This window comes from Mus pahari, chromosome 2 (genome assembly GCF_900095145.1).
Source record: "Mus pahari chromosome 2, PAHARI_EIJ_v1.1, whole genome shotgun sequence".
Lineage (NCBI taxonomy): Eukaryota > Metazoa > Chordata > Mammalia > Rodentia > Muridae > Mus > Mus pahari.
The window spans coordinates 104,772,082-104,825,030 of record NC_034591.1 but is presented as its reverse complement, the minus strand read 5'-3'; the positions used below and the strand labels follow the sequence as shown (position 1 = coordinate 104,825,030).

At 48.0% G+C, this 52,949-nt stretch overlaps 2 protein-coding genes across 4 annotated transcripts; one reads left to right on the top strand and one right to left on the bottom strand.

Moving 5' to 3' along the window:
* The first annotated feature begins 2,332 nt into the window (after positions 1-2,332).
* On the top strand, positions 2,333-26,326 carry Rab43 (RAB43, member RAS oncogene family). 3 transcript variants are annotated; one of them, XM_021190268.2, is made up of 3 exons: positions 2,333-2,777; positions 20,096-20,279; positions 22,452-26,326. In XM_021190268.2, the coding sequence occupies exons 1-3, from the start codon at positions 2,580-2,582 to the stop codon at positions 22,700-22,702; spliced, it is 633 nt and encodes a 210-aa protein (XP_021045927.1). In that variant the 5' UTR covers positions 2,333-2,579; the 3' UTR covers positions 22,703-26,326. The 3 variants fall into 3 exon arrangements, with proteins under 3 accessions (XP_021045927.1, XP_029390780.1, XP_029390781.1); XM_029534920.1 differs by lacking the exon at positions 2,333-2,777 and adding an exon at positions 3,234-4,360; XM_029534921.1 differs by lacking the exon at positions 2,333-2,777 and adding an exon at positions 4,367-4,452.
* Positions 26,327-34,118: 7,792 nt separating this feature from the next.
* Positions 34,119-35,816, bottom strand: Gp9 (glycoprotein IX platelet). The gene is made up of 2 exons (XM_021191872.2): positions 35,719-35,816; positions 34,119-34,900 (listed from the first exon to the last, which is right to left on the bottom strand). The coding sequence occupies exons 1-2, from the start codon at positions 35,761-35,763 to the stop codon at positions 34,355-34,357; spliced, it is 591 nt and encodes a 196-aa protein (XP_021047531.2). The 5' UTR covers positions 35,764-35,816; the 3' UTR covers positions 34,119-34,354.
* Between the last annotated feature and the right edge of the window lie 17,133 nt (positions 35,817-52,949).

The window sequence follows — 52,949 nt, the reverse complement described above, 5'->3', positions numbered from 1 at the left end:
GTGGTGGTGGTGGTGGTGGTGGTGGGAAACGCCTGTGCCTATATTCACATGCAGAGGCCAGAGTTGGTGCTGAGTGTCCTTTATCCTCCTTGTTTCCGTCTTATCTTCTTTTTTAAGATAAGGTCTCATTTGCGCTTGGAGCTTGCCATTTTGGCTTGGCTGGCTGGCCAGCGTGCCTCCAGGATCCCTCTGTGTCTGCTCTGCCTATGGTTACAGGCGCACCTCTGTACCTGACATACTATACAACTGCTGGAAATCTGAACTTGGGCCCTTACACCTTCACAGCGAGCCTTTTATCAGCTGAGCTGTTTTCCTCAGCTCGCATTTTAATGGCTTTAATCCATTTGCTGAGTTATGCAGCCCTCACCATGGGTACAATGTTTTCGTTTTCTGAGACAATGTCTTCTGTATATCCCTGACCAGCCTGCTACTGTATAGACCAAGCTGTCCTTGAACTCAAAGCAACCCTCCTGCCTCAGTCTCCCAATTGCTGGGATTACAGGTGCTCACTACCACACCTGGTTACACAGTCTTAATTTTAAAATGTCTTAGTGGTGGATTGGCTTTTGCTGACAAAACCCACATCTAGATCAAATACTTTCTTTCCTATCCCAAATTCCAGCCCAGGGCAGAGTAGAGGCCAGCGAGCCATGACTAACTACCCTTCTGCTTTCCCGAACCTCTCCCACCCTTTGCACTCCCCTTTCCCTTCGTGTGAGCTAGGCCTGGCTGAGGGGTATTTCCCACCCCACAGCCACTTCTTGAGGCTGAAGTTCTCCACTACCATGAGTGTGCGACGCATGGCTCTTGGAATTCCTTTGCACAGTACTTTAGGGGGTCCTGGCTGCAACTGCTGGGCATTTCTCACAGCCATGGTGTTCCAACTGTTTCAGAACAAACTTTTCTGTTTTTCTCCAAGGTTCAGCCTTTGCCTTTCATCTACTTGGCCAGTGAGGCTGGTCACAGGGCCTGTGGAGATGGTGCCTGTGGGCTCGCTTTCTCTGGCTCCCTTAAGTTTCCTCTTCCCTTCCCTACTGGGGAAGTTTGGGATTTTGTCTTGGATTTTGTCTTTCGTTCATGGATGGATCTCAAGGCCCTGGAACAATGTTTGGCTTGCAACAGCCATTATTAAAAAACTATTGAATCAAATAGTCATGCAGGGCCTAAGGGGACTGTCCAAAGAAGCTAGAGCTTCCTCATTTTTAGGGATGGGACCTATTTGATCTAGTTCAAACTGTTTACAGACATCTGGGTCCCATTTCCTTGACCTCTGGTTTCCCAAGCCAAACTTAGGAGCTGGCTGGCTCTCAAGTTTTCCTTGTGCAGGAGGTGTTTGGCTGGGACCTGGACTCCTGTCCCCAGCCAGCCCAGGTTTGACTGGACTCCTGTCTGCACTATCATTCTTCCAAATGGGACCCTAGGCCATTTTGCCCTCAAGGATTTTCATTTCCTCTTGTCTTCGTTTTTCACCTAAGGGAAGCTGCCTTTGCTGTGTGTCACCAGAACTTTCGGTTCTTCGAAGAGGGAACATTGAGGTGTGTTCTGCCTCATCAGCCCTTCATGGTCAGTTATAGCTGTCCCCTGCCCCAGAAATACTCTTATAGAGGCCTCTTGCCTGCTCCCCACTGGGTGCAAGCCAGGCAAGGGACAGAGGCATGTCAGTGAGGGGTGGATGTGGGTACCGGCTGAGGAAGGCATGAGGTTAGGGAATGATGAACTAGAGATGATAACGAGTTGTTGATCTAGTAGGGGCCAAAGCCTGCTATGGGGGCGCAGCACACCGAAGGGGAGTTGAAGAGGGGTGGAGAGCTGAACTGAGAGGCGTTAGGGAGGAGTTAGCTCCAGGGCTACGAAAAGGTGCGGGTGGATTTCCGTCTTGGATGCAGTGCCTAAGGCGAGGTCTAATCCTCGGGAGCGGGGTAAGAGGTGTTAAGGGCGGGGTCAGGACCAAATAAAGGATCAAGGCGGTGTTGACAGCGGATCCGCACCGGGCTTAAGTCCCGGCTAGTGAAGTGCTGAGAAGTGAGAAAGAACGGTGCTGAGGGCAGGGTTGGGGTGGTGTTGAGAGAAGGGTCGGAGGATTTGGCCGTGGTGGGGTGCAGGCGGTGCTCGGAGAAAGGTCGGGGAGGTGAGAAGCTTAGAGGGAGTGCTAGGGGGATCGGGACTACTGACAGGCTAGGAGGCGTTGGTTATGGGAGGGGGAGACTGGGCGGTCCCGGGGGCGGGACCCATACGCGGAGTGGCGGGAGATGGGCGGTGCTGGGGATCGGGGAGGCTCGCCCCGCCCTGAAGGCGGCGCACGAGCGGGCCTGAGGTAGCCCTGGGTCGGCACGGCACCGACGGCTGGCAGAGAGCTCTGCGGAGGGCCGGGCGGTGCGCTCCCGGGCGGAGCCGAGTCCTCGGGGCTCCGGAGCGGAGCGGGGCGGGGCCGTCGATCGGTCCGCCGCGCAGCTCGTTCAGGTGCCGCCGCCGCTCCACGTAGCCCGGCGGCGGGCCGGCTAGGTAGGGTACACGGACCTCGGCCCGCGGCCGTCGTTAGCCCAAGCCGGGCCCTTGCGTCCCAGGACTCCCGCGGAGCCATGGCGGGCCCTGGCCCGGGAGATCAGGACGAACACTACGATTTCCTGTTCAAGCTGGTGTTAGTGGGCGACGCGAGCGTGGGCAAGACGTGCGTGGTGCAGCGCTTCAAGACCGGCGCCTTCTCCGCGCGTCAGGGCAGCACCATCGGTGTCGACTTCACCATGAAGACGCTGGAGATCCAGGGCAAGCGGGTCAAGGTGGGAGGCGGCGCGGCCCGCTGCTTTGCTCCCGGCGGGCGGTTCGCGGCCAGTCCTTCAGCTTCCCCTTCTTTCAGAACGGGCTTGGGCCTTGATGTCCGTGCTGGGTTCAGGTCCGAAAGCACCGCCTTGGGCACTGGGAGTGGTGACAGTGGGCGGCCAGAGCGTGGAGGAGGAAGCCCGCACCCCACTCCCGCCCCCCGTCTCGCAGCCTGGGGACTCCTTCGAAACAACTTGCGGTGGAAGGCAACCTGCGGGCCGTTCCGTGAGCGCCACGCATGCCGGGACAGACCCTTCCTTGCGCGGCCCTCTGGGGAGCACTCAGCCAAATAACGACATCCCCGTGACCGGGAGGGACCAGGAAGTAGTGGCTGCTAGGACCGGAGGTCCAAAAGTTTTTGTCAGAATTTCCTCCCTGGCCACGCCTCCCCGCGGTCTCTTTTATGGACCTGGTGGTAGAACTCGACTCCACCAGGGCCAGCGCGGGGTGAGGGGTGGGGGCCTCCCCGACTAAGGGTTGAGAGAAACCGAAAACTTCATCATAGATACCGGAAGGTGGGGGAGAGAACCAAACTTTGGCAATGACCCCAGCAGAAACAGCAGGATGTGGTTGTCACAATGTCCTGGCAATGATTTGATAAATAATATTTGTGATGAATGAAATCAAGTTTCTTAACCTAGGTGTCTGTCCTCCCTAAAAACAAACCGGTAGCATCCTGGACAGGACACAGCATTGTTCTTGTGCACTTCTGTTCTCTCAGTAACGTTCCTGATTTCCACCCTACAGAAATCCTTTGCCGTTTTTTTACGGTTTCTGGTTCACAAGGAGCTTCAAGACAGCTTTGAAGAGAACTGGGTGGGGGCTGTCTTGTGTTTTCAGAAGTGAAGACTGGGGATGGTAGTCTTTTGACCCTGTTGCTGGTGTGGCTCGCTGCTCATCTGGGTGGCTGTAGGCCTGTTCTCTGTTGCCTTTGGCTGGGATACTTAGTTCTTTGTTTCTATAAAGTTGGGATAATTTCTGGGTGTTGCCTCTCTCCTGTCCCATCGTGAAGAAAAAGAAAAAGTCAACAATCATTTTTTATGACCACTGTGCCTCTAGAGATTTGCTTGCAACGTTTTAAACGGTCTTTTGGGTTTCAGTGTATTTTGGTTTCCTTGAGGTGGGAAAGGGCCAAGAGCAGGCAGACAGGTTTCAGAGCAGGTGGCCAGGGAAGGGCTGCCATGGGTGGAGTATGTCGGTGGTCAAGTTGGTGCCTTCTGATAATGCCAGTAGTCAGCATTCAAAGCCCGTAGAGTGAAAACAGAAACGTAAGGACGATGAGTCTCTTTTGAAAAACTGTTGACCTGTTGTGCCCAGCATCTGTGGATCCCTGTGCTGACTGGTCAGGGACGGGGCAGTATTCCTGTTTACCTGTGGCGATAACCTGTCACCCAGTGCAGCCCTGGATGGACTGTGCACTTGAGCTTAGGTTATGCAATACACCGTGGTGCAGCTAGTTAGTTCCCTTCCTGATGGTCACTGCTGCTTTTCCCTTCAGGAGGCAGCCTCGAGGGCCTGGGAGCAGCAGAGCTGCGTCTGTGTGGTAATACCTCAAAGCTGTCTTGCTTGTCCTTTCTCTAAGCGGTTGTGAGTCAGCTAATGGTGTGTTCTACAGGCTGGAGGCCATTGTTGCTGGTAATTATTCTTTCTGTGCTGCTAAGGGTTGAGCTTAGGGCTCTTTGCATAAGCTCCTTGAGGAAACCTGTCTCCCTTTGGAAGAATCTGAGGAACCTTTTTTATTTATTTATTTATTTATTTATTTATTTATTTATTTATTTTGGCTTTTCGAGACAAGGTTTCTCTGGATAGCCCTGGCTGTCCNTTTATTTATTTATTTATTTTGGCTTTTCGAGACAAGGTTTCTCTGGATAGCCCTGGCTGTCCCGGAACTCACTTTGTAGCCCAGGCTGGCCTCGAACTCAGAAATCCGCCTGCCTCTGCCTCCCGAGTGCTGGGATTAAAGGCGTGTGCCACCACGCCCGGCAAGTCTGAGGAACCTTAAAGACAGGCCGGCTGTTGTTCTAGGTCTGCTGAGGTTGGACGTTCCCAGGAGTGAATTGGGAAGGCAAAGAAGGCAGAGGTTCTGCTTCCCCACCAGTCAGAGCAAAACCATCTTATTCAGTTCTGTGTTTCAGTTGTCAGAGCAGAACCATCTTATTCACTTCTGTGTTTCAGTCTTACTTGTTTGTATAGAGAGTTCTGCTATAGTGGAAAGCTGAGAATAACAGATTCAGTCAAGTTCTTTTTTTTTCTCTATAGTTACTTCCCATTACAACCATTGTGCTATATTCTACTTGAAGAGATGGGCCTGTATATCTCCTCAACCCTATTTTCTAACCTGTATAGCCCTATTTTCTAACCTGTATAGCTCCCTTCTTTAAATATTCCAGGACTGGATGGCCTTTGCATCTATTTCCTCTCGTCATAGATTCCCTATGTCCCTTAGATCCTCGTGTGGCTGGTATTTTATTATTTGGGTTCTAGCGTGAATACTGCTTTGCCAGGCCCTCCCCTGACCTCCCAGGTCTTTTCCCATTGTCTATGTGTTTATAGGACTTACCTGGACTTGAAATGACCTGGATTATTCGTCTCTTCCTGTTGGAGATAAGCCCCTTAAAGACACAGATCCCTTTGGCCAGCATCAGACACATATGTTCACTATATGCTTGCTTACTGGTTAATATTTATAGAGAAGAAGCCGAAGCCAAGGAAAGTGAAGTAACTGGTTCACCTGAGGTCTCCTATAAGTCAGGGGCAAAATCAGGACCTGAACTCTGGATTTGGCTGGCTTCTGGGCACAGTGCTTGCTTTCTGACTCCCTCTGTGCCTGGAAAGGTCATTCCAAAGTTCCGAAGGCTGATGAACCCAGTCAACTGTTGCCCCACTGAGAGCCAAGCATGCGCTTGGGTTGGTTTGGTTTGTTTTTTTCTTTTTTCTTTTCTTCTTCTTCTCTCCCCTCCCCCCCCCCCAGGGTTAGCCTCAAACTCACCGTGTAGCCGAGGCTACCCTTGAACTTGTCATCCTTTTGCCTCTACTTCCCACATGCTGGGGCTTCAGACATCTATCACTACAACCAAGTTTTATACTTAGGAATCTTATAAATATTTTCAATAAGAGCTGGCACCAGAATATCTCAGGGTGTTTATCAGCTAATAGGAACATTGAGATAGGGCCATTCAGGCTGGTCAGATGACTCAGGAAATAAAAGCCCTGGCTGCCTGAACCCAGGGTCTAAGGTCTAAGGTGAGAACAGAGGTCAGTTGACCACTGACCTCCACATATGTGCCATGGCATGTGTGCACCATGGTGTGAACATGCACGTGTGACACACGTCATATATAGACACACAATATATTTTTTAAGACATAGCCCACTCAGCTCTCAGAAGCTGTTGTGGAAGTTCGCAGGCCTTTTTAGATGGTCATTTGAAGTGTCTCCAGGATTTGTGTTAGGTCTGAGGACTGGACATAGCACATGAATCTGAATGCTGTTCATCTTTCTGGTTGGAGAGTCTGAAGGCGTGGGTCTCCTTTCTGTCTTTGCTGTTGGAGTCCTTTCTGGTAGCCTCAGGCCTCTTCCTCTTGGAAATAGGACTAGTGACCACTCACTTACTTGTGAAGGGTGTTGAAAAACCATGAATACATTTAAAAACATTTAAATTTTTCCTGGCTTGTTTTTTTTATTATGTTTTTAAATGCATTATTATTATTATTATTATTATTATTATTATTATTATTATGTGTGTGTACATGCACACACGTGCATGCACTTGTGCACCAGCAGGCTTGTGGAGGTCACAGGACAGCCTTCTCTCCTTCCACAGTGTGGGTCCTTTGGATGGGGCTCAGGTTGCCAGGCTTCGCAGCAAGCCCCTTTACTCCCTGAGCCATCTTGCCGCTCCTTCCTAGATTTTCCCTTTGTAAATAGACGATCTAATCATATAGTTCAGATTACAGACATTCAAAGACTTATTAAAGAGACACACAGGGAAGTTGCCCTTACTCCTTTGTTCCTCCCAAGCTACCCCAAGCCCAGTAAGCAAAAAACAATTAGTACTGCCCACTTTTTTTAAATCCCCCAAGTATATTGTAAATAAAGCCAAAATTTATGATGCAAACAAGTAGGAGGGTTTGCTTTATCGTTGTGTCTGTCTTCTCTCTGGACGAGTAGGGATGGCCAGCTTGCTTCTCCTCACCACTCCCCCAGGTACTGCCCCCCCCCCCCAGGAAAGCTCAGCTGTAAGACCAGAGTGCCTTCCTGCTGCTGCTTGCTTCCTTCATGTGGGCACACAAAGGCCTGTTATGTAAACTTGCCTGTGCAGATCCTAGGCACTCAGGCCCCGGGTATAGGGAGCCTGGTTAGGATTTCATCCCTTTACATGGTCCCCTCGGGCCTCCTGGCCACTTGGTGGAGAAAGCACTGCACTTAGGAACAGGGCTTCCAGCTCATTGTCCTTGACTCGGCTGTTCTCGGCCTCTAGAGTGTTCTTTGTTTTCATGGCTCCTCCTGTTACTTCCCAAGTAGGGATAGGGAAGGCTTAAAAGGAAACGTGTGTGCCTCTGTGTATCCGTGTTGCTGATGGGACCCAGGGTCCCCATGCACTCTAGACAAGTATGCTCCTACTGAGATACACTCCCAACCCAGAAGTTTTTGTTTGCCTTCCCAGTTTTTCCAGTTTAGGATCTGGTTTTGTGTCTGTGCATTTCCTATTCAGATAAAATCAATTTGACTTTTTCGGTTCTGCACAGAAATAGCAGAAGGACTGTTAGATAAGAGACGTTCTAGGTCATGGTGATTTTATGAAGAAATCTGTTTTTGATACCAATGGCCACCATCCTCATTGTAAACTAAACCTTGCCTCCTGAGGATTCTTACTGTCCTCAGGCAGCACTCGTGTGTGTGTGTGTGTGTGTGTGTGTGTGTGTGTGTGTGTGNGAGAGAGAGAGAGAGAGAGAGAGAGGAGGGGAGAGGGAAGGGAGGGAGAGGAAGAAGAAGAAAAGAGGAGGATGAGAGAGAATGAGAGAGAATGGGTGGGCTGTAGAAGCAAGCACATATTATCTTGGTCATATGATGACTCCTCTTCTAACTCACCATTCCCCTCACAGACTTCGCCCTAGTGGATTGTCAGCTCAATGGGAAGTGATGCTATGTACATGTCTGAGAGAGGAAGTATCTCACAGTCAGGAAGGGTGGCCTCTCGGCTTATTTGTTACTGACCTGCCTCACTCTGGTCTCTTTCCCTCCCCCCCCACTTTTTTTTTTTTTTTTAAATAGAAGCCTTACTCTGTGGCCTAGAATGACCTTGAACTTGTGAGCCTCTGTTTCCACCTCCCAAGTGCTGGTATTTTGGGTGTCAGCTGCCACATCTGGCTCCTGTGAGGTTTCTTTGTGAACTTGGGCTTGAGACATGTTTAAAGGTCAGCAGCAGGAGGAGCAGCACTTGTGTGTGTGTGCACCTTATCCTGTCAAAAAGTGTGTGTGTGTGTGTGCACCTTATCCTGTTTCAAAGTGTGTGTGTTTGTGCACCTTATCCAGTCACAAAGTGTGTGTGTATGTGTGTGTGCACCTTATCCTGTCACAAAGTGTGTGTGTGTGCACCTTATCCTGTCACAAAGTGTGTGTGTGTGCACCTTATCCTGTCACAAAGTGTGTGTGTGTGTGTACCTTATCCTGTCACAAAGTGTGTGTGTGTGTGTGTGTGTGTACCTTATCCTGTCACAAAGTGTGTGTGTGTGTGTGTGTGTGTGTGTGTGCACCTTATCCTGTCACAAAGTGCTCCATCTAATCGTTGCTGCTACCCCTGTGTGTCTGTGTGTCTGTGTCTGTGTGTCTGTGTCTGTGTCTGTGTCTGTGTCTGTGTGTGTGTCTCTGTGTGTGTGTGTCTGTGTGTCTCCACTGTACACGGGGAGGAAAGGTAGTCTGGATGTGGATGTCTAGAACGGGAACCTAGCCTTTCGGCTCCCAGTCAGGAGCTTTTCTGTCAGGAGCTTGTACTGTTAGATCCTCCACCACTGGCAGCAAGCACACAAGAGCAGCAAGTGAGGGAGGAGGGAGCAGTGTAAAATCTGGTCGAGGGGCTGGTGAGGTAGCTCAGTGGGTAAAGGGGCTTGCTGCCAAGCCTGACAACCTGAGTTCAATCCCTGGGACCCACATGGTGGGAGAGTCAACTCCTGAACATTGTCTTTTGACCTCCACACTGACTGTGTGGCACACACGTGCTTCCCTCTCCCAAATAAATGTTATTTAAAAATTAAAAAAATAGAAATAAAATCTGGTTATCATAGATTGTACATTTTGATGAGCAGTATTGATTCAACATTGTAACACCAGGTGCTTATTATAAACAAATACTTGTTCAGTTGAATTGGGCAGTGTTGAAAATGGCCACTGTGGGTAAGAGAAAACTTGCCTTGGAGACTAATGTTTGAATACAAAATGCTTTATTCACATTGCAATAGAAACCAACCAAATCCTGCTAGATAAGGAACCTGTAGCCTGCTTTAAGTTCACCTTTTGTCGTTAATAGCTTTGTAAATCCCATTTAATATCTTCTTTGTTGTCATTGGATGAGACAGGGTCTTGTTATGTAACCCTGGCTGGCCTGTACTTGCTGGACAGCCCAGGGTAGCTTTGCCTTTGGGACAGCCCTCCTGTCTTAAGAGCCGGGATTAGGAGCTTGTCCACACTCTGGCCTCTTCTACCCTTCATTATATCACTTTGTTTCAGAGCCCGCCCCTTCCTGAATGGAAGAAGGGGGAGCCAGTCCTCAGTGTGCTGTTTGACACTTGGTACTGGAGACTGAACTCAGGATCCTGCCCCTGCTGGGCAGGGTAGTGATCCTCCTGTCTCAGCCTTCCTATGCTGACATGAGCCACCTGGTTGGCCTCAGGCTTCATTTGGACCAGAATTGACTACTGACTCAATGGCAGGTGCTAGCATCCTGCTCCCTGTCTGTAATCATCAGATCTACCCCTGAAGACCTGCCAAAAGAGGAAAATATAGGGTTTCAAAAAAGACTCTGGATGTAGAGTGCCTTGGCTGATTGAACATTCGGAACTGCCGTTCAAGGAGCCCACTCTGAAAGGAACAGTACCCATCAAAACACAGTTCTAAGCTGTGATGTCAAAAATTCAGTCTGGTGGCTAACCTTTAGTCACACCTGTATGTTTTCGCTCTCTCTGTCTCTGTGTCTGTCTGTCTGTGTCTGTCTGTCTGTGTCTGTCTGTCTGTGTCTGTCTGTCTCACTCTATGTGTATATATATGTATACATATATATATATATATATATTTTATGTATATATGTATACATATATATTCGTTCGTTCGTTTGTTCGTTCATTCACTCATGTATTTATTTGAAGACAGGGTCTTATTATGTAGCCCTGGCTGGCCTGGCACTGGCAATATAAGAGATCATCCTGCTTCTGCCTAAAGAGTGCTAGGATTAAAGGCTTGTACCACCGTGCCCAGCTTGATTTTGAAATAGGGTCTATGTTACTAGCTTGGCCTGGTACTCCTGGCCTCAGGGGGTTGTCCTGCTTCAGCCCCTAGGTAGCTAGGATTAAAGGCATGGGTCACTGTAGCTGGTTTAACATTTGGGATGGTATCGCTGGTCATGGACACATGTAAAAACCTAACAACTGATGCTTATCAGGTCTGATTGCACAAGCCTGTAATCTCAGCTACTCATAAGCTTCAGGCAAGAGGGTTGTATGTTCATACTCTGTCTCAAAAAGCAACCAGTGGGAGTCCGTGAGATGGCTCTAACCCACAGTGGTTAGAGGTGCTTGCCACCATACCTAATGACCTGAGCTTGACCCACATGGTGGGAGGAAAGAGCTCACTCCCAAACGTTCTCCCCCAACTTTCCTGCACACAAAAATAAGTAAAATGTATTAAAAAATAAAACAAGAAACTAAACAACCCATCAAACAAATACAAGCAGTTCTGGGGTTATAGCTCATTGCTAGAATCTTTACTCACCCAATAAGCATGCCGTGTGTTCCGTTCCCAACACTGTAAAAAGTAAAATATCACCAGGTGGTTCACTTTAGGTTAGAGGGCACACCCAGGCCTTGAAGACAATTCTGACATGTGGTAGGCCATGACAGGCATTTACTAAATGTGTCTCATCTTTTTTCTTTCTCCTTTATTTTTATTTATTTATTTTTTGAGATAGGGTTTCTTTTCTATGTAACTACAGCTGTCTTGGAATTTGCTGTGTAGACCAGGCTGGCCTTGAACTCACAGAGACCCATCTGCCTCTGTCTCTTGAGTTCTAGGTGAAAGGCATGCTCCACCATACTTGGCTCTTTTTACATTTAAAAAATATTTATTCTTGTTTTATGTGTAAATGTTGACTCGCATGTATGTGTGTCATATGTACGTCTGGTATCTGCAGAAGTCAGAAGCAGATGTGATATTCCTGGAACTGGAGTTACAGACAATTAGGAGCAGCCTTGTGGGTGCTGGCAACTGAACCTGGGCCTCTGAAAGAGCAGCCAGTGCTCTTAACACTGGGCCACTCTGGCCCATTTTGATTTTTGAAGTGGCAGCTTTTTAAGGGGGACTAAATAAATCTTGACTTGAGAGACCTACCAGTTTGGACTGCAGCCCACAGGCATGGGTTAGCTTTTTATCACTGTAACAGAATACCTAAAAATCAGTCCATCAGAGGAAGAATGGCTTACTTTAAGTGACACTTTCAGAGGCTCTTAGGTGATTTCCTTGGCTGCTTTGGGTTGGTAACCCAAATGCATCATGGGAGCATGTAGCTAAGGAAGACTTTTGGGGTGGGTTGGGGGTACGAGGGAGATCTCAAGTTCATGTCCTCAGGGCTGAAGAGATGGCTCAGCCGTTAAAGAGCACTGGCTGCTCTTCCAGAGGACTTGGGTTCAATTCCCAGCAACCACATGGCAGCTCACTACTATAAGTCCTCTTCCATGGGATCTGATATCCTCATATAGACATGTAGGCAAAACACCAATGTGTGTGTGTGTGTGTGTGTGTGTGTGTGTGTGTGTGTGTGTGTGATGTTCCCAGTGATCCTACTTCCTTCTGCCAAGTTCCACTTTCTAAAATTCTTCTGCCTTCCATTAGTGCCACAGGCCGGTGACCAGCCAGTTAACACTTGGGCCTTGGGGACGCCTAATACTTAGACTGGAACAGCATAAGGGAGGTCAGACCCTGGGGGCAGTTTGCTGTCTATGATGCTGCTGAGCTGACTCCTGAAAGAATTCTTGTCATTGCAGGCCAGCTAACTGCTTGACTGCCATTGGTATGGCCGAGGGGTGTAGAAACTGGGTGAGCTTTTGGTGCTGGGGATCAAATACAAGGCCTAGCATAAGCTTTTCTGCCAGCTCCCAAATTACTTATTTTGAAAACTTAACTTTGCAGTGCTGGGAATTGAGTGTAGGGCCCGTGCATGCTACAGAGCACAAGCAGGCTACCACTGACCTGAATTTCTAGCATAGTAGGTTTTAAAGTTAGTTAAAACACTGTATAGTTTCAATGAGAAGCTGATTTCCTCCCCACTTAGGGATACTAATTTTATGACCCCCCCCAAAAAAAATTACAGTTGCCAGAATAAATGTCAGTTTGGTAACTATGACTTGTTAATATCTGCTATATTTGTATTTAGGTGAAATATATAGAAAAAAATTGGAGGAACTACCTGAAAATTTCTGTGAAATACACAGAAGAAATCACACAGAAAAATAATTTTATTCCTGAAGTGTAAGGGTAAACTCCTAACTCTGTAGTTCCCACTGCTTCCTGGCATGCTGAGAGCCATGGCCTTTGGGGTAGCTTACTTATTACAGTCTGTGCTTAGCCTGTTCAAGGCCCAAGGTTTCATTCCACGCTCTGAAGGAGAAGAAACCTTTCCGAGGTTTCAGGCTATTGATGGAGCAGCAGGTGGTTGATGTAAGAACTATGGGGAAGCTGTGTGGGACCTGGCTGGTGCTCTGTGGATGCTTGTGCTTGTTGACTAGAGGCTTGGACTGCAGCTCTGAATTAGGACAATAATTCTCCTGTGACTACCTCATGGGTTGTTCATGGTTCCATAAGTACCTACCTGCCTTCTCTCAGACAGTGGTCCAAGTCCCGAGGAGGGCAGCTCCACCTCTTTTGGAGTGCTGGTTCTGTGGTGCTCAACTGAACTGGGCCAGGCACCCAGGAGGGATTCTGTGCTCCACGTTCTCCCCTTGGTGCTATGATTCCATAGCTGGTTGTAAGTGATTGGTCCAAGTTTCTAGGAAGGGAAGAAGGGGTGTTGGGAGCAGTCAGCCCTTTCCTGAGCAACTGAGGCAGGACTTGTTTGCCAGAGGTACAGTGGAGACAGTCTGTTCTCTTCAGGCCCCATCTCAGACAGCACCTGGTACTTAATTCTGTCACTGTAGTGGCTGGGACTCTGAGCTAGGCACTGGACACACTTGGTGCCAACAGGGCCACAGCAGGACATAGTGTTGATGGTGATGATAGCTACTATAGTGCAGGACCCTGTGGTGGCTATAGCTGCTGCGGACACACAGGGATGTATGTCGCATGCTTGGACAAGCCCAGAGGAAGCAGCAGTCCTCCTTGTCCAGGGCTATGGAGATAGGAGGGTTGAGGGAGAAATTGGAAAAAGGAGGAGTATTCACTCCTAAAGAGGGGAGACAGAAGGGGTTTCAGACGCCACAGCTATATGCATGCCAGACCATAGAAACATGCTAAAAGGCGTGGATACAGCTTGAGAGTGGGGAGAGATGAGGCCATGGATTGCTCCAGGCCAGCTTGATCCTGCAGGCATCATGTCCACTGTGTTCTGAGGGCAGCGGGAAACAAAGTGGTCAGCTTTTTCTTGGAGGCCTGGGAGACAGCTGGGCACTGCGTTCTGAGGTGGATGTGGAGGAGGGCTGAAGGACCCAAGGCCAAGCTAAGACCCCAAGCTGATGTCACTTTCTTAGTACCAGAGTGACAGGGCCCAGGAAGGGCGTTGAAGAGGTGGGGAGAGTTGAGCCTGTGACGTGGTGCATTGGACTGAGGGTATCTGGAAAAATAAGAAGGCCCAGGAGACAGAGGATGCATCTCGGGGTAGAGCAGCTTGTTTAGTGTGCACAGGCCCAGCTTACTTCACACCCTCTATTTAAAAACAAACAAACAAACAAACAAACAAACAAATCGCCTTACTTGATAATGAGAGAGCTTGAGTTTAGAGACTCTGAGGGCCAGTGAAGGCAGAACTCATGGCCTCCACTTTAAGAATGCCATTCTTGCCACAACAGGCTCTTCTGATAGCCACAGTCACACAAGGAACTGACAGCCCCTTCTATTGGGTGTTGTCCTGGTCCAGTGGTGCCCATCTGAACTGGGCCAGGTGTCCAGGGATCCTGTGTCCCAGGCTCTTGGGTGTTATCGCCCCATGGCTAGTAGTGGATGGGTGGTCTGAGCTTCCAGGAAGGGAAGAAGGGGGCAACTGAGGCACGGGCTTGCTTGCTTCATGATCATTCAGGCAAGGGTTTGATGCTTGTGGGAGATGCAACTCACTGAAGAGATTTACTGAAAACCTTTCCACATGCCTTGCACACAGTGAGAGGCTAGGGCTGCAGGCTGGAAATACAACTCCTGTGACACTGAAGATGGAAGGAGTAATCTTGTGGCTGGACATGCTGCAATGCAGGAAGCCATGGTTCTGTCCCCTGCACCGAATACAACTAGGAATGATGGCATGTGCCTGTAACCCCGAGACCCCGAGAAAATGGAGACAGAGGGATCGGGGGCTGAGGTTACTTCTTTTGGCTACATAGAGGGCTTGAGGCCAGTCTGGATACATGAGATTCTGTCTCAAAACAAAACAAAAACNCCCCCCCCCCAAAAAAAAAACCAAAAGTGACAGTGACAGGTGACAGACTGGTAATGCTGACAGCTCTAGGCCCTCTGTTGAGTTCTGCTTGTCTGGATACAAGGCATCATGGGCCAGAGCTCTTAGTGTGGCTCTGAGATGAGCTGACGCTGCCCAGAGTGTGATGAGGAAACCTGGGGAAGGCTGGCATAGCTGTCCTCTGTCACATGCTTCCTGGCATTGCTACCAACTCCCATATAGGAGCCACATCACTGCAAGGGACTGAAGTACTTCCTGATGTTGTGCCTAGATAAACCATGGTGAGGGCCTGGGAGGGATTCTGGGTACAGATGATGTCCATATCCCTCTGATCCTGGCTCCTCTCAACCCTGTTTGTTTGCCACGCCAATGTCCTCAGGACAATGCGTTCTTACTTTTCTTTTCCTCACTTGTTCTTTGTCAGATCAAGACTTTCCTCTGGGCACTGGGTTAGAGTTAAGTGCTGTTAAATACATGATAATGATAGACACCCTTTCATAATGTTTAATTTTCCTTTAAATAAGATTTGGGGGCTGTCTTAGTTAGCGGTTCTATTGCTGTGAAGAGACATGGTGACCACAACTCTTACAAAATACAACATTTACTTGGGGCTGGCTTACAGTTTCAGAGGTTTAGTCTATTATTGTCATGGTGGGAGACGTGTCATCATACAGGCTGACGTGGTGATGGAGAAGGACCTGAGAGTTCTACATTTTGATTCACAGGCAGTAGAAAGAGACTGTTTCACACTGGGTGTAGCTTGAACATAGGAGACCTCAAATCCCAGCCCTACAGTGACACACTTCCCCCAACAAGACCACACACACTCCAACAGGGCCACACCTCCTAGTAGTGCCACTCCCTATAGGCCAGGCATTCAAACACTTGAGCGTATGGAGGCCAAACCGATTCGAACCACTACAGGGGCCAACATGATTTGATAGCTATTAAACTTTGCCTGGTACCCTGTCTGCCTTGAGTGGAGGATTATCAGCCATGTAGCTGGCTCTGATTGGCCTCTTGGATTTCTTGAGGAAGCCATACAGCAGCCAAAGCTGCTCACTGCCCTAGCAGACCTCCAACTCCAAAGTCATCACCCCCGTCTTGACTGCTTCAGACAACTTGCACTAGACTTTTGCCACCACAAGGGTGGTGAACTCTAGCAGCCGTTTCCACACAGGACAGACAGAAGGGGGAACATTCCACTGGTGGCTCAGCAGAAGTCCTGTGATTGAGGCACACATGGCCCTTGATTTGTTTGAAGGAGCACACCAACACTGTGATGGTGCAGATATCCTTGGCACAGCGCCTTTCTGGCTAAATAAGAAGTCAGTTCAGTTCACTTTACACTCAGCTGCAGGACACCCTCTTGTACTGAACCCTGGGGTTGCAGCATGAGCTCAGATGTAAGGCTTCTCCTGAAGGCGCTTTTCTTACTGTCTTCTTTCTGGTCCTTATCATTAGTAAAGTAGACTGAGATGGTGACATGGTGAGGGTGGAACCCAAAACTGTGACAGCAGGAGCAGTAAGAGGGTAACTGAAGAGTTCCTGAGGACGCCAGGTTGGAAATATGGAAATGGAGACGTCGAATGGAGATAGAACCAGGGATGATGCTAGCTTCAGTTGCTTGAAGAGTTCTGAGGAGCTGCCAGGTCTTAAGAGGCCAGGGGTCCCAGACACCTTAGACCTGAGAGCTGTGATACCCACCTCTGTAGGAGCTAAAAGCTCCCAATATTGAATTTCATTAAGGAGTGTGAAGCAAGCTGTGAGGGGAGGGGAGGGTTACAGTGGCTGCTAATTAAAACCCAGAGCAGTGAACCTCCAGCCTCAGGACCTTTGGCTACTGAAGCTGGAGCAACAGGTCCCTGGCTTGCTGTGAGGCTGCCAGGCTAGCCCCAAGGGAACTCTTGTCACCTACTCACTTCTTTTTCCAAAGCAGGATGCCAGACAGCAGGCTGAACTTGCCCACCTACTGCACTTCCCTTGGAATGACTCTTGCCTTTTGACAGTTAGTATAACACAATGAGGCTTTTGCAGCACCGGAGAACCTGCAGTTAAGCTCTGCCCTAGAGGACAGAGCACAGCAGAGGAGGCTGGTTGGAGGAGGAGCCCTCAGACACTACCTCCTGGTTTGACTCACGTCCCAAGACATCATAAAAAATAGCTCAGGAACTCGTATTTGGGTCAGCCTGACCATCTCAATTTTTGCCCTGAGAACTAACTTTTCCAAGGTTCTCTTCTCTGGAACTTTCCACTGTCTACTTACTCAGGACAGGCTCCCTCTCCATTGGGAGGGACAGGACAGGACACAGGTCTTGGAACTGAACTTCCAGTGATGTTTTTAACCTAATAAACAAGGTTGATTTATTGCAGCCATGTGACTTACCCAGTGGGACTGTGAGCCATGAATCCCTGGAAAGCAGCTTGCAGGCCCTGCTTGTGTGTGTGTGTGTGTGTGTGTGTGTGTGTGTGTGTTGCTATGGCTGGTGTTCCTTGCCTAGCTCCTAAAGTCATCTTGATAGATACTTGGTAAATAGATAATGTGTTCTATGGCATGAGTTGTTAGAGAAACAGGAACAGGAGTTACTTCTGCTTCGGGCTGGGAGAGCTGCCCTAAGGTGATAGAGGATGGGTAAAAGAGTCTAATACTAAGGTAGGACCAGATGATACAGATACATTGCTTCATCAGGGGCTCATGGAGACTTGTGGGCCAGCATTGGCTGAGAGTCATTGTGTGGGACTTAAAAGACATTAGGAGCCCCATTCCCACTGAGGATGGTGAGTCCCAGTCTTTTTTTTTTTGTTTTTTTTTTTTGTTTATTATATGTAAGTACACTGTAGCTATCTTCAGACACTCCAGAAGAGGGAGTCAGATCTCGTTACAGATGGTTGTGAGCCACCATAAGGTTGCTGGGATTTGAACTCAGGACCTTCAGAAGAGCAGTTGGGTGTTCTTACCCACTGAGCCATCTCACCAGCTGGTGAGTCCCAGTCTTAACATTACAGGGCCAAAGAAGGGACTGAGACCCATCCGCTCAACCTGGCTTTGTGGCAACAGAGAGGCGATTTATTTATTTATTTATTTATTTATTTATTTATTTATTTATTTATTTTTAAGTGAGCATGTGTGTTCTGGGAGTCCGTTTTTGACCTCACTGAGACTCAGAAGTGCTCTGGCCCCACAGTTGCTCATGGACACAACTCTAGATATCAGCAGCCTGGAGAATTTCTCCTAAAGGTCAGGTACAGGCTGAGTGTGAGATGCAGGTGAGGGTGCAGCTCAAGCCCCGCCAGGCTTCCATGTAGTGGTAGGACTGGGGTGGTCTCAGTAGGTATTCTTGGCAGTTTGTGGCTGATCTTGGCAGTGAGAAAGGCTCTCAGCTTTCATAACACTCAAATTGATTCGCAGTTAGCTGTCCTAAACTGGGGCTTTGAGTCTGATCACAGGCCAGGCTCCTGGGATAGACACTGCACCCAGTCTTCCAGTTTTTATTGGTATTGGACACCTTCTCATGCCATGCACTGTGCGAGGGCTTGAGGATAGAAAACCAGATAGACATAGGCCTGTCCTTATGGGGCTCACATGCAAGGGTGGGGCAGTGATAGTGTGTGTGTGTGTATGTCTGTGTATCTATGTGTGAGTCAATGTGTGTGTATCTGTGTGTGTGTGTCAGTATATTGTGAGTCTGTGTGTGTGTATCTGTGTGTGTCTATGTATCTGAGTCTGAGTGTCTATGTATCTGTGAGTCTGTGTGTGTGTGTATCTGTGTCTATGTATCTGTGAGTCTGTCTCTGTATCTGTGTGTCTGTGTGTTTGTGTCTGTGTGTGTGTCTGTATATCTGTGAGTCTGTGTGTGTCTATGTATCTGTGAGTCCAAGTGTCTGTGTATCTGTGTGTCACCTGTGTGTCTATGTTATGTCAGACTGTAAAGTATAGCAAAGGGTGTTTACTTGGGGTCTGAGTTGGAACTATAGCTCAGTGATACAATACTTGACTGCGTGTGCATGATCCTGAGCTCCCAACACTGTCCAAAAAGAAAGAAAAAGAAATTGGGGTGCATTAGAATGAAAAAGGAAGTGACCATCCAGGACAAGAGCCTTGCAGCTGTGACCCAGGAAGGTTTAGCTATTTTGCTTTTGTTTTCTGTTTGCCCTCCCACCCCCCATCGGTTTGGCTATGTCCACTACACTTCATTGTGTTTCTTCTGCTTGGGATTTGTTGGTCTCCTTGGATTTTTTTTTTTTTTTCGAGACAGGGTTTCTTTGTATAGCCCTGGCTGTCCTGGAACTCACTTTGTAGACCAGGCTGGCCTCGAACTCAGAAATCCGCCTGCCTCTGCCTCCCGAGTGCTGGGATTAAAGGCGTGTGCCACCACACCCGACAGTCTCCTTGGATTTTAAAAATGGCTATCTCTTATCAACTATAGAGATTTCTTGGTCATTTGTCCTTTAGCTATACCTGGCAGGGATCAGTACATGCACACACTGCCTCTCCATTGCCCAGTCCAGCAGGGTGCCTACCATAGGGCATTAACATTTGTTAAATGAAGAAGTAAATGGTGGAGAAAGGCCCTTTACCCTGTGCTTTGGCCCAGGTGGATCAGCAGGCACACTGCCCAGTCCAGCTTCCTCACCACCAGCTGTAAAATTATCAGGCCCAGTGCTATAAGACCAGGACCCCGTGAGCTTGCAGGAGAAAAAAACCCAAATGCATAGCCTCAGGGCAGCCTTGGAGCCAATTCCTCACCTCCAGACTCTGGCGGTCAGCATCTGCAGCTGTAATCAGGGTAAAGCGGAGAGCCAGGGCATGGAAGACACAGTTCAGAATTGCCTCTTGTTGTGAGGGACTCTACAGTTGTGAGGCAGGCTGCTTCCTCCCTGCCCCAATCCCCCATCCCCATCCCCCATCCCCCATCCCCCATCCCCATCCCCCATCCCATTCTCTTTCCTTCTTCATACTGGATCTCTGAGTTGCTCCCCCTCCCTCCCTCCCTCCGTCCCTCCCTCCCCCTTCCCCCTCTCTCAATCTAGGATAGATGGGTACTCTCCTATCACTTCCTATCTATTTCCTTTGTGGCAGGGTCTCTCCCTGAACCTGGGGTTTAAATTTTCTTGACTAGGCTAGAAGCCAGCAAGCTTCAGTGATCCTGTCTGCCGCATTAGAGCTGAGGTTCCAGCTGTGTGGGGGAGGCCTGCTTTGTACGTGAGAGCTAGGACCTAAGCTCTGGTCCTTGGGATCGCACAGCAACCACTCTGAACCTCCGAGCCATCTCTCCACTGTGGGTCTTTCTAAGGCTGACAGAGGACTGTTGCTGTGAGCTACCTTTAGGCCAGTGGACACACTGTTCTGGGCATGGGTCTGTGGGGCTGTCCTTCCTGTCCCTTTGACACGTGTCGTTGGGTCAACCCCTTCAGCTACAGATTTGGGACACAGCCGGCCAGGAGCGGTTCCGGACCATCACCCAGAGCTACTACCGAAGTGCCAATGGGGCTATCCTTGCTTATGACATCAGCAAGAGGAGCACCTTCTTGTCAGTGCCTCACTGGATCGAGGATGTGAGGAAGTACGCGGGCTCCAACATCGTGCAGCTGCTGATTGGTGAGCTGGGGTGGAGGCTGGAGGGGCTGCAGCAAGCCTTATCTCTGCCTTTCCCTTTTTTCTTTTCCCCGTTTTCTTTCCTAAGCCTGCTTAGAGAGGGGCTGAGCTGGGACAGGGAAGGAGCTGGAAGCTGAACCAGGAGCTTGCAGCTCCTCATCCCCTTGTCAGTTTCAAAGTCAGACTCATGGTTGAGGTTGGAAGACATGAAGGGTGCTGGGGTTGGCTGTGTAGTCTCTGTGTGTGCCAGGTCATCTAGCTGTAAGGCATGGTGTGTCTGCAGACAGCGCAGCTTCTCATGCTCAGAGGAGGCATTGTGGCCGGCTTGCTGCTCAGAGGTTGAGCACTTGCTAGTATGCAAGAGGCTATAGGTTTCATCCCCAGCACTGCAGTAAAAAGAAAACAAGATGAGACGCCATAGAGTAAGAACTCTATTTATTTATTTATTTATTTATTTGCATTTTATTTATTTTTTTTTTTAATTAATTTATTTATTTATTATATGTAAGTATACTGTAGCTGTCCTCAGACACCCCAGAAGAGGGAGTCAGATCTCATTAAGGATGGTTGTAAGCCACCATGTGGTTGCTGGGATTTGAACTCTGCACCTTTGAAAGAGCAGTCGGGTGCTCTTACCCACTGAGCCATCTCACCAGCCCCTTATTTGCATTTTAAAATTACATTTTGTGTGTAGTCTGAGCACACAGGGATGCGCTGCAGTGCACACGTAGAAGTCAGAGGACAACTTGCTAGAGTTGGTTCTCCCTATTTACTAAGTGGGTCCTGCGAACTGAAACCAGATCGCTTGACTTGGCAACAGTGCCTGTACCTGCTGAGCCATTTTGCTGGCCTAGAATGAGTTTTAAACATAAAAAACAAAGAAAGAAAGAAAAGAAAAGAAAATCTATCAGTCTGTGTGTCTGCCTGCCTGCCTGTCTGTCTATCAGTCATCTATCTAGTGTATGTATGGGCATACACAGGACAAAGCACATGTGTGGAGGCCACAGGACAACTTAGAGTCTGTTTTCCAGCATGTAGGTCCTGGGGATTGGATCAGGTCACTTAGCTTAGCAGCAAGCACCTCAACCCACTGAGCCGTCTTGCCAGCTGAAAGTAAGAGCTTTAAAATACAGGCAGCCTAGCTGGGCAGTGGTGGCGCACGCCTTTAATCCCAGAACTTGGGAGGCAGAGGCAGGCAGATTTCTGAGTTCGAGGCCAACCTGGTCTACAGAGTGAGTTCCAGGACAGCCAGGGCTATGCAGAGAAACCCTGTCTCAAAAAACCAAAAACCAAAACAAAACAAAACAACCCCCCCCAAAACAACACAAGCAGCCTAACTTGGTGGTTACACTTGTCTTAGCTCTCAAGAGGCTGAGAGGCAGGAGGATTGCTATAGTTAACCTCAAGTCTAGCCTAGGCAACCTAGTGAGAACTCTTAATTAATGAATCTGTCTATTTATTTATTTTAGGTTTTTTTCAAGACAAGGTTTCTCTGTGTAACCTTGGATGTCCTGCAAGTTTCTCAGTTGATCAGGTTGGCCCTAAACTCAGAGATCTGCCTGCCTCTTTAATCCTCTTTGAGTGCTGGGATTAAAGGTTCATGCCACTACTGGCTTGGCTTCGAACTCTTGTTACAAATGGTTAAAATGTGCTGAGTGTAAGCTCTCCTTTAATCCTAGCATTCGGGAGGCAGAAGCAAGCAGGTTTCTCCGAGTTCAAGGCCAGACAGGTCTACAAAGGGTGTTTTAGTCAGCCACAGCTATACCTGTCTCCAAAAACTAAATTTAAAAAAGATTAAAGTAGTGGCTGGCGAGCTGACTCAGTGGTTTTGAGCACTCCCTCATGTCCAGAGTTTCCCCAGCAGCTCCTAAGTCTTGGCTCAGATCACCTCTAACTCCGCTTCCAGGGCATATAATACCTTCTTCTGGTCTTCGAGGCTGCCAGGTGTTTGTGGGGTTCAGAGACACACACTTGGGCAAAACTTCCATGTGCAGAACATTTTTTCAAAAGGTTAAAATAAGAAGGACTATTTTAAGTCCGTCACCACACCTAGCAGTGTTACCCTGGAGCTGTAGGAGGGGCACGCCGGGGGACTTTTAGTGCGGCTTTGCTGGGTAGGACTGTGCACGTGGCGCCTGTGGCCCCTACCATGTTTTCCTTGGTCTTTCTCCACAGGGAACAAGTCAGATCTTGCTGATTTCCGGGAGGTCCCGCTGGCGGAGGCGCAGAGCCTGGCTGAGCACTATGACATCCTCTGTGCCATCGAGACCTCCGCCAAGGACTCCAGCAATGTGGAGGAGGCCTTCACCAGAGTGGCCACGGAGCTCATCATGAGGCATGGAGGCCCCATGTTCAGTGAGAAGAACACGGACCACATTCAGCTAGACAGCAAGGACATTGCGGAGAGCTGGGGCTGTGGGTGCTGACTGGGGGACAGGGCCGGCAGGCAGGCTAGGACCTCCCCTCCTCCTCTGTCTCCAGCCTGTCAAGCCCCACCCTTCAGAGTCAGCCCTCCCTGGTACTGGCTTCTCTAGAGGGATTCTGCACCCCTGGCCTGGATGCTGTGTAGGAAGGGAGATGCTATGGAGGGTATCCTGTGTGGAAGGCTATTGGCTCAGGGCAGGATGTAGACCATCCCACCAGCCAGCATCTGCTCCCTCCGTGTTCTTCACATTCCAGGACTAGCCTGAGCCTTCCAGCATAGACTGTGGTGGGAAATGGGCTGGCTGTGCTGCCCAGCCACCTCGTGCTGGTGTTGACCTTCTCCTGCCTTGACTGCTGCAGACGTGCAGCGGGTTGCTGCTCTCCAGGGACGTGGCTGGTACCCCAGGTTCTTCCAGGTCATTCTCCTGCCTCTTACCAAAGTGTGAAAAGCACATCAATTAGACCCACAGACTGGTGCCGAGCCTTGTCCCAGGGAGGCCTGAGCCCATCAGGTGGGGTCAGCATCTGTCCTCACTGCCAGCTTGGAGCTCTAAGCTCCCTGGGCCTGGCTCGTTGCCTTACCAAGACCTCTCAGATGTTGCTGCTTTTCAATGTAGCATCCCGTTGTCACTGACCCAATTGTAGAGTCCTGGCCAGGGGCCAACTGGGAACTGTCTCCGGGCTTGAGGCCCAAAATGTTGCCAGTCAGGTTGCAAAAGCAGCTAATCTTTCAGTGTGGTTGAGGGGTGAGATAGGAAAGCGAAGGTTTAAGAAAAAAGGAGCAGCTTGCAAGGGGCAGCTCATGGGTAGAGCACATGCTTAGCACATGCCAGGCCCCAAGTTCAGTCCTCAGCACCAAAAACCAACAGAACAGCAGCTTCTGAGGTGTTCCTGAGGCTGAGGGCTCTATAGACGCCAGCCTTGCCCCATGTGGAGAAGCCATCCCTGCCACTGTCCAGAGCTTCTAGTTCCCTGTGGTCCTGGTCTGGCTTGTAGTTTCAAAGCAAAAAAAGACGAGTGCCCACTGGCCTGAGACCTGCCTGCCTTAACAGGTGCTTCCTGCCAGGGTCAGAAGGCATTGTTCCCTGCATCTTTCTCCCGCAGGCATCCTACCCTTGCCTCCCACCTCAAGCATTCTGGTCTGTCAGCACCTTTCCTAGGGAGATCTGGCCACAGGGCGCTTTTGCAACAACTACATGGCAGCCCAGGGAGACAGAACTGTAGTTAACTAGATTAAACAGGGCTAGGCTCACTGGGGCCCCCTTTAGGTAGGAGGCAGCCTGTGCACTAGCTAAGCCTGGCTCTGATGGGATGGAATCAGGGTCTGCTCTGAGAGCTCTCAGGTGGGGATCACTGTGGCTGTGCTGGGTTGGAGCTGCATGGCTCTAAGGGCTGGGGACCATGAAGCCTGTAAGGCTTAATTAACCCATAAGTCATGATCCTTTTGGGGACGTGGCAGTGACCTTTTCACCGGGGTCAATGCAGTTGAGAGGGTCCTGCTTGCTGTTTTCAGTTGGCTCAGACTCTTACCTGGGAGAGCTGGTTCCTTCCCTGACCCCGCCCCTGCAGAGCCTGATTCCACCCACGGGTGGGTGGTACCCAACACTGAGTCTGCCCTTTGCACTGCACATGGTCTTCAGAGCCAGCTGGCATCTGTGGTTCCATGAGTAGATCCTGTGGGGTTGACGTCTCCAGGGTCAGTCAGGAAGGCAGCCCTGGCCTCTCCCGGCCCTGCTGGGTGGTGAGGAGTTCGCCAGGTCTTTGGTTCAGGTGTTCAAATGGAAGTCCCTTTTTTTAGGATGTGTCTGTCTCTCTGAGCTTAGATACTGACCCTGCCATAGCTGCCCACTGCTACCCTGCAAGCCTCGCTCTTCAGATACCAGTGCTGAGCCCAGCAGGACATTAGGGCTCTAGTGTACTTAGGGCTTAGAAGAGGGAGGTCAGAGGCCTTTTGCTCTAAACAGAGCTCTACCCTTTGTTTCACAAGATGGCAACTGACTGGTGATGGGGCTCACTTGCCACCCTGGGCCATAAGCCCACTTTCTAGCCTCCAAGGACTGGAAGCCATGAAGCCAATAAGGCAGTGTTTCTTAACCTGTGAGTCTCAAACCCTTTAGCGAGCTCAGAGGACTATATCACAAGGGTCGCCTATCAGAAAACACAGATAGTTACATTACGATTCATAATTAGCAAAATTACAGTTCAGTAGGTACGAAAATAATTTTGTGGTTGGGGGCCACCACACCATGAGGGCTGTATTAAAGTGGCGGCATTAGGACAGTTGAGGACTGCCAGAAGGGCCTAACCTGGAGTGGAACACAACTCAGTCAGCCCTGCTTGGCTTCTTCTGCCTTCTTCACTGGTGGCCCCTTGGCTCACCCAGCAACCAGGAAGATTATTTCTTTCTCCATTCACAGGAAGATAACCTCACTTCCCTTTCACAGTCCCTGGGTGCCAGTGTGGATGAGGCCCTGCCCTATGCCCTTAAGTAGGAGCAGCCCTGCCCTAAGAGTTGAGCACCAACACCAGTCCCCTAGAGCCCCCGCCCTGTAACCACCCTACTGTCTCACTGTCCAGGTTACAGTTTCACTGCCAGGTGCAGGTCTGGAAGGCCTGACCCAGGGCCCTCAGCCCGTGGGGATAACCGTGGTCTCCACAGCCTGCCCACCTCTCTGCTCACTGTCATGTCTGGGGCCAACGTGACCCCTCTCCCAGATCTCAGCCAACCTGCCTTCTTCCAGCACGGAATCCCACAAGTGACCCAAAGCACACATCTTTGAGGGGAGACGGGTCCTCCCCACCACAGGCCCTCTCCCCAGGATCTTAGCAAGGATGAATTCTTCCCTTGACCCCCAATTCTGTGGTCTGGGGGGGGGGTCCTGAGTCCTGGAATGAAGCTGGCTTCTATGGAGAAGCTGCAGCCGTCCCTTCTAACAGTAGTGCCAAGGCTTTGGCCCTCTGCTGAGGCACCTGCCCCACCAAAGTGCTCAGAGAGACCTTTGGGCCTTTGTCAGAAGGTGCCCAGGGCTTGAGGACCAGAAAATAAGCAATGCTAGTCTAGAAACAAAACCAGCTGCCTCCCTTCCCCTGGGCAGGCTTGGCTGCCTGCCAACAGCCGCCCAGGGCCTCTGGGGCAACAGAAGTTTAATCTCTTCCTTTGTTTGAAGAGTTACTGAACAGCAAGAACAGGTGGAGGCTGTTGCTGTTGGGGAGGAAGTACCCACAGAAGGACTGGTAGGGCCAGGGTGGTAGCAGCAGGAGTGAGGTCTTGTCCACTAAAGGTACTAGAGGAGGGGCTTCATGTCTCTTTGGGTGGAAGTCTGTCCCCAAGGACACAGGCCCCAACTGGAAGGGATCTACCTGAAGCCCCTGGTTCACACTGAATGGGTTGCCCTGTTCCAGTATACTGCCAGCAGTGGGCCTCTAGCCAAACTCCCCCCTGCAGGGCCTGGGCAGGGGCAGAATTGCCAGCCCAAGGGTGCCAGGCACATTGGGGAGATTTTCACATTACCTATTTATGAAGATGTAAGTCTTTCTATCAAATCTATTTTTGAAACATGAAAAGTTGCCTTCCTGGATATGTCAGAGCCAGTGTACAATTCAACCATTAAACATTTCTGTATTGACTCTGTGCTCAAGCGTGGTCTATCACCTCTGGGCATAGAGCTTGTCTAGTGATCTTACCTGCCACACCTTGTGGAGTCTCCAGACTGATTTTCAGGATGGGTGGTTGGGTGCACCTTGCTGTCCAGCCTGGTCTGGAGAAAGGAGCCTGACTAAGACCTTTCCTCTTGTTCTGGGCCCTCTGAAGTAGAAGCAGTCGGAGACTGGGCTACATCTCTGCCAAGGGCAACAGTGACTTTGGCACTCTGTCCTGACCAACAGATGGGGTCATGCTGAGGAGGAGTCACACCCTGCCTTTCACGGAAGATGGAAGGTCTCGGGGTTAACATCCTTGCTGGAGGAAGACAGGAAGAAGCAGCGCTGTGGTTCTTATTGGGCCCAGATTGCTTGCCACTCTGTTCCATAACATGGCAGATGCTCAGGCAACGAGTATCAGAATCAGCTGCCTGACCCAAGCGCCCATAAGCCGGTAGCTCACCAAGATGACCTGAAGTCATTTCTAGTCACCACAGGGGATTCTTTGCTGATGGAGCTTTCGCATGTCTGGCTGTTAGCCTGTCTTCCAAGGACCAAGAGGCTGAGAGGACCTGCTTCTCCTTCCAAACCCAGCTGTGGGATAGTTTATCTGATAGTGTGGCTTGGTGCAAGTTGTTACTTTTCTCAAGGCTCCAGTTTCTACAAATGTAGGATCTGATTGGTCCAGTGGTATCCCTGGAAGCCCTAAGGAAACCTCATCAGGCACAGCATAGGACCCTGGAGGCCAAGAGTCCCTGGCTTTTAGAAGGCACACATCTCAGGGAGAAGTAATACCTGCTTAGGGCAAGAAGTGACATAACCCACTGTGCCCACTAGATGCCAAATCCAGACTTAGGCCTGCCTGAGGTTGGCCACTTCAATACTTCAGTACCTTCCCCCAAGGGTTCAGGTGTAAATCTGTCTGTCCTCAGGATTCTCTGATGCCTCTGGCCACACCATAGGAACGCTACGGGCAAACTTGAGTAATAGTTGGTGCAGTCCTGGACTTGGGAGTGGGAAAACAGGTCGGAGCCCATAGGGCTTTTTCTAAGCTCTGAGTTCTCTCCTAAGTGTGACTAGAGCTAGGTCTGGGCTGAGTTCTGGGTCCAGAGTATGCACCTGCCAACCTCTGAGGGCCACCCAAGCTCCACTCAGAACCTGTCGTTTGCACACAGGGGCCTTGGTACAGTGGGTCCTGCCAGCCTTCTCTTAGGGTCTGAGAGCACGGTAGACACTTGCTACCCTCACCCTCACCCTCACCATCAGATGCTTTAGATAAGTGCTCGACACAGCTGCTGGCTCTGTTATCCTCTGACTTGGCTGCTGTCTACAGCCACGTGGCTCTACCAGCTGCTGAACAGCTCACACTCTTGATGTAGAATGGGCTTCTCCAAGCCAGGAGCTCCTGTTCCAAGCCTGAGCTGGATCCCTGTGCCTGAGGCATAACCACTTGCCCTGGCACTGACCCTTCAGATGTTCCCACTAGCTTCAGGGTAGGAGGCCCAGGTCCCATGCTGCCCAGGGGTGTGGTCTCAGGAGGGTCCTGATATGTAACAAAGACTCAGCTTAAAGTAGTGCTTTGGACTCAGTCACTGGGTCCACACAGGCCCCTGATAGCTGTCTTCAGCTGTGACATAGGGCCTGGCAGGGTGCTCTGTCCTGCCTCCATTCCAGATGGATCTGTCTGGTTCCTGCCACACCCTGTCTGTTGCTTGGAGCTCTCTGCACATGAATGTCCTTCTGTGCCTGCTCTCACACAGGGTTTCCATAGTAGATTCAAAGAAGAATTTCTCTGTCTCTCTGTTTCTGTCTCTGTCTCTCTCTCTGTAGGCCAGGCTGGCCTGGAACCCACAAAGATCTACCTGTCTGTATCTCCCAGATGCTGGAATTGAAAGCATGTGCCACTATGCCAGGGAGAAGTTGGTTTCTTATGATAATAAGTATGTTTGCTGAATTAGAGGAAGTGCCAGGGACCTGTTTATCAAGGGGCCATGAGAGACATGGTTGGTGGAAGAGGGGCCATAGCTGGCTGTGAGGCACAGGAGCAGGAAGAGTGTGTGTCAGCCTTGCTCATGTGACTTCAGGCCTAAGGCTCGAAGTGGCAGTCAGCCAGGGACTTGTTCAAAACCCGGACTCTCAGGCTCCACCTCAGATTCTTTTCTAATTCGCCTTCATTTACTTTCTTCATTTTTATTATTTTTGAAAGGTTTATTTATTTTGTTTTTGTGTTGTAAGTGTCCATGTACAGGGAATTGAATCCAGGTCCTCTGCAAGAGCAACAATTTCTTAAAAGCGCTGAACCATCCCTTGACACCCCTCCCCCATTTTATTTTTTTATTTGTGTATTTTGACTGCACATATGTCCATGCATCATGTATGTGGAGTGTCCCTGGAGGCCAAAGAGGGTGTAGGATCTCCTGGGACGACTGAGACACCATGTGGCTGCTGGAACTTGGGTCCTCTGGAAGAGCAGCCAGTTTTTCTTTCTTTCTCTCTCTCTCTCTCTCTCTCTCTCTCTCTCTCTCTCTCTCTCTCTCTCTCCTTTTTCATTCATCCTTTTCTGTGTACAGCTATTTCTGATTACAGTTCCCCTTCCCCACCTCCTCCATATCCTCCTTGCTTCCCCACCCATCCAAATCCATGCCCTTTCTCTCTCTTATTATAATACAAACAGGAATTTAAATAAACAACAGTAACAACAATAATAAATAAAAACTAGAATAGGACAAGACAAACAGAAAAAAAGGAAAAAGTGCAAGAAACATACAGATGCTGAGAGATACACAGAAAACCCAGAAAAACAAAACAGGAAACAATAATAATATATAAGCAAGAAAAATCTGTAAGGTTAAAAGAGAAAGCTATCCAGACAAAGCATTGTGAAACAAAAATCCTCCAGCAATACTTCTGAGTTCCTGCTGTATTGGCCATCTACCGCTGGGGCTGGGATGGGCCCTGAAGCGTGCTTTGTATACCCAGTGACACTCTGTTGGAAAACACTAATTTTTCCTTTTTGAGTTAGTTATCAGTTGGGGATGGCTTCTGAGGTAGGGATGGGAACTCATGTCCACTTGGGACCCATCAGGCTTAGACCTGTGCAGACCCTGAGAGTTTTCGTGCAATTCTTAGATTAAGAGGGATATGAGGGCAGCAGGCAGAGCTGGACCCCACAACAGCAGGAAGTCCTCAGGACACATAATCCTCCAGGCTGTGCCACACCGAGGCTCACCCATATGACTGTGGTAACCTGTGGGCTGCATTCCATGGGTTCTAAAGCCATTGGTCATTCCTCACGCATGGCCCTCGACACCTCCTGATCTTCTGGCTCTTATGTCCTTCCCACCCGTTCTTTTGCAGTGTTCCCGAGTCCTGGGAGGATTGGTGCTGACATCTCAGCTAGGGCTGAGCGTTCATAGACACTTAGTTTCAGCATTCGGACTGGCTATGAGTCTCCACATTGACTGCTGTTCATTGCAAAAGGAAACGTCTCTGACCAATCCATTCACCCCAGGTTCTCCAGTCACTCAGAATTTTATTTTTTACATGTTTATGTTATTTATTGAATGGATGTTTCAATCCTAATGTTTTTGCTTCAGTAAGAGGAGGGGCTTAGAAATTACCTGAAAGTCCTGGGAAAGGTGTGCTGTAGAAGTGACCTCCATGAAGTATTTCATCCAAACACTGGCATGTGTCACGCACAGAAGTACATGGCTGAATCTTTCACTAAGACCTGAATGCTCACCATTAATAGATGAATATAAAGCCATGTAGCAGGCATGGTGCAATGGAGCATTCCTTAGGAATAAAACTGAGGGGCCGGAGAGATGGCTCAGCGGTTAAGAGCTCTGGCTGCTCTTCCAGAGGTCCTGAGTTCAATTCCCAGTTGTGGCTTACAACCATCTGTAATGGGATCTGATGTCCTTTTCTGGTATGCAGGTGTATGTGCAGATAGAGCACTCATACATAAAATAAATAAATAGATCTTTAAAAAAGAATAAAGCCATGGAACACTGGTTCCCCGATGGAGGAGCTAGAGAAAGTACCCAAGGAGCTGAAGGGGTCTGCAACCCTATAGGTGGAACAACAATATGAACTAACCAGTACCCCCAGAGCTCGAGTCTCTAGCTGCATATGTAGCAGAAGATGGCCTAGTCAGCCATCATTGGGAAGAGAGGCTCCTTGGTCTTGCAAACTTTATATGCCTCAGTACAGGGGAATACCAGGGCCAAGAAGTGGGAGTTGGTGGGTAGGGCAGGGAGAGGGTATAGGGAACTTTTGGGATAGCATTTGAAATGTAAATAAAGAAAATATCTAATAAAAAATAAACATTTAAGAAAAAAGAATAAAACTGAAACAATTATAGTATATTATAAAATTACACATTATATTATAAAACGTAATAACTGAGCAGAATGTGGTAGTCACCTCTAACTCCATCACTGAAGGGGCCAGGAAGATGAAAATTTCAAAGCCTGCATGAACTACATAGTAAGTTTGAGGCCAGCATTGGCGACTGGAGAACAAAAACAATAGCCAAATACATGTAAACCATATAGACACAGTTCCACTTACACCATCAAGGAAAAGATTTAAATGTTATAAATTATAATTATATGCATTTTTGGGAGAGAGCTTGGCAGGGGATTCAGCCTGGATTAGTAATAAATAGTGTTTGGGGTGTAGGAGTGGGGTAGTATATTCTCTTTAGTTTTCTCTATTTTCTGACCTATTGATTATGATAATGAGTACATATAAGTTAAGAAAGCTGATAGAACTATTCCTTTTTAGAAAGAAAAGAAAATAGGAATAAAGGTGCTTATGATCTCAGCAACACAGTTCAGAAAGAATACCAGAAAACCCCGCAGCACTGTGCCCAGGGACTCTCCTGTCACTTGGTACTAGTTTACTTTTGGAGGAAATGTATTCTTTGTAGACTTGGAAAAGAAGAAGGCTTAGAAATCTGTTAACCCTGCTGTCTTTGGCTAAAGGAGCGTCACTGTTTGTGCATCTCCATTCTACAGTCGGATCGTTCAAACAGTCAAGGCTCACAATTCTGGCATCTGATTAGGGCCCTGTGCTGTGTTCTGACACGGTGGAGGGCGCTACGTGATAAGAGAGGAGTTGAGGAGACCTCATCTCAGAGGTTATGCTTAATGCTGTCATGAAGACAAATCGGAGGGACAAACATTAACTTCATAGCGGGAACTTATAGAGACACATTATTTTTTAAACAATTTTCCATGGTGCTAGAGTTTGAATCCAATGCCTTATACATTCTAGGTGTCTTAGGAGTTCTATGCTGTGGAGAGAAACCATGGCCACCAAGCTCTTATAAAGGACAGCATTTCATTGGGGCTGGCTTACAGTTTTAGAAGTTTAATCCACTCATGTCTTGGTGGGAAACATGGCACCACACAGGCAGATGTGGTGCTGGAGAAGGAGCTGAGAGTTCTACATCAGGATGGGCAGACAGCAGGAAGAGACAGTGAGCTGCTAGGCCTGGCTTGAACTTCTAAAACCTCAAAACCTAGAGACACAATTCCTCCAACAAGGCCACACCTCCCAATAATGTCACTCCCTATAAGCCGATGGGGGCCATTTTCTTTCAAACTGCCTCCCTAGGTAAGCTTTTCTACTACTGGTCTGCATTCCCAGCCACCGCTGTTTTTATTTAAAAATTATTTTTAAGGGCTGGAAAGATGGCTCAGTGGTTAAGAGCACTGACTGCTCTTCCAGGGGTCCTGAGTTCAATTCCCAGCAACCACATGGTGGCTCACAACCATCTGTAATGGGATCAGATGCCCTCTTCTGGTGTGTCTGAAGACAGCTACAGTGTACTCATAATAAATGAAATAAATAAATAAATATAAAAAATTACTTTTAAAATGTTAAAAAGTATCTTATATGTATGGGTATTTGGGCTACATGTATGCCTATGCACACGTATGTGTGCCTAGTGCCTTCTGAGGCCAGAAGGTGTCAGGTCCCCTCAACTAGAGTTTTAGATGGTCCTGAGCTGACACAGGGTAACTGGGAATTGAACCTGGGTCCTCTGGAAGAGTCTGAGGTGGGTACTGCTCCTTTCTTGATTGGGAAAGCAGAGACAGGTGTGTGTTCCAGTACCTCCTGTGCAGGCACACCTTCAGTGCTTACATTCCTCTCATTCGACTCCTCTTCCCAAATGTTCCAACACTCTCTAGAGTGCCACACACTGGGACCCAAGCCTCCGGTCCACCAGCCTTTTGGAGACTTTCAAGATCCACACTGTACCACCTGGTCTGTGGTGAAATTCCAGACTTGCCTCTGGGACCCTTGGGGAATCAAACCCCGACTCCTACCTCACGAGGCTAAGGGCAGCTGGCAGGCTCCCACTGGATAGAGCCAGCTTGGCTGGTAGGGTGAAGGCCTATATGTGCACACCAGAGCGCCAGGGGGAGGGGTAGAATTTGGGGGCAGGAGGATTGTCATCCCCCCCCCAACCAATGATGGGGCCAGGGACTGAAAGTCCCTGGGATCTGCATGTGCTCAGAAGACTTAGGCTGAGATGGAGTCTCAGCCCGGCACTCACAGGGAGCCCCCTGCCTCAGCCTCCTGAATGGGTATTGGAACACACACCCCGTCTCTGCTTCCCCGACCAAGAAGGGAACAGTACCCACCCCAGGCTCTTCCGGAGGAGCCAGGTTCAATTCTCGCTGCCCTGCTGCTGGGATTAAAGGCGTGTGTCAGGCTTCCGGAGCTCTTGATGAACCACTTCTGGCTAGTGAAAGGGTCATGGTGGTCCATCTGTCAGAGGCTTGGGGTCCATATCCCCCTCTATGCTAGGAAAGACTCCTTGCTGACAAGATACCTGAGAATGTGTGAGGAGTTTCCTTAGGCCCAGGAATAGATGCCAGAGTTCATTGTTGTTACATGTGCCCGTGGAATGGCTGATTTCTAACACAGGCAAGGTCTCACACTGTGTTCTGGCTTAAGCTGGAACTCACTACATAGCCCAGGCTGGCCGTGAATTTTGTTTCCATAGTGCTGGGATTACAGGTATAGCCCCCATGCCCTGCTCTTTTTAAAGTGATTTGATTACTGATGCTTAAAGAACACATGGTCAGGACCTGTACTGCTCGAGGCTAGGGGGCACTTTCTACTCAGTGGCATTGCCCTGAGCCCCTTTGAGTGAAGCCCAGGTTGCCTAGTTGTCACAGCCCCCACCACTCCCCATTGTCTCTTCCCTGAGCTTCTGGTTCAAGTTCTTTACTGAGTCCTGTGAGCCAGGGTCCTGTTGTATACTTGCCCCCCATTGGACTTTCTGGTGGAACCTGACTCACATGCCCACCATGGCTGGCACGGTTCTTAGCTCATAGGTAACTATGGAACTTCTACAAGTTCTGAGAGAGAGAGGAAGGGGAGGGGGGAGGGGAGAAGCAGGGAGCCATTCCCCCCCCCCCCTGCTCCATGCCTCCCCATGCTGCAAAGAAAGCTCAGAGACCACCTGGGGAAAAGCACCATGCAGCTGCCCCTCACCCCCGATCTCCACTTCACTCTGCCCCACTCACTGCTCTGCCCAGTGACCTTGTGTGGAGCCTGGATGGGAACTGAAGGCCTGTGTGGGGAGGCTCAGGATGTCCAGAGATTACAGGATTGGTATGACTGGCTGGGAAGCCTCCAGGAGAGAGTAGCCTCAGTGCCGGGTTAAGACAGAGTGAACCCCGGTTTCTAGAAGAAGTCAGACTTAAGAAAATGGCTATTTTGAGGTCATACAGAAAGGCTATGCAGAAGGTTTATTGTTTTTAAAGTTACATTTATGTATTTATTTGTGTGTGTGCACAGCAAGGCTGTGGAGGTGAGATTTAGTTCTCCCCTGGGGATCAAACCCAGGTCTTTAGACTGGAAAGCAAGTGTCTTTGCTCATGAGGTGACCTCAGCCTGCCCCCTGTAGGCTTTTGATGGCATGGGCTGACTGGGGCCAATGCTTCTGGGGACCTGGCTCAGGTCTGGACTCTCCCTGGTTTTATGGGCGAGGCTCAGTTCTGGGACTCTGTAAATGTGTTCAGTAGACCTGCCAGCAGAATCAGGCCCAGCACAGCCACGGCCACTAGTGACACATCCCACCACACCCCTGGATAGGCCCAGGATGGTGGCAGCTTCCAGCCACAGTTGCCCAGCTCATACCCTGTCAGCTTGCCCAGCGGGTGTTTGGTGGCCAAGTCAGGGCTGGCACAGTACACATGCAGCAGGGCCTCGGGCATGCGATCCTCCAGCCAGAGGCGTAGGTAGGTGAGGCTGCAGTCGCAGTGCCAGGGGTTGTGTGTCACATCCAGGTCCCGCAGCTGAGGCAAGTGGTCGAAGGCACCTGGTGGCACTGAACGCAGGCTATTGTTGGCTAGCAGGAGCTGGCGAGTGTGTGCTGGGAGCACAGGCAGGGTTGTGAGGCCTTGCCCCTCACAGTTCACCTTTAACCCCATGGTTTCCAAGGACTGGCAGGTACAAGGCCTGGGGCAAGCCTGAGTATCTGTGGTCGCAGGCCAGAGCAGAATCAGTAGCCACCAGGTAGTCATCCAGGAGGCAGGCTGTGGCAGAGCAATGAGATAAACGCTTGTCAGCCTGTGCCAGGATACCTGTGCTGGACAGGGTATAGACCTTTTCTCCAGGACTCAGCAGGGTGTTGGGTACAGCCCAGGAAGGGTGGTAGAGAGGGACAGGGCCTTCCTGGTCTCTGGCAGAGATCCAAGCCTCTGCTTCAGATCGGGAAGCAGGGGACTGACTGTTAAGGGACTCCAGTCTTTGTCCCTGGCCACAGAGAACAGGAAAGGTCTTTCTGGACTGTACCCAGTCCTTTGCCTGAGCCGGGAGTCAGGCCAGGGAACGCGTTCGCCACCGTGGCCACTCTCCCATGATGCCTGATTCATAGAAACCTTTAGGGCTCACAGGGTGGCAGCGCTGACGGGGAACTCATAGACCTGTCTTGAGAGCCACTCCTCTAGGCTAAGGCCCAGAACTGGGAAAGGGAGGCCCAGAGAGGGAAAACACTTGCCCAGCGTCACCCAGAAGCCCATGGCAAAGTCCAGAGTCAGGAAAGTGTCTCATGGCCATCTGGGTCTGCCTGGCTTACAGCCCTTTCTCCTGGCTTAGGGCTAGGGGCCGTTTCCTCCATCTGCTCTCCCACCGGGTCCCACCTCATATCAGGCTTCTGGGTGCTCACCGAGTGACTCGTGAATCTTGATTCAGCCAAGTTGCTGGTTGACAACTTAGAGCAAATGATCACCCACTTTCTGTCTTTTAGCAGAGATCGTCCAGGGAGAGACAGACGTGTCCCCTCTCTTTCTGCCAGCTCAGCTGGAGTGGACACCAGGCAGGAGGTCATGCTGAAAATAAGGAGACTGCTTACCTGTGAGGCCTTGGCTGGGGCACATCTTTTGTGGACTGGTACCATCCTGGTTGAGGCTGCGGTGGTGGTGTGTGTGTGAGCTGTGGGAGCCAACAGTGTGGCTGACAGTGTGGCTTGACAGGAGGAAGGAAATGGTGAAAATAGCCTGGCTTATCCCCTAAGGACAGCCCCGAGGGCCTGTCAGGGCCAGGAGGCACCCAGGGTCCTAGGGCCTTGGACATAGAACTGCAGACCAACCCCACCTTAAGGGAGGAGTACCTCTGTACCACAAGCAGCCTGTGGTCTTGTGTGATGGGTCATTGGGCCAATCAAGGTGCCCCTTGCCTGGTGCTAGTAGTTGGGGAGGGCTTCCTGGAGGAGGAGAAGAGTGATGGCTGGCTGTAAGTTTTCCTTTGTATAGAATCGGGTGATGGCCCTGGTGCTCACCTCCTGAGGTGTGGTGTGGATGTCTATTTAAAGATGTCTATCTTTCTCTCTAAAGATGCTGAGGGAGGAGGCTCCTTTCTCTCCATGGTGTCTTTTGCACCTGCCGGGCCCTTCTCTTTCCTGTTTCTCACAGAGTTGCAGTTTGCAGGGCTGAGCCTCTCAGAGACATGGGCCCAACGGCGACAGAGGACTAATTGATCTCATGTTACTTTTATAGCCTCTTCCACTTGAGCATGATGTCTGTTTTCACTCCCATTTCAGTTTAATTAATGGTTTTGGTATTACAAGCTATTAATCAAAATCGGACCTAATGGTGAAATAGAATCATTATGCAATTAAAATTCAAATTTGCGTTTTTCTTTTTTTAAAAAAAACCAAATCATAAAAACCCCACAGTTGTGAATATTAACCAAGTCAATGGATTTCTAGCAGATGGCAGAGTTCATGGGCACAGAACGGGGGCCGCTGGTGAAGCCTGGGCTGAAGTAACATGTCCAGGAGCTAGGGCTCCTGGGACTATGGGAGGAAAGATGGACCACTGGGGAGAGCGAGAGACCCCTGATCAACCCTGTGGCCACGGCTGGTGTTGGTCAAGATCAATAGACACAGTGAAAGGATCCTGGCTCCTTGATCTGGAGAGATACAGGTGGGTGTAGAGTTGGAGAGGGAAACTGAGGCAGGGAGCAGCCGTGCCACCATCTAAGGCACAGGGACAGAGGCTGACATCGTGTCAGCAGGACAGAGGCCGCCAACATGGTCTGCTGATCGATCCTTTGCGCTCTTCATGGAGAAGTCATGCTGGCCCGTGTCAGGACGGAGGCGGACAGCGCCTCCTCCCACTCTTACACAGGCCTCTCCCACCTCCGCAGGCCAGCTGCTGCCCTTTCCTGTAGACAGACAGCCTTTGGACCAGGCTGGTGGCGGGGCCTATCGAAGCCCTGTGCTCTCTATGCAGCACCTGTCCACTTCTGCTCTCAGAATAGGGGCTGCATATATACAGAACTCTCACTGGGTGAGCTCTGGTTCCCCAGGGCTGGCTGGGCCAGCTCTGGCCCCTGAGGTCCTCCCTGCCTGGGACTTTCATGCTCTTGTGAGGACTTGGCCCCTGGTTGGCCTCAGCCTCTGTGAGCTTTTTTCCCTTTATGGTAGAGCCTTGGGCATCAGGAATCTTCACAGATCTGCCCATCTTCAGGGTAGCTGGTTTTTCCTCAAGGTGGGGCCAGAGTCCCTGGGTGAGTGGGGGTCCCCCAGCCCCCAGGCTGTGCTCCTGACCGGGCCTGTTCAGGTTCCTAAGACTTCCTTATTTTTAGCAGATAACAGTTGCGGCGGCAGCGGTGGCAGCAGCAAAAACAACAAAATACTCCACAAATAATTTATTTTTCTTACAGGAAAATGTTCAAAAGAATAGGAAGAAGAGTTAAAAAAAATTTCTCCAACCCCAACATAAAGTAAGAATGCCTGTGGGGCTGGTATAAGCATACAACTCACCATAGGACTCTCGCCTGGGTTTGGGGTCCCAGAGACATATGGACAGCCATAGATAAGTTTTTTTTTTTTTTTTTTTTCCTTGACAAAATAGGTCATCCCGAGCCCACTCTCTTCTGGACTCTCCAGTTTCCACTGTGACTAAAGCCACCTCCACAGCACCTGTCTCGGAGGCTAGGCTCTGCTGTGTGGGCGTGGCTTCCTCAAGGACTCCTCTGATCTGGTTTGCATAGGGCTTTTGTGGTGCTGAGAGGATCGGAGGCATCCCCCATCCCTGGGGCTCTGGAACTGTGGCTGAGCAGTTAGGGTTACAAACAAGGACTGTTCAACACTGTTAGAACTGTGGTTTAGCCATCACAAGATGCCAGAGTAAATATTCTTTTAATGTTATTTACAAATAATAAAAACTGCCAAGAGCTGTTAGACAGGTCCTTGTCCCCACTGTCCCTTGGAGTCAGGGTTTCTCTGTGTAGCCCTGGGTGTCCTGGATCCTACTTTGTAGACCAGGCTGGCCTTGAACTCAGAGATCTGCCTGCCTCTGCCTCTGGAGTGCTGGGATCCATCTTGACAGCCTTGGGCTGAGCGCTGTTGGTCCAGTGGCTCAGCCCTTCTCTTGTGGTTGGCTTGGCCTGTTCTCACAGCAGTCCCGCTAAGCTGGACACTGACAGAATGCATGGCTGCCTTGAGGAAGCTGCACCTGACCACAGCTGCTTCCTGCTAATACAACTCCAGCTTTCTCCAGTTCCTGGGAATTCTCACAGCCGTTTTATCCAGCTCAGACGGAGAACTGGTCTCAAACCCCCTCTGTAGCTGAAGAAGATCTCAAACCCCTGGTCCTCCTGCCTCTTCTCACCAAGTGCTGGGATTCCGTAGTGTGCCATTATGTCCCGCTCAAAGAGATAATTCTTATTTCTGTTCTCCCCCCTCTCCTCTTCTTCCTCCTCAGGATCACGTTGGTTATTCTGGCTCTTGTAGTTTTGCACATTAAAAGGATATTTTTTTAAAAAGTTTTATTTTGTGTTTATGGAGTGTTTTGCCTGCATGTATAACTGCACCACATGTGTGCCTGGTACCTGCAGAGGTCAGAAGAGACACTGAATCACCTGGAACCCGAGTTATAATGGTTGTGAACACATCTGGGTTCTGGGAACTGAGCCCAAGTCCTCTGCAAGAGCAACAAGTGCTCTTAACTGACCAGCCACCTCTCCAGCCACCTCTCCAGCCACCTCTCAGCCACCTCTCAGCCACCTCTCCAGCCACCTCTCCAGCCACTGGTAGGAATTGTGTCATCTGATTTTCCTCTTTATTTTCTTTTTACACTTATTCTCTCTTTGTGTGTATGTGTGTGTATATATGTGTGTGTGTGTAGGTATGTATGTATGTATGTTTTTGTGTGTGTTTGTGTGTATATGTGTGTATGTGTATATATGTGTGTATGTATATGTGTGTGTATGTGTGTTTATGTATGTGTGTATGTGTGTACATGTATATGCGTGTGTGTATATGTGTGTGTGTACATGTATATGTGTGTGTGTGCAAGCACATAGCATATATGGGTGCTGTGAAAGGCAGAGAACTACTTGCAAGAGCCAGTTCTCTCTTTCCACTATGTGGACTCTAGACTTGGAGCACAGGTCATTAGGTTTGGTGGCAATCACTATTACCTGCCAACTTGTCAGCTCTTTTATTGAAAACTGCATTGAAGGCCAGGCAGTGGTGACACACATCTTTAATCCCAGCACTCGGGGCAGGGGGCAGAGGCAGGAGAATGTCTGTGCACTAAACACTAACTGTTCACCTTTACAATAAACAAACACAGTATCTATCACACAAAAAGGAGACACACCTCAAATAGCCATTGTTTCTCTACTTGGCACAGCTTTAAGTTTTTATGTTGCCACAGAAAAAGAGGAATATATTCTTCTATAATTTTTAAAATTTATTTTCAGATTTATTTATTTTATTTTCTATATATAAGTGTTTTGCCTGTGTGTATGTCTGTGTGCCACATGCACTCAGTGCCCACATAGTTCAGAAGAGGGCATCAGACCCATGGAACTGGAATTACAGAGCGCTGGGAGCTACCACGTGAGTTTGGGGAGTCGAACCCAAGGCCTCTGGAAGAGCAGTCAATGCTCTTAACTTCTTTCACCAGGATCTTTTTCAATTTTGAATATTCAGCAAATTCATCATGCATGTGGACTGTTGCCTTTTTAATGCAGAGTAATTATTATAGCAATATATACAATTAAGTGTAACTAAGTGTTTATAAGCAAACTATATAAGGCGATGGATGGCATTATTTTAGGCTCAAGAGAATAATACTCTTTTGTTTTGTTTTTCTTTTTTTCTTTTTTTAAATTTTATTTATTTATTTATTTTTGGTTTTTCAAGACAGGGTATCTCTGTGTAGCCCTGGCTGTCCTGGAACTCACTCTGTAGACCAGTGGCCTCAAACACAGAAATCCACCTGCCTCTGCCTCCCAAGTGTTGGGATTAAAGGCATGCACCATCACCGCCCGACTGTTTGTCTTTTTTAAAAAGATTTATATATATATATATATATATATACAAGATTTATTTATTTAATTCATGTATGTGGGTACACAGGACCTCCGGAAGAACAGTCAGTGCTTTTAACTGCTGAGCCATCTCTATAGCCCTTGTTTTGTTTTTCAAGACAGGATTTCTCTGTGTAACAGCCCTGGCTGTCTTGGAACTTGCTATATAGTCCAGGCTGGCCTTAAACTCACGCCTGGCTATACTTTACATAAATAGTGAGTTTCATCACTCATCCTTTAAAACAAGGAATTGAAACTTACATATGTTTTTGTTAAAGGTATGCAAACATCCACTCTCCTTGCCTTAATTTATAATCCCAGCATTTTTATGTACTCTAACAGTTAAGCACTCTCCAGGTCTTTTATTATGAAAAGAAATAATTGCCCCAAAGGGTGATGGCTCCAGTACTTGGGAGGCAGAGACAGGAGAATTACCTGAAAGTTTGAGGCCAGTATGGACCACATGGCAGGCTCTGGGACAGCCAGTGTTACACAGCAAGACTTTTATCTCAGAAAAAAGAAAAAGAGGAAGACCAGCAGAGCTAAACCTTGGAAGAGGCCCATTGTACATAGGACTGCTCTGTCTGTCTGTCTGTCCGCAGTGAGAGAGGATGTGTACAGAGACTTGATGTGCCAGGGTGGGGGACCCAGAGGGGCCCTCCCTCTCAGAGGAGAAAGGGAGGGGTGGAGGGAGGTACTCTGTAAAGGAGAGACAGCATTTGGGGTATAGATAGATAGACAGATAGATAGACAGATAGATAGATAGATAAGTAGGTATATATATATGTGAAGTGCCAGTTCTGAAGAAGGCTTTAAATTTTTTTTAAAGACATAGTTTCTGTGTGTAGCCTTGAATGTCCTCACAGAGATCTGCCCGCTTCTGCCTTCCAAATGCTAAGATTAAAGGCATGGGACCACCAAGCCTGGCTGAAAAGGCCTTTTAACACTAAGTATGAAGCACACAGTCATAAACAAGAGGAATACCTTGAATTACTTAAACTTTCAAAAAAAAAAAAAATGGCGCACGCCTTTATTCCCAGCACTCGGGAGGCAGAGGCAGGTGGATTTCTGAGTTTGAGGCCAGCCTGGTCTACAAAGTGAGTTCCAGGACATCCAGGGCTATACAGAGAAACCTTGTCTCAGAAAAACCAAAAAAAAAAAAGTGGGGGAGGAGTTTGAGAAATTGGTTAATATCAACAGAATGTATTTGTATCTTCCAAGACTTCTTTCATTGAAAAAAAAAAACAATCTAAGAAGCCCCACAAGTTAGGAGAAGATCTCATGTTACTTGCTGCCATTAAAATGTAGAATGTAGTTCATGGGAACAAGCATGGGAAAGAAGTAATAAAAATCCTCTTCTTTGAATGATGCTGTTCCTAGGAGAATTTCTGAAATTAGTAACCAACAGTTATATCAGTGGATTAGCAGATTATGGGCACTTTGAAGTCTGTACTTCCAGTAGATGTAACCACGCTTTCATTTATTTACTTTTTGATCATTTAAAAAGATTTGTTTATGTGTATCTGTGTATTGTGTGGTTAGCAGGTGCACATGTAAGTACAGGGGCCCATGAAGGCCGGGGGTGGTGGTGTCAGGTGCCCCGGAGGTGGAGTTAGGGTGGGTGTGGACCACTGGAACCTAGGTCCTCTCCAAGAGTAACAAGTGCTCTGCTGTTCCTCCCCTCCCCTCCTGTGTTCTCTCTCCCTCCGTCCCTCCCTCCGTCCCTCCCTTTCTGCACTCTGTCTCTTTTCTATCTGAGGCAGGGATTCACTGTGTAACCCTGGCTGGTCTGGAAGTCCATGTAGATCAGGTGGGGCTGTAAGGTACAGAACCCGCGAGCTGGGGTAAATGGCGTGTGCTTGGTCCTGTGCTTAGCATCACGTGCCCCTGTCTGCTGAGCCATCTCTGCAGCCCCAGTTTGTTGGGTTTGTTTCCTGAGGCTGGGTCTCAGGTAGCCCACACTGGCCTTGAGCTTGTTATATAGCCAAGGATGACCTTGAATTTCTGATTCTCTTGCCTCCACCTTCAAAGTGCTGAGATTCTAGGTGAGTACCCCCTTGCCTAGCTGAACAACTGGTATTCTTCACTTTATGTAAGATATGTCTATATGAGGCACACATAAAGAATTGTTGCCTTATTGCTGTTTGCAAGGAATGCAGAGGGAGAAATGCCTTGAAGTTGATGATTTTTTTTTTCACAGCTGAAGTGAACAGTGGGAACACCGCATCGGTTTGTCCAGCTAGTCCCGGAGGGGTGGTGGTGAGAGCATTGGGTTTGCAGCCACAGTTAAAGCTAGTGGCAATGAGCACAGTGCTTTTACTTTCTGCGTGGTCCACCAGGAGGCACTCAGAGCATGACAATATCACTAGCACTACATGCTGCAATTTGCTGTCTATACTACCAAAGCCAGCAACGTGTGAGAGGAGCCCTAGCAGCCACTTGCTTCAAACCCTTGCAAAGACGTGGTCCTTGTTCCCCAAAGCTTATTACTTCATGCAGAGAGAGGGGTGGAGTTTAAACAGAATATTGAAATTCAAAATCAAAGATTAAGTTTTTAATGTGTGTGTGGGGTCTGGTACATGCACACGTGTGTGTATGTGGTTGTGAGGCCTGAGAAGGATGCCGCCCTGCTGTGTCACCGTCTGCCTTGTTCCTTTGACACGGGGTCTCTTACTGAGCCCAGAGCTAGGCTGGCAGTTAGGGTGCCTGAGGGACCTCCCACCCACTGCTGGAGCTGAGCCCTGCTTCCTTAGGGTGCTGGGGTCTGAACTCAGGTGCTGTGATTGCTCTTAGACACTGCTTGCTCTGAATGCTGAGTTAATTTCTCCTTTTGTTGCTGTTGCTGATTCCTCCCCTGGTTAAGGAGAGGTTTGTTTGCTTATTTATTTATTCATTTATTTTTATCCACTTTACGTCCTGATCTCTGCCCCCTTCTTGGTCACCCCCTTCCCACAATCACTCCCCCCACCTCCTTTCCCCTTCTCCTTTGAGAATGTGGATGCTCCTCCTGGGTATCCCCCAGTTTGGGCACATCAAGTCTGTGGGAGGCTAGGCACATTCTCTCCCACTGAGGCCAGACAGGGCAGCCCGGCTAGAAGAACATATCCCACAGACAGCCAAAAGCTTTTGGGAGAGCCCCCCACTCCAGTTTTTTAGGACCCACATGGAGACCAAGCTGCACATCTGTTACATATGAGCAGCGAGGCCTAGGTCCAGCCTGTGTATGTTCTTTGGTTGGTGGTTCAGTCTCTGAGAGGCGCAAGGGTTCAGGTTAGTTGACTCTGTTGGTCTTCCTGTGGAGTTCCTATCCCCTTCAGCACCCTCAGTCCTTCCTCCAGCTCTTCCATGAGATTCCCAAAGCTCCGTCCACTGTTTGACTGTGGGTCTCTGCATCTGTCTGAGTTAGCTCTCTCCGAGGACAGCCATGCTAGACTCTTGTCTGCAAGCAAAACGGAGTATCATTAATAGTGTCAGGGATTGGTGCTTGCCCATGGGATGGTTCTCTAGTTGGGCCAGTTATTGCTTGTTTATTCCCTCCAAGGTCTCTCTATGTAGCATTCTCAAGTTTAAGTCAGCTGTTGTTATTGTTTCAAAGTAAGCTCATTTAATAATTTTTCTCTTTTATATAATATTTTATCTATCTATCTATCTATCTATCTATCTATCTATCTATCAGCTGTCTGTCTGTCTATCTATCTATCTAGCCCTCCTTTTTGTCTTGTTCTTCTAGAGAACCCTGACTAATACAGAAGCCCTTACTTGAACCACACCAACTCCTTCAAATACCTTTCTAGAATACTTGGTTGGTCCTGAGCAGTGCCAGGTCAGGGGCCAGGTGTCAAGGGTCTCCCATGCTTCTCCATGTTACTCTTTTTTGTATGTTTTCATTTTTTTAAAATCTGCAACTACACTTTTAAATTTTTTTCTTGAGACAGGGTCTCTCTATATAGCCTTGGCTGTCCTGGAACTCTCCATGTAGACCAGGCTGGCCTCTAACTTACAGAGATTTGTCTGTTTCTTTCTCTGGAGTGTGGGAATAAAAGAGTGAGCCACCATGCTTAGTTGGAACTTCACTGAGTTTATTTGTGGAGTTGTAAAATATTTTTTCTTAAAGATTTATTTATTTATTTTATGTATATGATCACGCTGTAGCTGTACAGATGGTTGTGAGCCTTCATGTGGTTTCTGGGAATTGAACTCAGGACCTCTGCTCACTCTGACCCAAAGATTTATTTATTATTATATGTAAGTACATTGTAGCTGTCTTTAGACTCACCAGAAGAGGGCTTCAGATCTCATTATGGATGGTTGTGAACTACCATGTGGTTCCTGGGATTTGAACTCAGGACCTTTGGAAGAACAGTCAGTGCTCTTATCCGCTGAGCCATCTCTCCAGCCCCGTAAAAACTTTTAAAATGCAATAGTTAGTATTATCTATGTGTAAAGCCACATTATCTACGTGGATAACTTAACTTCTTTCTTCCTGATTTGGATGCCATTTCTTTCTTTCTCTGACCTAAATGCCCTTGGTCAGACTTCCTGTGCTACATCAAATAAGAGGACAAGAGAGACAGCCTTCAGTCTTTAGTGCATATGCTCCAGCTTGTCCCCATTGGTGTGACACTATCGGTCTGTTTTTCATGAGTAGCTTTTGGCATCGTGAGGTGTGTTTCTTTTGTACCTAATTCATTAAGAGCTTTTCTCATGAAGCTATGTTGAATTTTATCAAATATTTTCACTGTATCTATCGAGATGATCTACATATGGTTTTGTTCTTTATTGTGTTGAGTTGTGTATGGTTCATGATTTGTATGTGCAAACCATCCTTGCATCTCTGGTATGTGTATCTTTTTTTTTTGATAGTGTCTTATTATAGAACCCAGGCTAACCTCAAACTCTTCATTCCACCTGCTATTGAGATTACAGGTGTATGTGTAAAACTATAGCAGGCTGTCTAATTCTTTCATGTATGTTTTATCGAGAAATTTTGCATCTTTGTTTTTTAGGAATATGGTGCTATAGTATTTATTTTCTTTCTTTTAAAAAAATAGTCATTGGTCTGTGGCATCAGGATAATGCTGGCTTTGTAAGAACAACAATAGAATTCATTCCATTTCCATTTTGGGGGGCTATCTCAATTGGAAGAATTGGAATTAACCTTGTCTAAGTGTTTCCTAGACATTTGCTTCCTACCGTGCCTCTGTGCTCCTCAGTGGTCTGCTTGGATGCTCTGCATCCTCTTGACTTTGCTGGCTGGCTGTGTTCAGGAACTCTCCACTTCTAGCTTTGCCAGCCAAACCAAGTCCTAGGACTCTGGGCAGTCAGTGTCCTTCCATAGCAGTTCTTTTTGCTTCTAGAAAGCTGGGGTGGTTTACACAATATCTTTCCACAAATCCAGCCCTACAAAGTATAATAGATGGAAAATACCAACACAAGGAAGGAAACTACACCCTAGAAAAAGCAAGAAAGCAATCTTTCAACAAACGGAAAAGAAGATAGTCACACAAACGTAATTCCACCTCTAACAACAAAAATAACAGGGAGTAACAATCACTTTTCCTTAATATCTTTTAACATCAATGGACTCAATTCCCCAATAAAAAGACATAGACTAACAAACTGGATATGTTATTGGGACCCAGCATTTTTCTGCATACAGGAAACACACCTCAGTGACAAAGACAGACCCTACTTCAGAGTAAAAGATTGGAAAACAATTTTCCAAGCAAATGGTCCCAAGAAACAAGCTGGAGTATGCATTCTAATATCAAACAAAATTGACTCAATAGAAACAGATATATAAATGTTGGGGTCACAGACAGATGCAGTTAGAACTTAAAATGAGCAAAATGCATAGAATCAAACACTTATCTAGGACTAATTGGCTATTCTGGGTCTTTTGTTGCTCCATATGAAATTGAGGATTTTCTTTCTATTTATGTGAAGAATAAGATGAGGATGTTGATTGTGATTTTATTGAATCAGTTAATTGTTTTGGTAGGAAGGTCTTTTTTTTTTTACAATGTTTATTCTACCTTATCAAAGATGTTTTCTTTTTCTTTTTTTCTTTTTTGCTTCCATTGAGATGATCATGTGATACTTTTTTTTTTTTTTTTTGGTTTTTCAATACAGGGTTTCTCTGTATAGCCCTGGCTGTCCTGGAACTCACTTTGTAAACCAGGCTGGCCTCGAACTCAGAAATCTGCCTGCCTCTGCCTCCCGAGTGCTGGAATTAAAGGCGTGCGCCACCATGTGATTCTTATATTTTTTGTCCATGTATTTGGTTTATTACATTTATTTCTTACATATGTTAAAAATAAAATAATAAAATAAAATAAAGTTACTTTTGTAAGAAAAGCAAGCAAGCAAGGTGGGGTGGGTGATCTCAGCACTTGGGAGGCAGAGCCAGGCAGATCTCTGTGAGTTGGAGGCCAGCCTGACCAGCACTGGGCAACCCAATCTCCAAACAAACCTCGTACTTTCCTGCCTTCTCGGGGTGTGATGTTTGCACTTCCTGAGTGTCAGGAGCCTCTGTCTCCGAAGGGAATCTGTTCAATTCAGAGGAAACTAGGCATATCTATAATCACAGAACCCAGGAAGCTGAGACAGGAGGGTTGGGAATTGAAGACCATCTGAATTACATAGCAAGACCCACTTTGTGATGGTTTGTATATGCTTGGCCCAGGGAATTTGGAGGTGTGGCTTTGTTGGAGTGGGTGTGGCTTTGTTGGAGTAGGTGTGGCTTTGTTGGAGTAGGTGTGTCACTGTAGGCATGGAAGTCAGTATTATGCTAGCGGTAGGCATGGAAGTCAGTATTATTATGCTAGCGGCCTTCAGATGAAGATGTAGAACTCTCATCTCCTGCACCATGCCTGCCTGGATACTGCCATGTTCCTGCCTTGATGATAATAGACTGAACCTCTGAACCTGTAAGCCAGCCCCAATTAAATGTCCTTAAAGGAGTTGCCTTGGTCATGGTGTCTATTCACAGCAGTAAAACCCTGATTAAGACACAACTCAAAAAAACAAAAAACAAAAAACAAAATAGTAAAATATATAAATTTACAAACGTATACATGTATAAGTTAAAAATAGAGCAGACACTAAGGGACTGTCTGTCCTAAGGCCCTCTCGGGTTGAACTTGAACTCCGACTTCAGGCTGGGAGAGCTGGAAACCTCGCTCTCTGTGCTTCCATCCAGTGAGTGAGCTCCCCACCTAGTGGCGACAATGTAGAATTACTTCCTCTTAGTTGGGTGTCGGGAGGAAAGCAATTTAAGGTCAATGGAATATTTTTGCCAGAAGGTGAAAGAAGGACATTGGTTAGAATTTCCCAGAAAACAGTTTTAACGAGTCACAGACACTTAGTACAATTCCAAAATTCCAGAGAAGCACTTCTAGAAAAAGAGTCAGAATGGGCAAACAGGACGTCTGTTCTCACACACTGTTGTGTGTTTCCCTGACCTGTTGTGGAATCACCGCACGCCCTGCCCTGTTCCTCAACTCGATATCCAATAATTGCTCTCACCCTTCCATCCAAGGGCCCCTACTCTGGCTTCTCAAGCTCTGGGTATTACCACTACTACTACTACTGCTGCTACTACTACTATTATTATCTTTGAATTATGTTCTCTAAGTGGCAGGGCACTGGGTATGCATGGGGTGTGCCTCTGGAGCTTCAGAGCTCACAGGCCTCCCCTGTCTATTATCTTCCAGCCTTGCTGCTGCCTGCCTCCTGCATCCAAGCCCTATCTCAACTCTGGCCCGGGGTGTACTGTATCTTATATGGACTAGAGGCATCAGGCCTGAGCAGCAATGTTCTTCTCTCAATACCTTTTTGCTTATGAGTGCTCTTCAGCTGGCTTCCTGCTTTTCATTTGTTTAGGGATCACTGTTTAGGCCTCCCACCTCACCATGTATGTTAACAATGCGTGAGTTTACCACCACCCTGCAAAACAGCGGCTTCACCGGAACATTCATTTGTTTTTATTGGTGGTTTTTGTAGATCAGAAATGCTCAGCCGGGTATGGTGGAGCTTGCCTTTAATCCCAGCACTCAGGAGGCAGAGGCAGGTAGATTTTTGAGTTCGAGGCCAGCCTGGTCTACAAAGTGAGTTCCAGAGAAACTCTGTCTTGAAAAAAAAAAAGAAAGAAAGAAAGAAAGAAAGAAAGAAAGAAAGAAAGAAAGAAAGAAAAAGAAAAAAAAAGTAATGCTTGTCTTTGCTGGAGAAAGTTCTAGACATTGCAGGCAGGATCTCATTCCCTGAGGAGTGACTCCCTGCAACAGATCTGGTACAAGGGGGTTTATTTAGGCGAAGGGAGGGGAGTGAGGGTCTGGGGAAGGGGTAGAGGCAAATGAATAGACAAAGTAGACAGGCAGGCAGACAGGAGCAGAGCCATGAGGGCAGAGAAGAGGAGGGGGCACAGAGGAGGACAGAAACAGGGAGAGAGAGACTGGCGGGACTATGTGGGAGCAGAGAGAGCAAGCTGGAGTGGCAGGCAGTCTTTTTATATGCAGCCCACACCTGAAGCACCTGGCGGTGGCTGGTGACCCTGGGAGGAACCTAGGGGAATTGCCTGTGAGCTACTAATGGTCACTGAAAGTTTTGACTAGGGCTGGTGGCATCACTTCAGAGATGTACTCCTGAGCTGATGGCTGGATGACTCAAGGCTCTCTGGACAGGGCTGACTGGGTGTACTTAGCACACGCGGGCCAAGAGAGCAAGGACCACCAAGCCCTGTGACTGAGTCTGTGTTCCCACCGCCAACTCCTACCACACTCTGCTTGCCAGGTGTGGCTCATACTTGACAGGCTCGCTCACCTCTGAGGGAAGGAGTTAGGTATTTCCTTCTGGAGGAAGAGTAGATAGGTTAAAAAGAGGGTTTTCTCCCTTTCGATGCTAGGCTGGAACTTAAGGCTTCACTTATCAAGGACTCTTCAATCAAATAATTACGAGGCCTTTATTAAGAAGACAGAAGTTTCCAGATGGGGTCCCAGCGCTGAGAAGGGGACATGGACACAGGTTCCCACCCTAAGCAAGAAGCTATCTGCAACCAACTCCTGGTTTCACCCAGTGGAACCTCATGGGATATTAACCACGCACAGCAGTAGATGGCCGGAACAGAACAAACTCAACGCACTTCTTGCAGGCTTTTGTGTCAGATTGCTCCATTTGGGCACTTTGCTGGTGGTGGTTTTTTGTCTTTTTTTTTTGCTAGCATATTTTGGTTTCCATTTTTGTGGGGTTTGTGTGTGTATGATTCTTGATTTTTTTTGTTGTTTGTTTATTTGATTGTTTTTTTTTTAAAAAAAGAGAGAAAGAGAGGCTGTGGCGTTGGATGGGTAGGAAGGCTCTTCGAAGATTTGAGGGAGGAGAAAAGCTTGATCAGAATATACTGTATACAAGATTCTCAAAGAAATCCTAGATTTTCACATTGAAAAAGAATTTTAAAATACTTAGTAGCACTTTGGCTTATAAAATTAGTTTATACAGGAGTACTATAAAAGGATGCAGTGAGTTTAAGTCAATATATTAACATATTACATGTGAAAAAGATTAATAATAAATTCTTTTATCTCCTTTTCTAAGATATGTTTGGTATGAATTGCAAGCTTTGTTTTGCATAGGAAAAATAGAAAATACTGGTTTTGCTTTTCTGACTTACTGAATGTGAAGTTCATCTGTAGCAGCTAGTTTATATAGGTAATGCTATTTTGGTGTTATTATTATTGATTTTGTGTTTTAGACTTTTTACATTCTTTGGTATTATTTATTGGGCCAATATAGAAATAGAAGCGTGCAAGTACAGTAGTTTAATTTCACCTGCTTTGAAACTTTAGTCATTTGCTGACTACACAGGGATGTCTACCTACTCACTACCATGCCTCAGGCCTGGTATGCTCTCAATAATGCACGGTATATAAAATAATGGGAATATGAATTAACCTTTGGCTATAAGTTATTTTATCATTCATACAGAGAAATGGATTTAAAATAAAATAGCCCATTTACATTTTTTTCAATTAAACATCAAAAAAGACAGTTTTATTGAACAGCATAGACCAAGGAGTTCATTGGTGCATAGTGACTTCTGGGACTCACAGGAAGGCAAGTTTGGGTCAGGGTTCTGAGACCCACTATTTACCAACTGACTTGGTTTTTACCATTTTGGGGGTTGGTTCTGTTTGAGTGGAATCATTTGTGTGGAACTGCTTTTGATTCAAGGAGACAGTTTCCTTGACAACAGCTCTCTGGAGAGGTGACTTTAGCCATTAGCTCAGTTGCACAGTATCATCTCCCCGTGAAGTCCTTTCCTTTACTCTTCACTGTCTGGCATCTCAGGCCTTGAGCTCTGCAAAGGTCGGTGGGCTGGCTGATCAAGTGGTTGCGTCTGGTCTTTGGTCAGGCATGATAGGCTCTGCTGTTGAGCTCTGGGGAAGAGAGCAGGGTCCTTTGTGGGACTGTGATGGCCCAGGGTTACAGAAGAAGGGTCCAGGGAGCATCAACCCCGGATACCTCAAACATGAGGACCACAGTAGTTGGCTACCTCCCTACTCCCAACCTGGTGCCATAGAGCTGGCTTCCCCACCGTCAATTCTAGCAGGGATTTACTACCCTGGCGGTTATCAGGCTTTACTCCTTGTTTGACTTATAAGGCCACCAACTGCAACCAAGCCCCTGAGTATGCAGATAAAGCATCTTCTGACACCCCTAAGCTGACCAATGGTAATCAGCCACACAAATCTAGCCCCAGAGACCCTGGCCACCTCCCCAGCGGCATAAATACTCCTCCCCCTCCAAGAAATGAACCAGTTCTCCCAAGAAGTTCCCTAGTGTGTTTATTACTTATGTGAGATCCTACAGTGTACCCACACTCGCCCATTTAAGTTTCCCTCCCTCCAGCCCAGCTAGGTGTGTAACTACCCTGGCTATTCTTGCCCCATCCCTTTCCAGGAGAAGCTGAAATGGGGGCAGCAGCCCTTGTCACTGAGGTGTGGGTGTGAGGTAAGTCCACAGCTTTCTGACAGTCATAGATGATGCATTGGCCGTGTCTCAGACCTTCGTCCAGAGAGTCCCACTGTCTTCTGAGGTCATCTCACCCTGAACTTTGTACTTGGCTAGGAGAGGCAAGTATCCAGGGCATTAGGCATTTGCTCAGATCCCATCCAAGTTCAAGGTCTCTGTACACTGCGTAAGGGAAACAGTGCCCCAGGTTGTCACCAGTGATGCTCTGAAGGCTCAAGGAGCAGGGTGTACCAGCCTCACTCACTTCTCTGTAAGGCTATGGACAAGGCCATGGTGTCCTGCCTCCTTCCAGTATGACCATAAGTTCCTTCCTTCCTTCCTTCCTTCCTTCCTTCCTTCCTTCCTTCCTTCCTTCCTTCCTTCCTTCCTTCCTTCCTTCCTTCCTTCCTTCCTTCCTTCCTTCCTTCCTTCCTTCCTTCCTTCCTTCCTTCCTTCTTTCCTTCCTTCTTTCCTTCGTGTTGGAGACTAAGCCTAGATCCCTAGTGAAGGGCACTAGTCTGCCAGTGAGCTTCATCCCTAGCTTACACTGCTGACTATGACTCTCTGCAGCTGTACCTCTGGGACATTTTGCTCTGTCTTGTTTGTTGGAGATATTTGCTAGTGTGCTGGCAACCCTGACCTCACAGGAGGGGATGGAAAGAAGGCTTGCTTCTGGTTTCTGGAAGAGACCGTCGATATAACCCTTTCCCTGTGGTTCAGTGGTGCTGGAGGAACTGCCCTGAGCACTGTTATTTTTCTGTTTTGTTAATTATTAACTCCATCATCTGATACGCATCAGATTATTCCTCCTGTGTGGCTTTTACCTGGTTTTCAAGGAATCGGTCTCTTTTATTTTGCTCACAAGGCTTATTCACAGTCACACGAACTACTTCTGGCGCGGTTAGGAGCTGCCCTGCAGTGACAGTCCCTCTCTCACCTCTGGATTCAGTAAGTTGTTTCCTGTGGTCTTTCTTTAATTAGCCTGGTGAGAAGCTTTTATTAACCAATTTCATTAACCTTTTCAAAGAACCAGCTTTGGCTTTTCCAAGGTCCTATTTTGAGTTGGCTTTCTGCTGTGATTTTTATTCTTTTCGTCTGCACACTTCAGATTGGGACATAATGATCAGGTTGGTCTTACACTCTGCTTTTCATTTTATAGCTTCCTGAGGTGCGTGAATATTGGTTTTTTGATGTCTCATTCGTGCTAACATTTCCATCCTGCGTGTTTCTCTCTGAGCACTGCTCTTGTTGTGTGTCTCATCCATTCCAACTGGGGTAGATTCCCATTTCCATTTAGCGAAGAGTGTTCTAAAATTACTCTTGAGATTTTCTTCTTTGATATCTATTTAATGTAGAAATATAGTATTCAGTCTCTAAGCACTTATGGATTTCCAAGCTGTCTTTCTTTTGCAAGACCCCAGTTTAATTTTGCTGTCACTTGAGAGCACTGCATGGTCTGCATAGTTTAGTTAGGAGTGTTTGTGGCCAGAGTGTGGAGACTGCTGTCTGAGCTTGAAGACTGCACTTGTGCCATTGTGGGGTGCGTAGTCTGTGTCCACTGGGTCCATCTGTTTGATGGTTCTGGTGTGCTCAGATTTTCTGATGTCATACCTGCTGGGTGCATCCATTTCTTACAGAACTACGGTAGTGGACCCATCAGTTTCTTTTCTTTCTTTCTTTCTTTCTTTCTTTCTTTCTTTCTTTCTTTCTTTCTTTCTTTCTTTCTTTCTTTCTTTCTTTCTTTCTTTCTTTCTT

Excerpts from the sequence above, each read along its gene's own strand:
- Rab43 (XM_021190268.2), top strand. The coding sequence starts at position 2,580 with ATGGCGGGCCCTGGCCCGGGAGATCAGGACGAACACTACGATTTCCTG. Across the intron at positions 2,778-20,095 it reads TCCAGGGCAAGCGGGTCAAG|CTACAGATTTGGGACACAGC; the intron begins GTGGGAGGCGGC and ends CAACCCCTTCAG. Across the intron at positions 20,280-22,451 it reads CATCGTGCAGCTGCTGATTG|GGAACAAGTCAGATCTTGCT; the intron begins GTGAGCTGGGGT and ends CTTTCTCCACAG.
- Gp9 (XM_021191872.2), bottom strand. The coding sequence starts at position 35,763 with ATGGTACCAGTCCACAAAAGATGTGCCCCAGCCAAGGCCTCACAG. Across the intron at positions 34,901-35,718 it reads CCCCAGCCAAGGCCTCACAG|CCTGCCTCCTGGATGACTAC; the intron begins GTAAGCAGTCTC and ends GCTCTGCCACAG.